Source organism: Lampetra planeri, chromosome 12, assembly GCF_965212315.1.
Source record: "Lampetra planeri chromosome 12, kcLamPlan1.2.h2, whole genome shotgun sequence".
NCBI classification, from domain to species: Eukaryota; Metazoa; Chordata; class Hyperoartia; order Petromyzontiformes; family Petromyzontidae; genus Lampetra; species Lampetra planeri.
The window spans coordinates 5668911-5740999 of NC_136118.1; the positions used below are offsets into that span (position 1 = coordinate 5668911).

Here is a 72089-nt window from a genome sequence, read left to right on the forward strand (position 1 = left end):
GATCACGAAATGGTAGGGGAGGGACGGGAAGGAATTGAGGGGCGAGCGGAGGGAAGAAGACGATAATGGGCAATGGAGAAGAGGTGAGGCTTAAAGAAAGGAACGGAAGGATGTGAAGGAAGGGGACTGCTTAATGAAGAGGGGGCATCTAGTCCAGTCTTCTTTCGTTTGGCTGATGCAGATGCAGAGCATCATCTACAATTTCACGTGGAGGTGGTCAAGCCAGATAACCGCGTCCAGTGGATGGGGTGCAAGGAGGGGGCAGCACCGCAAAGGGGATTGGGCACAGGGAGAAGGAGGGACTGAGAGAGGGAGACGTTTAGGAACGTGGAGGACGAGAGTCGAGGTGCGGCGGGGCAACGCCATGAAGGGATTTAAAGATGAGCATCAGATATTTGAAGAGACGGCGGAAGCGAAGTGGTAGAATTATTGGAGACATTTTGAATTAGTTTGGAGGGAGGTGAGAGCAGAGGCAAGGGGGGACAAGATAATTGCCTTGTAAACATCAAAGCATCAACCAGCAGTTTGGCAACATGCATTGACATAACAGGGCGGCACTTTCATGATGTTGAATAGATAAAAGCGGCAGATGCGAGCAGTAGCAGAGATGTGGGTGGAAGCAGTGAGGGGAAGAGTTAAAGGTGAGAACGGAGATGGCGGTGGGAAAAATTGTGGTGTGGGGGCTCAGGGGATCGTGGTGGGAAGCGAGGGTAAAGTGATGGTTACTTGTTCTTCTTCACAGTTTGCTGTCCATCCCCGCACCTCAGATTAACACGGCTGGTTACATACGGTGCGAAAGAAGTTCAACACACATAGGTACATGGTGAGGGTGAGGAGAAGGTGATAGAAAGGGGGACGGAGGTTTGTGTTGATGGAGGAAGCTATGCAATGAGGGAGGAACATGAAGTCCGGGGTGTCTCCGGATGTATAGGGTAGGGGGCGTGGAGATTAAATTATCTGCTTAGAGGGAGGAGAACTGCATAGATGGAGGGAAAATTGAGGTGGGGGTTGAAGTCACCCAGGAGAATGAGGGGACGGGGGAAGAGGTAAAATAGAGGGAAGACGGCAGTCAAGATGGTCAAAGAAGGGCTGAGCATTTAGTTTATTTAAATTGATCCATCGTTGGATGGCTGATTCCAAGAAAATATAGGGTGAAAGTATAAATCCCTAAAGGGAGTTAACTTTACTCGTATGGTTTCGTTAGTCAGTCCACAGTGACAATGTTATTAACTTATTCAGCAGCATGAATGATTTACGTCACAGACCGAAGGTGGGATTATTTTTGATCCCCCCCCCCCCCAAACAAACAAGTATTCAACTTTACAAGTTTGTACACATTTCTAAAAAAAAATCATGCAAAATTAAATTTTAAGCATAATTGCATACTTGCCATATCATCTCGTAAAGACATAAACAATGTATCCTAAATAATTTGGTCCACCCTGACAATACATGAAATGATCAATAAAAATTTGTATAGATTTTTTGTTTGTGTGCCATGGAAAATTATCAATGACTGTATTAGGTAATGCTTAAAAATATATATTTTGTCACGAAAAATAACAAAAACACATCAAACCGTTTTTTTTCCCCGCACGCCTTCAGAATATAAATTACACACGGCACAAGATCACGATTCTCATTTGTTACCGAGCCTTAAAAAACAATGTTTGGCTTCGGCTGCCCCACCTTGACTCGCATACATTTTACCAGCGACACGCTTCCGCAGATCACCAACAGTCAAACGCGTCTTTTAAAACATCTATTGACACGAAATGCCATTTTAAAGTGCATCTTTGCACCATATATAAAGCCCCACGCAGGTGCAGGGTACTAAAATATGATAGCACACACGCACACGTGCAATGTCCCCCAAACATGTTCATCACAAAGCACGGCAGATGAATAAGACTCGAGGTCAGTTTTATTTTACCCATTGTATAAAAAAAATGCTTTAAGAAGAGCCTTTCGGTTTCCTCAGCGCTACATTTAAACGCGTGAATTATCCATCCAAGATCGCTATGGAAAATGTTTCAGATTGTTAATATATAAAATCCACTTTCGTCATTAATGATGCACCTTGGAGAGAGAAAAAAATACACACCGACATAATTGATTCAGACGAGTTGTATGGGACGCCAGGCATATGTTAATAATTTGTGGAATGTTGCAATGGCTTTTTTTGGTGTTCTCTGCATTTGCAATACGTGTAACGTCACCATCTGAGCTTCAGACAATTGATGATTGGTGAATATGCTTCAAGAGGTTAAATCAATATTTGTCCACCATTGTGCAAGCACCACTGCAGTATGTTGTTACGTAAAAATATGGTTGCTTTGTGAAAGCGAATATCAAAGCATGCAAATGGTTACTGTGTTATACAAGCTGTACTTTTTATAATTCTGAAAAAGAAGGGTATTTTTGAAAGAAAGAAAAACACTTAACACAATTTGCTACGCGTGTTCTATGCATAAGGGCCATTATCCAAAACGTCGCCTATTATATTTTTTCCTTTTAAGCCAGTGATATCGACTAATGTGTTGAGTTGTTTTGTACTTGTATGCCACTAACAACGGAGTATCACCAAATAATTTGTACGTATTAAAAAGTATGCTTATTTATGTGTGACGATAAGTATACGTTGCATATAAGCAAGCGTGTGTAAAAAATTTTTTTACTTTACCAGGTAAGGCCAACTGAGCTATATAGTTCTTTTTTAGAAGCGACCTGGCCTGAAATAATAGCTCAACGAAGCGGCTTATCACGTGAAAATGTATAGCAGCCAAATACTCTAAACGCAGGTTTCTAAATGTGGAGGAAAAAACTGGAGGACCCGGAGAAAAATCAACGCGACCACGGGAAGAACACACACTTGTATATCAATTATTCAAAAAGATGATAGGTAACCAAATAATTGACAATTTAGTGGCTAGCCAACCATATGAACAAAATTACATTTAAAAAAATATAACAATACGTGTAATAGTAAGTCTGCCATAGATTAAATACACCAACTACTATGAAATTAATTTCAAATTGAATTGGTGTTGGGTTAGAGATCAGTATAAGATGAAGAATAACGCCAATTTAAACATAATCAGGTCATGTCGATGCTATTTTTCCTTTACAACTACATTTTTTATACATAGTGGCTCGCCTGAATGAAGAATGGAAGGGATAAACATAATACATTTCTATTCTTAGGTTTTTTCGGTAAAGTCACGTAGGTGACTTAAAGTCACGTAGGTGACTTTACCGAATATGAATCCTTGCAGTCACGAAAGCTTCAATTCTAGAAATAATACATTTCTGCCCAGCACAGGTCATACGGTAGGAACAATTGAAATTGAAATTTATTCCAGATATCCATTGAAAAAAAGCTGAGAAAATCTCTGTTATAAGACACCAATATTAGCTATATACAAAGTAACGTGTGCTTAATCTAGGAACGTGCTCCCCAGTTTTTCATATTCATCCAAGATAATCAGAAAACCAGGTCAAGGTATAAAATATTGGATGATCCGGAAGATTGACGTCTGGGCAAATAACGTGACATTAAATCACGCCCGTAATTTTTCTGCCAATAGTGGTGTCACATCGGATTTGGTGACGTCACTTTTGTTAGCACGAAGACACGTTGAATTACTACATAATGCAATTGATTAATTAATTAATCAATTTTTTTCATTAATTAATCTATCTGCGAAAAAAAGGATCTGATATTGTCCTTACAAAATCTAAACTCCAATTTCAGAATAGAAATTTGTATTTCTACTGGAGGAATCCGATGACCCATAAAGCTCTTTTTCACAGATGTCCAATTTTATTTGATTTGAAACTGATTCTAGAAAATGAAGTGTTTGAGCTGCTACAGCCTGCGTATCACAATCCTATTGCACACTCCAAAGCAAGTCTCTCATTTGCAAACCATCGGACAGTGGCCATAATAAATGGTTGCTAAGTAGAGGGTTGTACTTCTAGAAGACGAGTGCAGTTATTCCAACAGAAGTTGAGTTCCTTTTGGAGAGGTTGTTATGCTCGAACTCTTGACACCACTCATACATTAATTATAAACCCAAATAACACAAACGTTGCCATTTAAGTCGTTAGGTATATTATCCAGTCACGCCTGAACATGCAGCGGACAGAAGCCTCCTATTTCAGAACTCGTGCCTCGCCAATTATATATCACATATATAAGCAATTCACCAAAGTGCAACAACACCGTGCAGAACTCTTAATGTGTTTGTTACTGTCTGGCCTTCAATACGCAAATCAAGGGGATTAAAGCATGCACGGGCAGTGAGTAAACATGAATTACGTGGATTAGTTGGCCTAAGTTGTTCGCACAATGTCAGACACTGGCAAAACATGACAGCCATTGAAGACTCCTAATGTAGTGATTTGCGGCATCGTGCTTTAAATGTCCGAGATGACCCAGCGCCGCCAACTTCCGCGCGTCCATAGATATACGTCAATTTGCAGTACAAAGTAATGTGATTCGGTTAGTCTGTGCACAGCAGATAATGCATTGTACGTGCTCAGGGACACAGTCGGCGTCAAGGACTTGCGTGTCCAAAATGAGGGCTTTCATTTGTTGAAAGCGTTTTCAACATTTAGCGCGTGCATTTTATATGCGTATAATTCGTAAAAAAAAGTGTTGCTTGAACAGCGGGATAATGTGCGGGCCAAAATATTGTAGGCGAGAAAATTGATGGAGTGCCGCACTTTGATTCACGTTGAAAGCGGGAATAGAAATCTGTAAATGTCTCATTACTTAGTCATGTGACACACCTGTGTGTGTGTATGCGTTTGTTCGCGTGTACGATTATGGTCATGTTGGGGGGGAAGTTGGTGGTGGTGGGGGTCTCGTGGGGGTGGTATGTGCTAGCGATGAGGATCAGGAGCACTCTCATCGTATATAAGGCGACATCTTAATCATTGGATTGCATTAGGACACGAGCTGCCGTTATCGTTGTCGCATTTGCCTCAGACGAGTGTTGTTGTAACGACACCATGGCTCGCTGCGCACCTCTAACGCTGGCTGTCAGCGTGCTGTCCTTGGTGCTGATCTCGTCCGCGTGTTACATCCAGAATTGCCCGAGGGGAGGAAAGCGCGATCTCACCGACAGTGTCCGGCAGGTGTGCCCTCAACCGAGTGCGGACACGATTTTCGTCTCGGTTTGAGCGAACGCCGTTAAAGTGCATGCCGCTACGAGGGAGTTTGTGACGATGTCGTTGAATTAAATGTATTGCACTTTCCTTAGAAACACTTTAGAGTGATTCAACATGTGCGCGCTGAAAAGGATTAGAGTTGATCGCTTAAAATGTGTGTTTTCTCTCGCGTTCCAGCAGTGGTATCTTGTTTGCCAAGGGTCAGTTGCATAAAATCACTTACGTATAACATTTCCATTACCCACAGCTAATGTTCACTTTGGATTGTTTTATGCAACTGGCAAGAGACAGATATTTATAGCGTCTACATTTGGGAATAATGCATTGGTCTTCCGCTATTGACAATACATATGTTGCACTTCTTTCGCAGGGTACGTAGCCAAACGTCGTGTTATGCACCGTGACATGTCTGAACTAAGCAATGTCAATTTCTTTTAGATGTGACAGGAACCTCGAGTATATCAACGAAACCACACTTGTGGCTCACGAACCTCGCTATTCAAGTTCAGCGTTTTACACACAATCTAGAGCCATACGCGAGAAGTAGAATTTGCAGTCACCCACTCACTCTCTCTCTCTCTCTTGGCATGTGAGTACGCATACACAAGCGACATTCGGTGTCAAACGAAAAAACGCCACCCACACTGTTTATCGCATTTTCTCCTTTACAAAAATGTGACGCCTGGACAACGACCACGACGACGCCAGTGCCTGCCTTGTGGGCCAGGCGGCCAGGGCCGATGCTTAGGACCCAGGATCTGCTGCGGGGAGGCCATGGGCTGTCGCCTGGGTGGCCCGGACGTGGCCATCTGCCGCGCCGAGCGACTGATGCCGTCTCCGTGCGAGAGCCGAGGGGAGCCGTGCGGCCACGGGGGGAAGTGCGGAGCTCCCGGCCTGTGTTGCTCGTCAGGTGAGGTTCTGCAACGGCCCAGGGCTTCGTTTGTCACGGAGTTATTTTTTCCGTGTGTATGTATATCGAACTTCTTTCACACCGTACGTAGCCAACTGCGCTAATCGGAGGTGCGGGGGGAAGGACAACAAACTAAACAGATAAATCAGTTCTAAAAGAAATTAGTTTTCAATCTAGATTTAAAAGTGCATAGCTCCAGTGGATTCCTAATATCGGAAGGAAGAGCGTTTCAGAAGTAGGTTACAAGAGACTAGTAGCCATAGACATAGCAATACAAATTCGAAAATTACCCGCACATTACTTAAAATTGCTCAATTGAGATTATATACAGCAATGGTCGCCCCTACTGGCAGACTAATACCCGTTTTCAGGCCAGGTGTTGAGTCACCTTGTGCCTATAGGGGCAGCTGTCACTGGGGGTGCCTTTTTCTAGTGTTTTAGATGAGATGTGATGTAAAGCACTCTTAGTCTCACTGACTCAAAACAATTCGTTATTCTGCACGTGATGTGCTGGATGTGGAAACATGTTTCACCTGGATCACCGACCAGGTTGAAATGAAGCCATGTCTACATCTGTACCACGCTAGCGCCGTACTGAGATAATGAAATACATAAATAGTATCCGCTTATCTCTACACGTTAAAACAACATACGTTGCAGTGCATCAGCCTATTATGGGCTTCCAACCCAATATTATGAAGATAGCACTTGTTTAAACAAGTGCACTCTGGACTGGTTTCAACCTTAATGGTCTTATCAGTCGAGTCAGGATTGTTCAGCCAATAATGCTGGGTTGTTAGATGTTATTGGTCAAGAGCGCTCCGTCTACAACACAGATAATTTAATATTGCAGGTGCGCAGCAACAAGGGAAGCGGTAGGAGATGGCGGAGTTAGGCAAAGTTATTTCCCAAGGGAAAGTGGAAAGTAAATGAACCCCAGTTCACACCCCTTGTTGTCACATTAATTTCCATCCCTCGATCACAAGGCACGGTTACCAAGCTTGCTAAAAAAAACTCGTCACAGAACTTATTTATGTTTTATTTTCTTAAAACATAATAGTAGCTTTCAGCGGTTCATATTTATAAACAATGCATCTGTAAAACGTTATGAATTTCCCTTTGTCAAACCACTGCTGGATGATGAGGATTTCTTGGCCATACTCCACCACGCTGATTAGTGCGCATTGGTTAAGATTGAGCCCAGCACTGATTTAGCCGTAGCAGGGAATCGAACTCAAATAGCCGGGGTCACAGCGCAAAACCACTGATGTAAAATGTGAGCAACACATCATGAACGGGTCGATCCCAACCAATCTGTGTTGTATGGCCAAAGGTATTGTCACCGTGTACATTGCTACTTTTACCAAGTTAAGAGAGTCGAAGGCTTCCTGCAGTAACAACGTAGAAAAAGCCCCCATTTGAACATAATATGGGCGCCGCGGTGGCGAGATATAAACTCCCTTGCCTGATATGCAGGAGGTCGTGGGTTCAATCCCGACCCTGACGCCTGTATATTTGGAGTTTGTATGTTCTCCCCGTGGTCGTGTGGATTTTTCTCCGAGTCTTCCGGTTTTTCCCTTCACATTTATAATCAACATTACACGTTAAGAGTATTTGGCTGCTGTACATTTCCACATAATACGCCAATTCGTTGAGCTATCATTTGTGGCCAGGTTGCTTCTTAAAAAGACCTGTATAGCTCAGTGGGCCTTGCCTGGTCAAATAGAAATAGTAAATATAAAAATAGTATTTTCAACCAGGACCTCTGAAATGGTGTAGCTGTGACCACGTAGAGCCCTTCACTCAGAACGCATTGCGGGGACACATGGGATTCCAGCCATTCTTGATTCTGGTTGAAATCCCATCCTAATTGACACCCATCTGTCATCCCATCCATTCCAATGTGTTTTCCCCCATTCCAAAAATAAAGCAGCTGACCCCGTGCAGTTATGGATCTTTTGGCTCAAAAGAATATTCAATGCTTTCAAATGAATATATGCTACATATTCTTTTGTCTGTAACGTGTGGTCCTAGTAACGCCGACTCTACTTTTCTATGTCATCACTGGCACTCAAAACATGCAAAAACCACATATAGACACACATCATATCACAAAAATAAACCCACATTACTCGAATTTTTTCATTGATAGCAATTCGATTTTATACGCATTCCTCACCACACAATATCATATTCAGATCAATGCCGCAGAGAGTGGGTGGATACGCCACAGTCTGTGTCTCTGCACCTTCTTTACGTCGTAAACTTGGTTATTTTTTACACGTGTATGTATGTTCAACTTATTTCGCACCGTACGTAGCCAACATTGTTAATCGGAGGTGCGGGGAAAAGACAACAAACTCAACGCAAAAAGCAGTTCGAAACAAAATGAGTTTAAATTCAGATTTAAAGGTGCATAGCTCCAGTGGCTTTCTTGGGGCGGTTGGTTGGTTGTGAAGGTGTTTCTACAGGGGGTTTTGGGTTCATTGATGTTGAGATCCGTCTACGTGCAATGTCTAAAACACGCGCCCTTCACTCGGTACCCTAAACCCCTGATCCCCTGGTCCGTACTTATTGGACTTCAAGACGGTGACCTCTTGACCCCTGGAGCTTGTCAGTGTTCCTTTTGATGCCCGTCTTTTGATCAATGTCGGTGCGAGAGAGACACCAACATTTCAGGTCCGACGCTGTTTGTACGATTATCGTGTAGAATACCTCTCGAAACGTGCTTTTGGGAGGATGGGAGCCGCATTTGGAGCATTACCCAGAGCTAATTCATTAACGTAAAGTTTCGCTGCGTTTCAATGTCTCTGGCCCTGATCCGAGGTATCCACCTTGATAAAGACGACTGCAAGGCAATAATTCTAGATTTGAAGCTTTCGTGACTGCAAGGATTCATAGTCTTAGGTTTTGTCGTTAAAGTCACGTAGCTAAAAAATAATAAGGAAATAAAATAATTAGTTATAAAAATAACTAAAATAAATCACGACGTTTTGGGGCAACACAGACGGAGACTTGTGTTGCCTCCGAAACGTCGTGATTTAATTGAGTTATTTTCATTTATTATTTTATTTCATTATTATTTTTTATCTACGTGACTTTACCGAAAAAACCTAAGAGTATGCGAGGCAATACTTGGGCACGCTGGTGGGGGTGGGGGTGGCGGTGCCGGTTGTAGTGATCGTGATGGCGGTCAGGATAATGCTAACGATTGTGGTAATGGTTGATATGGTGGTACTGTACAATAATGGTAGCGATGATGATGACGATGATGGACATTATCATAGTGGCAGTTGTAGCGATGAATGATGATGTTAGCGATCATTGTGATTGCGACGATGATCACGATGATGGTGGTGGTAGCGATGATGATGATGATGGCGGTAGTTGCCTTGGTGTTGTTGCACGGTTGTGACGATGTCACCACGTGTGTGACGATGCCACCACGTGTGTGACGATGCCACGACGTGTGCCTTCGCAGAGAGCTGCGCGGAGGATGCGTCTTGTGGATGGGAAGGGGGAGACTCCCCCGGAGAGCGCCCATTCCCGCACTCCGCTCTCCGCCTGCAGTCCCCGGCTGCGGAAGCGATGCTGGAACTGATCAACTCCAACAGCCTGCGAGACTGACACGTGTCCACGCGCTGTACGGCATGGTTTTACTTGCAGCGTCTAAACGTGTTAAACAATACGGATAGGGTCGCATTGTCTTAATGTAATCACGAGCCCCCGTAATGCCTGTGCATACTGTTCTAGTCGGCGTCCCGTTGGTATAATGAGTTTTGTATGCTTTTGGTACGTGCGCTAATATTTCCAACCACTACACGTGTAGCCTCGCGACGCGCTGCTGTCATTATTAATCCATGGGCCAGAACAAAAACAAATTGGTACCACCTACAATAGCAACACTTTAAGTGGTATCGATTCATTTATACGGCGAATAAGAATGAAATTATTCGATAACCCACTTAATTCAAATGGTCAGCGCACAATTTCACTGTCGTTGGCCACATTAAGACATTGGAAGATCGCTAAAGTGACGCCACATCAGGTGGTACCTACAAAGTGAAAGTGTCCGGTCTGTGCTCATGGACCCACATCTCGTGTTGCGCGCTCGTACGTGCGCGCGTGTGTTCCATGCTTCTCTGTCTCTTACCCCCCTTCCCGCCCCCAGCATTTATTGACGATTTTACAGAAACCGAACCTATTTGTAAACACGTCCGTCAATGTGCTAAGAACCAGGTGCATGGTTGCGATTAAATAAATAATGTGTTTATTTCACGATCAAACCGCACACGTCTCTCTGTGCGTGCAAAGTTCAAGGACGGCTCCTTCAGCGCGACGCGACGATCGGAACGCATGTTTACTATCGGGACATCAAAGACGCGAGCCCGGAGAAAAAATCATAATAGATCAAACAAGACGGGGAAACAATTAATCTAGACACCACGACCGCACGTGCAAGGATATATACCGAGTAACCTTGTCCTCATTATGAATGTGCGGCAGCTGCAATGGCTTTGTCGAATACCGCAGTGTAAGACTAATAATGGGTATTAAAATACACAATGCAAGATTCTTACTTCTCTCTATTATGAGATCAAGGACACGTGGCAGTAATTACCGAATATGCTAATTGCGCCATTTTAAACGGTTACCCCGATGTATTCGCTTTGAAGCAGTTTGCGAACGCTGATGTAGCCGTGCTTTTGAAATCCCAGTGAGCACAATGTGTCGAAATATTTGATATACCGTTAAAAACACTGCTTCATGGAGGAAGAAACAAAATAGCCATTCGCAAACAGGACTCATCTATCGGGGTCGATGGTTGTGCTCAGCAGATGGGTTCGCCATTCCAAAACAGGGTTTCTCAAACTCCAGTCCTGTCACCCATCACCGCCACCACCACGGCTCCTTCTTTCCGCATTTACCAAATTGAATCCCCATTCAAATGAACTCTTTCTACGCCACACGCACCCGATTGTTAAACACGTCCCAAGTGGTGCTCTAAAGAACACGCGCACTCATACACACATGTAACACGAATAACACGTGTACAGACACGCACACTGAGCTCTTCATCTTAATTCGAAACAGCACTATTTAACTGTTCTTGGTTCTTTCGGTAAAGTCACGTAGAAGGGAAATAATAAAATAATAAAAAATAAAACATAATAAAATAATTATCACGACGTTTCGGCCACAACGCAAGCAAAGGCGCTCTTCCCCCTCCAACCCAGCTTAAATATACGCTGCCAAGCATGGTGGTGTTCATTCAGACGCTGTCTTTCCGACAGACCTGTTCTTCACCTGAGGACGGCTGCTTGCGTTGTGGCCGAAACGTCGTGAGAATTATTTTATTATGTTTTATTTTTATTATTTTATTATTTCCCTTCTACGTGACTTTACCGAAAGAACCAAGAAGATGAATCCCTGCAGTCATGAAAGCTTTAAATCGAAAGCACTATTTAAGTCAACAGCGTTAATTGCTTGGCGCGTTACGTGGGGCGTGTTTAATAATCATCGGGCGCGTGCAGAATAGAACGAGTTCGTTTGTAATTGAACGGGGAGTGAATTGGTAGACGCGGAAAGACGGAGCGTGGTGGTGGATTGCGAGGACTGGAGTTTTTGGAAACCCTATTATGCAACGTTCCAGGTCGGACCCCCCCCCCACCACCGTTTCGCCCATCCCTTAAGATAAACCAGTTCCACTCGCACATAACACCGCCGTCGAACAGAAACAAGAAACCAGAACAAAACAAGAAACCAGAAAAAAACAAGAAGCTCGCGATTTGGACAGCGTGCTCTCGGTGAAACACATTGGTTGCTGATTCTGCCGCGTTGGCAGTGGTGTACACAAGGACCATTACCAAAACAAACCTCAACACACTCGCCAGCAACACTGCCCTGAACAATAAAATACATATAATAGGTGAAGTTTCAGGCAATGGCCCTTTCTTCAGAGCACATTCAAGTTCGGAGTTCGAGTACATTTTTTATAGTGAAGAACTTCTAAATGAGTATCTCTACACAAATGCAGAAGTCAGCTTTTCGCTTCTGTTTTAACTCCTCATACACACAGGCATCGAGTTACAACTGCTATCATAGTCGCTCTATTATACTGGTAGGAACCTCCTGGTTACACCAGCCCACAGGGGATTATTGTGTCCGTCCGTCCGTCGTGCAGGGTTGGGCTGGGTGGGGAGGGAGGGGCTGGGTGGGGAGGGTGGGGAGGGGCTGGGTGGGGGTGGGGAGGGTGGGGAGGGGCTGGGTGGGGGTGGGAGGGGTGGGGCTGGGTGGGGAGGGGCTGGTCACCCCGTGGTGCCCTTATAAAACTCAACGTTTAACCTACTCACGCCGGCTTGTGCCCGCCCTCACAGTCGGGCATATTTGCGGAATACACCACGCCGCCGTTGACCCTGGCCATTGACCGAGCAACCAAACGTTCCTACCAGCTCCTTCCGCAAGAATGTGTTTCTAACATGATACATCTTTTTTCCATTGCGAATTTTCCCTAAAATCAAGGCTGTAAAATATGATAGACCGAATCATTCACATTGTGGATACTATAATTACTCATCTCCTTCTTACTAGTTACCCTTATTATGCTATTGGAAGCAATCCAGTGGTAGGAGAGAAGCTCTTAATGTCATTTTTACTCATCAGCTATGTCACGTATGTCTTGAGTGTCCAATATTCAGGGCCATGATGATCATTATCCCAGACTTGCATCTGAGCACCAAAGCTGGTAATGGGACGATAGTATTAGAAGTTTGAACGTCATGGCAATTGACCACAGTGAGCAATTGGCCTAATTAAAAACAAACACTGCAGAAAATAAAACTAATAAAGGATATTTCGATTTAAAGCTTTCGTGACTGCAGGGATTCATCTTCTTGGTTCTTTCGGTAAAGTCACGTAGACTTTATTACAATCTGCTATACAATACCATTGACCGTCGAGTGAAAGGTACTAAGAGGAAGCAACGAAATATACGCCCACCTCCTACACATTCCACAAGTAGTGACTAATCCCATATCTGCATTTCCCATAAATATGCTAAATTCCTCTTGATATGCAAATTCCTTTGTCAAGGCGCTCTTCCCCCTCCAACCCAGCTTAAATATATGCTGCCAAGCGTGGTGGTGTTCATTCAGACGCTGTCTTTCCGACAGACCTGTTCTTCCCCTGAGGACGGCTGCTTGCGGTGTGGCCGAAACGTCGTGAGAATAATTTTATTATGTTATATTTTTATTATTTTATTCTTTACCTTCTACGTGACTTTACCGAAAGAACCAAGAAGATAATAAAGGATGCATATAAATATACTCAATTGGAAGCTATAATGCAATGAATATGTCTTGTGAAAAATTAAATGTTTTGCTGAAAAGAGTATTTAACTGCGTACGCAGAATACTACAATATCCATATTGTACAATAAACATTCAATAAAATAATAAGCTTAGATAACAACTAACCTGATGACACAATTTTAGATTGATTATCATATTGTAATATATCAATAAATATTTAAAATAAGTTCCAACGGGAGTGACGGATCATGTTTAGTATACAACGTGGAATATGGCTTACACAGTTTAACTATACAGGTACAACGAAGTTTAATCAGGTATAATTTTACGTAGAATTATGCGTACGTTTGTGAGACGTTATATATTACAGCATATAAAGCTGTGAGAAATCAAATTAAGTAGCAACTATATGCACGAATACAAGCTCGCAATACGTCCTGGCCATGGATATCCGTTTCCTAACCAACATTTCTTCGCATTTCATTCCGATGATATATTCTCTTCTGTGAATTTCTTTCCATTAACTCCACCTGTGTGCATAACAAACATCACACACCGCCGTTGTTATTTGGCCATCATACTCATCACAGCATTTTGGGTGTTTGACTTTCAAGAAGTCTGGGATGTTGGTGCCGTTATAAGACGCTGCAATACGAACCTCCCCCCCCCCCCCAACTCAAAATATAAATACCATGTACAGTACTTATGTTAGGTTTACTGTTAATTGGATGCATTCATCCAACAGTGGATATATCATCACAAGTAATAACGATGCAGTTACTTAATTCGAGGATTAAAACGTGGCTCACGGGACTATGCTGCGGTACCGTAACTCCGGTTTTCATTCTGTCTTGTTTTATTACATTTTCCTTGTCTCTGTTAATAACCAAATCTTGCCCATTGAGCCCGATTCACTTGTTGGAGGCGAATGTCCAATGTTTTTATTCCGAAACGTGCCGATGTCTCTGTTATCAACAATGAAACAAATGGTCACAGCGACTGTGTATCGGCGGTTTCGCCAAGATGAAACCCAAATGCGTGTTTTCTTGGTATGGGGTATCGCCTGGTACGCAGGAGGTCGTGGGTTCCATCCCAACCCTGATGTCTGTCTATTTTGAGTTCGCGTGATTTTTCTCCCTGTAGTAGTGTAGATTTTTTTTACCAGGTCCTCCGGTTTGGCCCTGTACATTTAGAATCATGCATTTAGATTCTTTGGCTGCTACAATAAATTCCCACATATAACATAACCCACTTCGATGAGCTATCATGCGTTGCCAGGTCTCCTCTGAAAAAGGGCTAATAGCTCGATGAGCTTTTCCTGGCAAAATAAAATAGTTTCGTTAAAACTCACCAGCACGTCGCGCAAAAGGTGTATGCGTGGGTAGTCGGTGTCAGCGATGACAGGGCATTCGGCGCCTGCTCTGCTGAGCACCTGCGTGAAAGGCAAAGACATTTGATTTGGGCTGGAAGAACCAGAGGAGCTATGAAGCTCTTTTTACAACAGGTGCCCAGCGAGGCGTAAGTGGGGGGGGGGGGGGTGGAGGGGGTGGCGCCAATGGCGAGAAATGACAGGCGAAGTTACATAGGTAGACAAATTAAACAATCTTCATAAACTTGAACAAAAGAATATACCTATATATAGTGTATACAAGAAATTAAAAATAATATAAAAACATCAATAGTTACAAATTATACCACAAAGTTATTAAATCAGTTGCAAATGTGAATGGAGTTGGTCATATCCAACACAAAATTCACGCACACCTGTACGTGATACCATACGCTCAGATTTAACTACACATACAGGCAATCCGAATAACTTAACTTTTCATCCTGTGCTAGCTTGGTCTGGTGTGATGCCTTGGGTAGATAGGTTATGACGGTTACGTCCGTCGAGTACATAAACAGATTCGATCAAAATATATATAAGGTTATAATTTTACTGTTGAATTAGGGTAAACAAGTGTATAGTCATAATCGAATAATTAAATAATACATATTTAGCTATGTTAATTCACAGAGAAGCTACCAACACGTGGATGGACGGAATTCAGTTCCCAAAGAAGCTCCCAATACTTGGAGAGAAACGTCGGACATTCCCTGACGACCAACACATGGCACAACCCGAAAACCCATTTGGAGAGCGTGAACAAACAACATGCCAGACCGCTGCCTAAAGACCTGAGCTCACAGGAGTGAAGGGGGGAGCATCCGACGGACTGACGCTCTCGTAGGAGGGTCGGGGCGGCTCCTGAACGCTCCGTTTGCCCCCGGGGAACCAACCGTGCGACCAATGCTGCCCCAGCGAGGCCGGCGGGGCCATCAGCAGCCACAGGATCAGCACCAGGGACAGTGACACGCGTCCCATCCTCCACAGCGCGAGGGACAGACAGCAATCGATTCGTTCATTCATCTCCAATTGTCATTGCTTTATTATCTGGCATTGCCTCCCGGTACGACAATACACCAAAGCCAATATAGGTGGGGACTCAAGAGACAATGAGAGTTTAATGACCTGGGTCAACACGATTATAAAAGCAAAACAAATAAACATCAGAACGAAAGTAACTGTATCACATGAGGGATTTAAAGTACTCCAAACATAAGTGCCAGTACCACAAACCGACGAGGGAAGATTATCTACAGGTTGAACACAGCACAAAAGATAAAACTAACCTACATTAATATTAAACTTCGTACCCATGCTTATTATTAAATTCACGCAACGTCACAACATGTATGCGTTATTTAGGGTTAGTATGATTTAATACTGGGGTGTAACGATGGTGCAGTGGTTAGACGCACTGCGCTATGAACACAACGACCCCTGAGTTTGATTTCAGACAACGGTTAACATTCGTGCCGAATGATATTTGCCCGCGTCCTTCAAAATCCCACACTGACCGTCGCGATGAACATGAGGCAATTACTTGGCTCATTGGTAATGATAGTATATTTTGAATGTTCAACACGAGACTTTCAGAAATGTAGAACTTCATGCTGACCTTTGAAAGCAATCAAACACAGGGCTTACATTTCTGGGTGCCCGAATTTGACATGTTGGGTTTTATTTTAATTGTAACTTTTAAGCGTAGACTCGACTATATGTCAAATGTAATATTTATTCTAGAACATAATTATACTTTGTATCATTCGGTCACGATCGCATATACATGACTGGTCTAAAACGAAGTATACAGTCTTCGTCTAATGCCGTGTACGCTTTTGCTACTATCAACGTATGGGGTTTGATCGCCTCTCGTGTAGGTTGAGCACAATTGTGTACAAAATGTGTATTCTTGGATACGAGATTGATGAACCGAGTGTTATTCTGAAGATTGAATGTATAGTCCTAGTCAATGTAGCATGACTTCAAGTGTTTGGGGCACCCATGCTACCGACAGATGTACCAAGCGTGCCGTTCGTACAGAACACATTGTTTAACAGTAATTACACTTATACCCAGCGAACAGATGTTTAATGCAATTGGCTCTTTCGTGTAATTGGTCGATTAAACTTTTCAGGGTACTTCAGACGCAAATTAAGAACAGCAGCGATAAGTTAAATACAGTACTACCCACTTTTATCATGTATACATGGCACATTATTCTTGACTGAGTTCTGTCACTCACAAAACAAATCATAAGACACTTCTCTACACGAGCATAACACAATTTAAAGATATAAAACATATTTGTATGTTCTTAAATGTGTTAAATCGCGTGTAAAGTCGTGCGTCTGTTAGACGTTAAAATTCAAGTTCTAAGACGCCTTTGGTTTGATATCCGTAGGAATAAAATAATCCAAAGCCTTACCTTATCATCAAAAAAGAGTAATAATGTTGGCCGACTTGTTGTATACAGCTACAGGTGGTGTCTGAAGGTGGTGGTCGCCAGCAATGGAGCTTGCCCTGTGCATCACATTGCTGTATTTATAGCCACCGCCGCCGCCGCAGAGAGACATGGGCAGGGCACGGGTTGAAAGCAGAGGTGAGGAAGAGTTGTCGCGGGACAGAGAATTGCAAAACCAAAATCGATAGCGTCTTCGGATCGCCATCGACCAAAGACGGACGTGACGACGACAAAGTAGCGTGATGGTGACATTGTGAGCACATCTTACGTTATGCGTCACACCTGAACACCAAAGCAAAACTATTTGAAACGCATACACGCAAGGGTTTCATTGATCATACGATATTTTCCAGAACGCTGTTAAAGCTGGTGGAGAAGTAAGGATTGTCGGCGTAAGGCACTACCACGAGTTACAAGGTGCACATATCCATAATAATCCTGTATTATTGTGAGGTTTGCTTAACGCATTCTATGTCTTTGTTGTGATACCGTTCAAAACACCCAAACCAGCATCAGTGCTGGTACTGATACGGTTATGATTTAGAAATGTACACGTCATGTACACGATTATTAACGTATATATTATAACATAGCTGTACACGTATGCCCGTTGCATGATTGCATGGTTATACTAAACAAGGAGCAGACGTTTTAGCACAAAATTGAGTAGAGGCGGATTTAAATCAGATAACCCAATTTAAACTCGGTAAAGAATGCAGTGTGAGAACATGGAGACTGATCTGAATTTAAAGTGTGCCCTGCATACATCTCGAGGCATAAAGTTTTAAACGAATGATCGAATTTTCCATGCACTTCATAAGAAATCTATTGAAATCCAGTCTGCTACGGAGGAAAATGATGAAAAAATGATTACATTAAATTGCACATTGTACTACAATCGGGAAAAAAACTGCAAACGATAGATCTTAGGTTTGCTTTTGATCTGATGGTTATAACTTGTGGGTATAATTTTGACAAAATAACTGTGCTCAAACTATTACAATCGAATTAAGATTATAGAAGCTAATTGTGCGGACACAATGAGATTGTTCACTTTTAAGAGACGCCTTTGATCATTCCCAATATGAAGCAGTAGACTTATGATAATAATTCTTCAACACTGACCATAGTCCAGCTCTCAGTGTTATCTATCTTGGGACATACCACCCTGTATAGTCCTAAGCAATTCAATGCAATGGATCATTGTATTACACTTGCGATGCTATTGCTATGGTTACGGTTTCCATGAAATTATCCCTCTATCCAAGTTGAATGCTTGGGCAACTAGATTGACTTTCCTCTCTTCCATATAGTGTTCACTCACCCCACTGCAGGTCCCAACATTTGTATTTGTTCCTTTTCCCACACTGCACTTTAGAATGCCCTTCCATTGGCTATTTTCCAAAGTTACTGTAACCTTGCTCAATTAATGAAAACATTTACTTGTCTATTACACCTTCAATCGTGCTGTTTGTTGCCGGTTGCTTGGAGTTTTGGGCCTCTGGGCCTCCGCCTCAGCAATCGTGCAAAATTAAAACAACACAAGAGCTGCAATACCAAACGTGAATAAGGAATGCTCTTTACAGAATAACAAATAGTGGTCATAGAGATGGTTTAATCAGGTAAACGGCATGTCATTAGTAGGTTCACATTGATTAATACTTTATTTTAGGGGTCTGTGAAACATCCATTTAGAAATAACAAAAGGTATTAATATTAAAATCCTAAAAAAAGAAAATAAATACGTGAAAATATTAAAATTAACACTCTTGTAAGAAGAACACAATGCCATAGTACGCAACTTATGCATTTACTTACTATTACCTTCCAGATAGAAATACTATACCCAGAGGGTGCAATAGGGTCCTCTCTTTCCCAGTGCCCTGAATGGTAACCCGCTGGGTACAAATCTTTACCACGAGGGTAATATTGACCTGAATAACAAGGTAACGTATACAAAGCCATGTGTTAGCATACCGTTTGTACTTAGAAAAGCATAATTAGCATTTACCAATTATTCACATGGCCTCTATATTGTTTTAAAAATGTCCCACATACCCATGGAATGAAGCATAGCCCTGAATTGATTGTATTGATACACTTCGCTCATAGGCAACAATAGCTGACCATACAAGTGCATGCTGGCAAGAATCAAATGTTAACATTTACAAAACTACACAAGAATCAACATGTTACTTGCATGGTTTTAACAAGTTATTACGAACTGGGGTTTTTGGCTTCATGCACTAAAAAAAAATGTTCAAAAGTCACAAATAGAACCACTGTAGAGTTAGCGAGTGTCACATTCATTTTTATAAAATTCAAATCAACAGCTGTTTGGCAATAAAAAAAAAGCAACCAATGTTTAACAATTACAAATTTGTGCTCACGGTACCTCGTGGATTCTCAATGCCCAAAGAGCATCATCCCCACACTTCCTTTTGTACAATACTTGCTGTTAAAATCGGTCACGACTAAGACAAAAATATTAATTAAACCAATTAAAATTTTCATCATAAAGAAGCATTCAATTTGCTTAAAGTTTTACATGTCTCGCATAGGCATTTTCCAAAACACATGTACACGTAAAAATGAGATATCCAAGTGACGTTTGAAGCAAATCACAACAGCGCGTAGCAAAATATCCCACCGACATTGAGGAACCGCTTAAAATGGCAGCATAAACAGCAATTATTTACAAATAAATGTAACCAACGTGATTATAGCATACTATACAATTTCAATCTCTTTGACTAAAAAGTTGGGAAAAGGGGCAATGTTGTAAACGTTCATTTTTGACATTAATGTAACAAATTATAACATAGCTCTTATAACTGCACACGATCTCTAGACTCCAATTGTATTTGTGTTGAGCCATATCCAGTAACTATAAAGCATAATCAAAGAACATGCATTGACGGTAATGATACTGTTCAAAGTCAGTGCGCGAGAACATGGGTCATGCGTATAGCCTGCCACACAATGTGCCATTGGGAGTTATGGGGCAGATCTATTTTTATTTATTTCAAAAACTGTGGTTACCCCAATGAAAGAATTACAGCCCCTTTCTTAATCAACTGCGAGGAAAAGTCCTCACAACGCTACCGACATTGGTGATGGGGTTTTCGACAAAAGTGAGGAAGCCCAGGACCAGTTCAAACATCACTCTTAACTGGACATCAATCGAATACAGTTCATTGCAGTGCACAAAACATTACGTCACCACTTCACTGCTGTACTGAGTCCCATGTAAGTTAAAGGAAAGTTATTATCTGCATGTAGTATATTACTTCGGGGCATAGATGACATTTTTGTTCTGGAAAAAAAGATACACTTACCGTACAGAATTTGAAAGAAATGGTAAAGAACAGACGAATTCAAAGAGATAAATAAGGTCAGATTAATTGAATTTTTTTTGTTCCAATGCGTCACGTTATGTGACATGGGCAATTTTCTCAGCGACACGGTGTGGAGTGAAAGATCCAAGGGGTTCATTCCCTACAAAGGAGGGTGCATCCCCATTTCGTTCTAATAAATGTCTTCAGCTGTGCTGTAGGAAGCTTTTAAGGTGTGAAAGGGACTATTAGCCGTATGGTAAGTGTTGTGGTGCTGGAACCCTCAGACTACCGGAATCAACCACATTGCATTCCAATTATAACTGTTTTATAAAATTGGGAGAAAATGTAAGAATAATTTACAATCCTTCGAGCCACGTCGGTCTTGGGGGTTGTTTGATCATCGGTTAGTGATGGGGGGGGGGCAGGACTGGTTCTGATATAACTGGCCACAGATGTTTGCTGTGATCTGGAATTGAACTCAGGTCACCAGGTTCAGAGTGAAATGCATTAATCACTGCGCCACTACTCCCCCCATTCCAAATTTTCGATCTTTATTATATAAAAACAGTAAGTGAACAGAAATAATACATTTGTAATCGATGTTTAAATAATGGTAACTGAAAATGTCACATTACATGCTACATATTCTAGAGGCTGATTGAATATTTTTCAATTGAGTGCATTTATTAAGACAATGCACTTGCTTCATAACATTACATACGTGTTTCAGTTACGAAAGAGAACATATAAAAAGGCAATGTGATGTATGTACAACTCTCAATATGTCTCCAGAGAGGAAATTGAGAGATTGGAATATAGTTGAAGGCCTCTAAGGCATTGCTTCCATATGACTAAGTTTCAAAAGACCTTGTTTTCAAATATGAATGGTCGACCCTGTGCAATGCAAATTATTTTAATTTTGGTCACAAAAGATATGTCTGTAGCTTTGTTGAGCCTTCAACATGGTACGCTTTCAAACTTTCCATGCAATAAGGCTACTGGAATTGCGGCTAATTTACTGAAGCCTCAAACAATGACCATTGCCTTCTATTTGGAATGAATACATTTTATTGCAATTTCTTTACTGCATTTGCAAGCATACACTGTGGTTTGTAAAGCATTTTTATTAAGACCTGGAATGTAGGGAGGGGGGGGGAGGAATCAGTTTGTGGAGAATCGACTGCGGCTTTAATCTAAATCAATGAAATTTTATATCAAGCTACAGCCAAGCTCTCCCACTCTCGGAACGGGCTTTTTTATACACATTTTCCTTCACTTGAAGTTGGCGTAGTCAGAAAATGCTTCAATATATTCTTGTACAACCTTGTAGCAAAACTCGTACTGCTCCTGTAAATTGAAAGGGAAAAAAACACAATGACAAACAAGGATGACAAAAGCTGAAAAACTGTTCCTTGGGGACTGATATTCAACAGACACCAAGTATTTTCAAGTCAACCAACATGACATCTCAAAAGGTGGTTGCAACTAATCAATGACGGGGTTCAAACCCCCAATAAATACGCTGGAAGAATATATAAAAAATATAATGGAAAATATCTATTCGTTGAATGGTCCCACAACAAAAATAGAAGTAAAAAAAAGACTTATTGACATATTCCCTATCTTGAAAAACAGCATGATAGCTTTAAACTATATTGCAAATTTTCATAAAAACAAAAGTTATGCAACTGAACTTTGAAAAATATACGATAGTAGAAGTGACTGATAAAGTAACTATGTAGTGACCGAGTTGTTAATGTTTCAAAATGTAACAAACAAATAAAAACGGCCACTGAAAGGACAATATAATCTTCATGTTTTGGCCAACTGGTATTCGGGAATATTATTATTTACAACGAGCCTTTTCCCCATCTAAGGACGACGGGTGTATTTCAGTAAATCTGATACTTGCAAGCGAAAAGCAGACCACGACGTGATATTCATTGCATCAATTCGTGTGCAATTTGTATGGGCGCGGTGACACAGACCTATTTCATTTCAAGGTTATAATCCCTTGTTCATCATGACGCCCTTTTTACTTCTATGTCTCAATAACATTACGGAGATCGCGTGACGTGAGGGTTCTGCCTTTGTAGTGAGGGTTGTAAGTTGACGCTGAGGAGGGGGGAGGGGGTGCCTCGCCCCCCCCCCCCATGTGGAGTGACGTCACCCGCCCATGTGGAGTGACTTAAAGCTTTCGTGACTACAGGAATTCATATTCTTGGGTCTTTTGGTAAAGTCACATAGGTTCAAAGAAAATAACAAAAAATAACAAAAAACTACGACGTTTCGATTGCAACACAAGCGTTCGTCATCAGGAAAGAAAAAGAGGAGGACAGCTGCTGAGGCAGACTGTTTTAAAGGTGTAAAATGGGTGTAACCCAAGGGTCATAAACGAATTGGGTGGGGCTAGTGATGTTAATGTGAGAGATTAGCATGTTAATGTAAGATCAGAGAGTGGCCCCCACGTGTGCGTGGAGGTGGCTGTGTTAATGTGAGAGATTAGCATGTTAATGGTAGATCGCAGAGCAGCAACCTCGAGCTCGGCGCGCGAGGTGGCTGTGTTAGCGTGGGAAATGTAACCTGTTAATGTAAAATCGGAGAGCCGAAAATATCAACTTACATCGGAAAGTGGTAGGATGGGAACATCACAGCCAGTTATGACTTATACTGGTTGATAACGTCCTTCCAATGATTGCTCAGTTCGTACCCCTCTTAGCGATTGAAGTTGTGTCTGTATATGTGAATGGCTTCATGAACGAATCTTTGTTGATAGCCAGTGGGTTTGCAAAGTACCTTCGTCTTTAAAAAATCAATTTCGTGTGAGCCCACCGCATTAATACAATGGTCAGCCACGAACGAGGTATTGGTCCAGCCGTGTTTCAGATCTGCCTCATGTTCACAAACACGGCCCGAGACATTGATTTCTCAAAAACGAAGGTACTTTGCAAACCCACTGGCTATCAACAAAGATTAGTTCATGAAACCATCCACATACACAGACACAACTTCAATCGAGAAGATGGGTATAAACTGAGCAATCATTGGAAGGACGTTATCAGCCAGTTTAAGTCATAACTGGCTGTGATGTTCCCATCCTACCACTTTCCAATGTGAGTTGTTATTTTCGGGCTCTCCAATTTTACATTAACAGGTTACATTTCCCACACTAACACAGCCACATCGCTCGCCGAGCTCGACGTTGCTGCTCTGCGATTTTCCATGAACATGCTAATTTCTCACATTAACATCACTAGCCCCACCCACTTCGTTTATGACCCTTGGGCTACACCCATTTTAAACCTTTAAAACAGTCTGCCTCAGCAGCTGTCCCCCTCTTATTCCTTTCCTGATGACGAACGCTTGTGTTGCAATCGAAACGTCGTAGTTTTTTGTTATTTTTTGTTATTTTCTTTGAACCTATGTGACTTTACCGAAAGATCCAAGAATATACTGTTCATGATGATTAATGAGGGGGTCTGGTCGACTTGAAGTGACGTCACGCACGTGACACAGACATTCTTGGCTCATTAACACATTGCTTACAACCGGATTTGGCAATTGGGGTAGCATTAACCCTATAATGCATGAAGTATTAAATTAAAAATAATTTAAGGAATTAGACTAATTTGAATTATAGGAGTCAAAGGAACCACGTAAAATGTGATTTTATTAATATAATTTCAAAGTCATATAAATCACAGCAGTCCACCAGTGGGCATGATGCATGAAAGGATTAAATAACTGGAATTATATGCAAAAAGTAATTGCCATTTTTGATTGCAAATACTATCATTAAAATGTTCAGTTAGATTATAATGATGGGGAATGTGCAGTTTTAATTTACCCCTTCATGAAAGACAATGAATCTGAGGCGCAGGAAACCACAGAAAAGCGGGAAGGCAGCCAGAATGTCACGCGACTAATACCAAAGATATTAATTGTATTCTTGCGTGAGTTTGTAACAATCTTAAGCGAAACAAGCTAAATTATATTTATTTACATGAAAACAGTATTCTAGTGCCTTTGCATTTCATAAGATAAACCTTTACAGTAAATACATTTTCAACTTGTGAAATCTCAAATGAAGTTTTAAAGGTTGATTAGACTTGGGGAAATGCTATTTTAGCAACACCAACATTACAATGCATTTCCAAATTAAAGCAAGCGTTGCGATGAGTCCAGCCAAGGACCAATGGTACAAATGAAATCGCTCACCAAGGTCTGCACCATGTGGGGCCTCTGTGTTCGTAGACTCTTTACCGTCTGAAATACGTCAAGAATTCCTTCCGTCTTCACACGCTCCAGGATGGTGCACAGGGCACAGAATGTGCCAGTGCGACCAGCGCCCGCACTGCAAAGCAAGAAAAAAAGTTGCACCATCAGAAGCAGGGTGAAGAGCATCAACCAGGCTAAGACAACTTTAAGGAACTGCTTTGATGCCCCACAATGATTAAAATCTCGAACGGTAATGTGACACCCATTTATAAGAAAATTCCAAACTTTACTGTGACAGAAGCCCATGTCATCATCATAAAATACAAGTTTAAAATGACAATGACGCAGTCAAATTAAAAAGTAATTTTATTTCCGTTTCCTAAAGTGTGTATATAAAAAATGCAAGCAAATTTGATATGAGCATTAATCAGAATTCTGTGCACGTTTGAGTGAAAATCTAAATATCTGTTTGTTGTTTACATTTTTTCTACATTGTGTTAAAAGAGGTCACTATATTTGGGAGAATTACTTAAAATGTCAGTGACATGTAAATGACAGTTAATTCTGCAAATTCCAATTTACATTTGGGTGATTTATCACATTACGCTGACGCATATGGCTGTTTTCATGATAATAGTGAAATTGCTTCCGTCAATTTAGAAGAGAGCTAACGAGCCTTTACTGCTTTAATCTCACACAGAGAATAGGCATCTGTCACAACCCTCCCGAACCATAGCCACACAAAATGCCACACCTGCAGTGCACAGTGATGGGATGGTTGCCGGTATGCTGCTGTTGTTTCTGTACAGCAGCAATGAGGCTGATCATGCCCTTGCCATCTTCTGGAATGCCAATCTCCGGCCAGCCATGGAAATGGAACTGACGGATCTGTCGACTCTTGTTTTCCTGAAGGACAACATATGCAAAGTGTGAAAGGATTAAAATGAAAATAATTGTCCCCATGTAAAACATCACTTGTTGGCACCACTTCGTTTTCCAAGAAGTGTAATTTTTAACTTTTGCAATGCAACTCTTTATAAAAGTGCACACATTTTATTTTAGGTTTTCAATGCTGGAATCAGCATAATTTCATAAACCATCAATCTTGACACTATCCCTATTTTAAACCCTGAAAACCCCAGTTATTTTCTTGAAAACCTCAATTATATTATTTATCAACCTATTTACTCATTTTATATTTATTGTTGTTGGCTAATACTGTCAATTAAAGTTAATGAAAGCAAACGAATATTTTTTTCCTCACCTTACATTTTAAAATTGAAACATATACAGTTAATACATTGCTATTATCGTGTTCGCAAATTGCCACTGTATATACAGATATGAAATAATGCACAGAGATGCAAAGAGATACCGCATTGCTTCAAGTCCACAAAATCTGTCTGTACATGATATAAACAGGCCTCCATTATGTCTCCACATACAAATCATGTACTAAGCATTTGCATGCTTAAACAAATGCTGCTGGATAATATTTGCCTGGAAAACCAATGACTAAATATATATTTTTTTGTGCTGAGACAAAGAATGGAGGTTTGTTTATAGATAATGTTCTCTTTATAATGTCATAGGTGACTGCCATGCTGAGTTTCACAGCTCAGTAAGACAAAGATGCCCCATATAGCATTTAAGACTGTTGGGGAAAGTACTGTTTTTGAGCACATATTAAAGCCGCCACAGGGTCGGTAACCAGCACAATGCCCAGTTGCCTTTGTCTACCATGTGGCAATGTTAACACATCACACTAGGTGCACATTTAGCCGTGAGCAGAAATCGAACTCGGGCCGCCAGGTTCGTAGCGCAGTGTGTTGACCGCTACACTACCACTCTCTAAACGCGCGCAAAGTGTGGTTCAAATAAAAATAGCAGCAGCTCACCCGGGTGTTAGACACGCTGAAGTCACGCACGGTGTAGCTGTCGTGCGAATTCTCCTGCTTTAGCTCGATGATGATGTCGCCGTATGTGATCGTGCCTTCCGTGGGCCAGTACCGGGCACATTTCTCCTGAATTCACATGCACAAAAAATATCAACACGTTATTTTGTTCTAATACGTGCCCTGCGAATGTTTATGAATCGGTTGAGTTTTACACCAGTGCAGTATTACCTTGCTTGCAATAGTAAGCTTTGACAAAAAATATTACTTTACGATTGAATATACAAGTTGCTACTCTTTTTTTTACTTCGGTAGAAATTGCAAAATAATATTAAGTTTGCATACATTTGTATACAGATTCAAGTACAAACTAAACTAATGAGCACTATGAAAATTTTTTTTTAATGGTTCTATTACCAAGGTTGCGAGTTCAAATATATTGGAAACAAAACATTTGGCACAGTGTTTGTTTTCTTTTGTATAAGTTATAGTTGGTAAAACTAGAAACCCATAATAAATTTGTTCGCACAATTTTTTCTTCATATATCTCTATCTCTCTATATATAAGTCAAGGGGTAGAGCAGTGGAGCAGCAGTTATAGCGGACTAAACTACAAACGCGGTGAGTTGAATTCGATTCCTGGCCATGGCTATTATCATTGATGCATGTGATATCTGAACCAGTGCTGGGTTCCACCCCATCGCCATCCACAACAAGCACTGATCAGTGGTGAAGTATGGTTAAACAAGGAATGGAACACATTCAAGAGGACGTCTATAAAGAAGCTGGAGCAAGGAAATAAGCTCATGTGCAGGTGCCAGTTGGATTGTTACATTGGGAGAACCATGAGAGTTGGCGACGACTTTTGGAGGCTTTCATCCAGCAGTGGATTAATCAAGGCTGAAGATAAAGTTCTGCAATCAAGTGGGTTCCATAATACAAGCAAATGCACATCTTGAAAAGAATACCTGGCCCCTCTCCTCCAACTCGGTCAGCATGACGATGGAACAGGATCGCCACTCCCACACCATCCGCCAGAAATCCTCAACCGTTTGCTGCAAGGGACCTTGGCCAGCTAAAAATGCATCTTTTTGCCGATAGCCCTAAATACAACATGTTTCAAAATATAAAAGAAAACATACAAATTATATGCCTTCACACTAATATAGGATGTCATATATACATAAGTGATATGAAGAAGGGCCATTTCCTGAAACGTCACCTATTAAATATCATTTCAATGTTATTGATAAACGTGCTGAACAAATATATGGTTTAAAATTAAAAGCTTAATCATTTATCTTCTTGGTTCTTTCGGTAAAGTCACGTAGAAGGGAAAAAATAAAATAATAAAAATAAAACATAATAAAAGAATTCTCACGACGTTTCGGCCACAACGCAAGCAGCCGTCCTCAGGCGAAAAACAGGTCTGTCGGAAAGACAGCGTCTGAATGGGCACCACCAGGCTTGGCAGCGTATATTTAAGCTGTTCTTCACCTGAGGACGGCTGCTTGCGTTGTGGCCGAAACGTCGTGAGAATAATTTTATTATGTTTTATTTTTATTATTTCATTATTTCCCTTCTACGTGACTTACCGAAAGAACCAAGAAGATGAATCCCTGCAGTCACGAAAGCTTTAAATCGAAATTTAATCATTTATCTTAAAGATAAATATGAACTGGGCAAGACTGCCATGGTATTTTTAACCCCATTGATGCACAAACACACGAAGTGTATTCACATGAAGGTGACCTTTATTTCACACAGGTCACAGCCAGTTCCTGTGACTGTATGGCAGATGACTGCGCTCAATCAATTTCATGGCCACAGCAGAGCTGCAAGCAAATATCAGGCTATTTAACAGGTGCGAAGCCTCTCGCCATGGACCATGTGGGGATTGATTCCCAAACATAATTGTATTTGCTCAGCCGCATTGGCAAACACAATTAGGTGGCATGTGTATAGCTTGGCAATAATCAATTCAATTTGGCGGCACATATAGATGTTTGTAACAAAGTCCTATATATCTGTGCAGATGTTTTGCTTGTTTAAAGTGGCTGTATAAACCTCTGCTGTATTTTCATATCGGAAAGATCCTATTTATATAGCAAAAGCATTGAAAACGTTCTATTTGCTGTGCAAAACAAATGTCACATTTTTGTACATGTGAAACAGAGTTACGCTTTATTTCTCGTTCCTAGACCAATGTTTTTATTATTCTACACAAAACATATATATGTAAAAAAGCACTCACGTCAATAAAAGATCCGTTGATGTAATCGGTGAATTCCTCTCCTCGCTTCATAGGTATAATAACGCGATTAAAATCATCTGTAACACAACAATAAATTAAACACATCCCAAGAAAATGCACAAATCTACACGCATGCAATGTGAAGTCAGCACTGTAAACGTTTGAACTTGAGCCATGAAACAAACAACGGTTTCTCTTGCAGCATTGCTGCACAACTGTCATTTTCTAACAGTCAGCAGATGGCGATGTTACCTCAATAAATTATGAGCTTTACATATTTTCCTTATATGAAATTTAGAGGTAAGATTGTTCTGACATTTTGATCCAACAATTACTTATTCGCTGCGCATATTATTATCGGTAATTACCGATGTCAAAATATAGGAACGTTTGAGTAAAAAGGCTTCATGAAAATGTGTTTTAACATTGCAGACCTCATTAATTTCTTTACAAAAGCAGACCCAAGCAGATAATTAATGTGGCAACATAGCCAGCGAAAAAGTCTAGACGGCTCTTGGGTAATCAAATACTGCAGATCAATGCTAATGTGCGCCTGAACTCTGGGGAACGCTTTGTGTGTGGCATTAATGGCAAAAGGTAGATTGTCACTTTTTAAAGTGATAAAATAACCTTGATCATTAGCCAAGCACTTTTTATGAGTGCGCTGTACATTTTATAAATTGGCGAAGATTGCTATTCCCAAAGGCAAATCAAAAGTGCCCATCTATGGAATAAAATTGTTGTCATAAGGAGAAGAGAGCTCCAAAAATATATTGTGCCACTTACATGGAATGATTTGTAGCACCCTGTTTTTCTTCATGTTGGCTGGGAGATTGCCAGTGCGCATCTTTTCATTCTGAATCTTCACAGTCGTTAGTTTCTGAAAGAGATAACATGTTGTTTAATTGCACATTTTCAAATGAGTTGTAATTAGTACATTGGTTGGCACAATGTAATATGAACCTGGAGACTAAAGTTTGATTCCCAGCTAAAGCTAACATCGGTGGAAAACGTTCCGAGCTGGTTCTGTGCGCCCCTTCACCAACCCCACTGACCAGCGTGGTGAAGTATGGTCAAACAACCCTCATGACTGACGTGGCATGGGGGACCTTCATCCAGTTGTGGACTAACAAAGCACTGTAAATTCTGTTTGCCCAATTTGTATTTGCACAATTATTTTTGTAAACGAGGAGATTGACTTAATATTTCTCACATCTATAAGAACATGTATTTTGGTGTTAATTAGGCTCAATACATTTCCATATGTGAAAAAAGAAGTGTTACGCATTTTAGAAAAAAGGTACATAAAAGCCAGCTGCTATAGTCAGCCTAAAATCTGTTTTGACTGAAACAATCCACAGTAAATTAAACTTTTTGATGACAATAAAAATATAAGATAGTATTTATAATACTAATCATGTTTTTAAAATCAATACGTCATTGCTTTTGGGGTCAATCGAGCCCAGCTGACCTTAGTTCTAACCATGGTTAGCATCAGTAGTGAGTCATATCTGAATCGGTCCAGAGCAGCCCTGCCCCCCCATGCCCCCCCCTCCCCCAATTTAGGTTAAAACAAAACCCCATGAACAGCCATCCAGTCAATGCCACGCATGACTTTATGTAACACGAACCCCCCTCGTCACAAAGCTATGGCAGGAGCCGTTCATTAAAGAGCTCTATTGAGAGGCATGTTTGGCAAACACTGTCTTTGTGACTTGCTGCACCTTGAACTCATCCTCCAAGCCTGTGCAGCCAGAGGGAGTGTTCTTGTTGTAGAGCTTCTGCAGGTGGCTCTCGAGCGAGGTGACCTCGAGCTCCGTGTCTCCGTACAGCTGGAACTCCAGAAGGGCTTGGTAGATGAACACATACTGCATGTCCGTCTGCACCATCTGGCAGCGCTGGGCGCGGATGCGTGTCACGAAGCCGAACACATCCACCTTGCGCTCCGTCTGGATCATGTCCAGCATGGCGTCGATCACGATGAAGGTCCCCGTGCGGCCCACGCCCGCGCTGAGCAAGGGAACATGCAGCAACGGGCGAGCGGGCGCGTGCATGTGAGACCGCGAAACACATCTGGCTCGTGGAATGATTGTTGCTGTGGTAGACATTACGTGACATTCAGGCAATGCCGGTCGAAGAAAAAACTTATATTAAAAATAACGGTTCCCAAGTGCAGGAATGTGAATTCAGCATTGCATGTAAGTTTTGGTCATGCACACATGCAAATGTGCATAACTGTTTTTATTTGGATGGATAATGAGACATTTAGTGGTGTAGCTATGTGTGTTCCAAATTAAAATAACTATTTTAAAATAGATATTGCCAATGTACATATAAACAGCTTTGAGGTAGAACTGAATAACAGTAAATAAATGTGTCACAAGTACATACAGGTCATAGGTAAAGGAAGCTACATAGATATTCTAGAGTGCTATAAAATAGCAGTCTAATACTGGTAGGAACCTCCTGGTTACACCAGCCCACAGGGGATTATTGTGTCCGTCCGTCGTGCAGGGAGGGGCTGGGTGGGTGGGGAGGGGAGGGTGGGGCTGGGTGGGGAGGGGAGGGGAGGGTGGGGAAGGGCTGGGTGGGGAGGGTGGGGAGGAGCTGGGTGGGGAGGGTGGGGAGGGGCTGGGTGGGGTGGGTGATGCTGGGTGGGGGGTGGGAGGGGTGGGGCTGGGTGGGGAGGGGCTGGTCACTCCGTGGTGCCCTTATAAAATTCAACGTTTAACCTACTCACGCCGGCTTGTGCCCGCCCTCACTCGGCCATATTTGCTGAATACACCACGCCGCCGTTGACCCTGGCCATTGACCGAGCAACCCAACGTTCCTACCAGCTCCCTCCGCAGGAATGTGTTATTTATATGCAACAAAAGTGATCAAAAACAATCATACCTGCAGTGCACAACAATAGGCCCAGCATATGGTGGGTTGCAGGTTTTAACCTTCTTGAGGAACTTCAGCATGCCAATGGGGGCAAAGGGTACTCCAAAGTCTGGCCAGCTGGTGAAGTGGAACTGGGTGATCAGCCTGGGAGGCTTCTTGTTAGGAATGTCTCCCACCTGTGCCAAGAGCAAGCATTAAGTATTAATTTCTTCGAATGCCACTAATTGACAACAAATGAAAGTAAGACATTAAAAGGTGCATGTTACGATTTAATTTTAAACAACATTTCAAATGCACAAAAATTTGCAATGTTATTGCAAAAACAAAAATGGCCAAAGGAACAAAATTAAGTATAATTTTAAAGTCCGATTTTTAGCAATGGTTACACTACTGTTCTTGACACATTATGGGAGGCGAGGCTTAGAAGGTGTGGGCATGTGCTGAGAAGAGGCAAAGAAGATGCAATGATAAGAGCTATGGAGATGTCACCAGTGCAGGGCAGTACAGGGTGAGATTGAAGGATATGGTGGAACGAGATCTAAGAGTGGATGTGATTAGAGGAGCACGGAATAGGAGCACGTGGACAGATACAATTCCGAGCAGCCGACCCCTATGCAAAATTGGAACTTTTCTCTGATAAATAGCAGAGCCATATATAAAATTACATTGTCTATTTGTGTCCACAATTTATTTATCAAAGGGCTTAATGGACATAAATATGACTTGAAAATAACATGAACACACAGCTCCGTCATGATCAGTCATGGATCATGACAGGCTCTTGGCTCAAGTGTAACGTCGTGCAAATGATGCCAACAAACTTCTAGTGCCCATGAGTTTCAGCTGTCAGCACTGGGCAATTCAGATATGTTAGTGAATTTCAGCAACTGTGATCTATTCATCATCAACGTTTTTGATCTAGCCCACACTTTAAAAAACTGATTGGGTTTATGGAATAACCTGGACACCATTCCCAGTGTACAAAAGATTTCAGCCATGAAGATGTACGTGCAGATAACCTAACACTAACATTCGGCCTCCGTGGATATGAATGACATTTTTTTCATTACATTCATTATTTGTGAAAATAAACAAAAACAGTCGTTATGGTCAAGTAAAATAAACAGCATTAATCTTGCAATTTTTCGCTAATTACATTCAATCGCCTCTGTCCAACCCAGGAGCATGAACGGGTAACTCCACCGTTTGTTGAGTGGCAGGTCACGTGTGTGGGATATTATGTGGCTACTCAAATGTCTTCCAAGACGTCAGGCCAGGGTAGAAGAGTAGACTAAACACCCTTTACAGGAGCTCTCTCAAGCTTCCTCTTGAGGCCCTTCCGCTAGCGATGATGTAAGCAAGCAATTGCAAGGCTGCACCTTTACCTTCTACACTCGACCTCCAATATACCCCCGCAAGGCCCGTTCATGTCTGATTGAAAAAGCAACTTCAAGTCATCCACCACAAGGTGGCAATGCATTACTGGGACAGTGGAGGCAAAAAGGGGAATTGCACACTGCAGAAATCTCACCACTTGGATGAGAAACTTGCGGATGGTGTAATCGACCAGCACGGTAACATCCTCCACTGACACCCGTAAGTTGCCATATGTCCAACACCCTTGGTCAGGCCAGTACTGTGCACACTTGCACTACACACAGCGAGGAAGGGGAGAGTGAGGGTCAGACAACCACGTAAGCAATGTGTTATGGTTTAAACATAAGGCAGAACTGGCACGAAAGGACACAAGGTGAAATAAACTGGTTGAAACGTGCATTTGTTTAGTGTGGAGAAAAATATATGGTTTGTAGCTTATAAAGTTTCATTTGACCACTGCTCCTAATACTTCCTCTTGTGAGATCAACTTACAATAGCAAAGTTATACATATTGCAACACTTATGGAAACAGTGAAAAGAATAGTATAAATATAAAATAGGCCTTACAGCCAAACACATATTCTTAAATAGGCCTGACAATTACTCGTTAGAAATTTCACGCGAGTGATTATTAAAATACAATATTGCGACTTTACCAGTAATTGGTAAAAGGTTTGTAATATTTTTGTTATAATGAACAAAATTTAGTTCAGCCTAAATAAAACACATGTAATAACATTCTTAACTATTTTCACATTGAGTAACCTAAAATCACGCCAAAATATATATCATTGTGTAAGTGTAGAGCATGCATCACTGGATTGCTACAGATATCCACACCAAACCGTTTTGTTAATGGCCATTTGTTTTAGAGATAGGGTGGCATTGATGCATGACCTAAGTTTTAAACAAGAACTATCAGGCATATATTGAGCAGGACACGTCCCTAGAAAAAAATGACAGTCGGTGGTTGAAACTAACGATAGTGGCAGACAAGGAAGGGAACGTGCCCGTAAAGGATGTCCACAACGCAGAGATGGAGGGATAAAATCAGCTTTGGAGAAGGTATTAGATGGATTGTTACATCGTAGGATTGAGAGATGATGGCCTGGGGAGGCATTCATCCAGGAGATTGTTGATCATGGCTGATGATCGGAGGCTTGCAGCCAATCACTATTAAGCTTTTTTTTCACGAGTTGGATTGTTGTAAACGGGCAGGTTCTGGTTCAAAACCATGTCTATCTTTCTGTCACGGCAAACATGAACATCTAAGTCCTATTTTGGTCCAGAAAACGTGCATGTGAATCATCACTTGGGTTCCCAATACAATCTCTCAATGGATATTCTTTCTTTACACCCTGCCTGGTAGTAGACTGTGTACTGCTTTTGGGAGTCAAAAATAGGCTGCCGATGGATAACAGTTGATAAATTTGAAGACACCGTGCTTTGTATACAAGCCAGAATCGTATATATTAAAAATAATACAGAAGGAAGAATAAGTGACGTAAAAAAACACTTCCAAATTCATGTTTTACGTATATTCATTTTAACAGTCTTCGTAAAAAGGACATGAACATTTCCTTTTTGACCAAGACAATTAAGTTATAAACAGGAAGCACTTTGCTCCATATTGTTGGTCATTAGAGATCTCCCTGGGGCAGAGCTGCAATGGCGTGGGTAAACAGCCCTGCAAGCTTTAAGCACTTTAACGACCTGCACCAATTAAGCCATGGAAGCAGACACTCAAACAAAATGCAATGTCTGCCCAACTTCACTTTATCTGAAAAAGAACATCAGGCTCTTTTTTTGCTTAAACACGAATCAGCTGATCATTGATATGTCAATAAATGCAAATATATGTTCTTAGCATGAGCAGTGAGCCAATTGGAACATGAGAATAATGTTCAAACGCTTTTGAAATGATCTTAAATGTACTTAAGCTCCATCACCTGCATGATAATATATTGAAATGTAGGTTATTTTAAAATAAGCCATGTAATTGTTTACTTGCAATAAAAAGGCACATACCAGAACATTATTTTGCAAGGACAAAAGTTTGCACCATTTAGCGAAACTATCACATATAGCCAGTTCAGTTCACAGATACTTAACAAATTAAAGTGGTAGTGATGGTACATGCAATACATGTATTTTTTAATTGCCTAGATTATTGTTCATTTTCCTGTGACCGAATTAGCTGGAAAGCACGCAATCTTGTCAGATGTTGGAATCCAAGCAGGCTTGATCCTGGATAGTGCTTAAATGGGTGAACACCATGCAGACTGCTGTTGGGCTACATTGTTAGCAGCATGCAGTGCCAACTGGCATTGATCAGGGTGGTGAAATCTGGTAATATAACCTCCACGATCCACGTGGCATGGGGAGGATGTCATCCAGCAGTGGATTGACACAAGAGCTGTACATGTACCTTAATATTAATTTAATTAAGGCACTAAAGTAGATATTGTAAGTACTGTGATTCAAGTAATCACTTTTAGTTATTCAGGGGAAGTGACTTCTGATATGTCCTTAAAGGTCATTCATCCTATCCCTTAGCATTGTACTGACAAGCAATACAATGCATGACTGCCTAAAGCTCAACTTACATGTATGTGAAGAGTTCAGATTGAGATTTATCATTTTTAAAGACAGCTAGTTTTTTTCGTAGGTGCTAGGTGGATCTTTAAACCACAGAGTTTGAGGTTTGGGTATCCTTCATCCAGCAGTGGATTGATTATGGCTGATAATTAATACATTCACTCACATTAATAGTACAAAAAAACTAATCTTCTGCAGTAATAACTACAGCAGGCAAACTTCAGTTAAGTTAAAACTGCAAGTCATCTCATCAACAGGCACCAATGAATATACCATGGTATGAAAATAACCACTATTGTATTTAGATTAACGATGGAGTTCCAGCCAAGGAATGAGACACACCAGAGAAGACATCCACCCAAGAGACGGTGCAATTAAATCAGTCCGTGTGCAAATGCCAGCCAAATTATGACATCGCAGCATTGTGAGAGGTGGTTGCAGCTTGAGAAAGGACACTCATCCAGCAGTGGATTGATCATGGCTGATGATTTAAATTCGTGCAATAAATATTCTGCTTCATGCTTAACGGTGTATATAAATCCTGCTCGAAAAAATACTGTCCCTGTCTGGCCCAGTCCTGCTGCAAACAACCTGTTTCTCTTGTGACACAGGAACCCAAAAGACCTCACAATTACACCCCACCCAAGTTGCCTTCCTACATTCCTAGATACAGGGGCTTTTGGTACGTGTGATAAGCAGCAACCAACTGTAAATCGGCGTTTTCTTTCTGGCGCAGCCCAAACCGACAACCACAAAATGTGATAATGCCTGTTTCATTATTCCTTTATCATTGCTAAACACACAATGCAAACCTCAAAAATAATTCTCCAGAGCACACCAGATTAGAAGATATGTGTTCTACCCTGCATGATGCAGCATACAAAAAAAATGTACACTGTACTTAGGCCGCACTTACTATTTTGTGAAGGATATAATGCACCTTCTTAAAACAATCAGTTATTCTAATAACATCTTTGAACCTTCTAGATCTGCTGAAATGAACATCGCTGTCGTGGTCATTTAGTTCGGAGCCAGTAATGGAAATCCCCGATTCCTATGGCAGGTTAAACTCTAACCGTAATAAAACCACTGTTGACATCCCGAAAAGATTACTCATTTTATCGAACCCTGCCAGATTATGGGCTAAGTCAACCCCCCAAACCAGGATTTAAACATGCAACCTTCAGATTGCAAGTCGTACACTATCAGAGCCACCTGCAAGCAACTTGAATGACATTCTTTTGCCTATTTGGTGAGAATTCTTACTTGAACTGGATAAACCGGTAGAGTTATGCAAAGGTCCTAGAAGTCTGGCAGATGTGTTGGATTACAGTTAACACAAGCAAAAGCCACCTAGAACGTTTTACTTTTACACTAGAGCCAAACAGTCACCATCTCAAAAAGTGTTTTCATAAGCATAGCCTTGACAATGACCATTAATAAAGAGCATTAATCTCACATGGTCACTCATTATGAAACCCTCATATTGTATTATGCTTACCAAAGGGTTCAAATGTCCTATATGAAGGATATGAATGAATCCAAGCATTAACGTGAGTTTAGCATGCCATGGAAATACGCGGCAGTCATGATTGATTGCCCATACACACTGTTCCAAAATACCCTATGCCATTTAGTTTTCCACTTATATGTTCAATTGGGTTTCTTTTAAATGTTTCATTGTTTGCGAAAGTAATATCATTTTTAAAAGTTGAGTTTAAAGATATGAGATTATGTGGAAGTTTCAACCAATTATCGAGTATCTTTGTTGTTTTCCTTATATATGTAACGCTGGGAAAAAAAAACATGAACCAGCCTATTAGTCACTGATATTTCATCATCATCTCATCATCAACAGCCATGACCTATCCACTGCTAGATGAAGCCCTCTCCGCACGTTGTCACAATCTGTTATAGTCTCGTGATGTCGTAATCCATCTCACTCTTGCACGTGCCAAAATCTCATTGCTCAATCTCCGCAGTGGTCGCCCCCTCGGGGGCATTCATTCCTTTGACCGCCTCTCCATCACCAGTTTCGTCCCTCAACTATTGTTCCATTTGTCAGTGACGATGTTTATGATCCACAACATTGTCGGCCGATTGAAAATAAATATTTACTCACATCGATGTTGCTTTTCTTTAACAAAATCAGTTTAATAAAAAGCATTCCAAACTTGCTGTGTGTAATAGTTTTTTTTATCTCGGTTCAACTTCGATATTTTTCAAATATATAAATACTCTAATTATGTTATCCAGTTGTTTCCCTCTGACAATGATGTTTTTTTCAGCGAATTTGTATGTGATTTTTGTTTTGCTCCTATTTATGAGCAAACAAAATCATCAAAATTACAGCCTTCTTTGTTATGTATTTTCATCATTTTGTGTAATTATTTTTCATTGCTTGTTACAATGATTATGTCACCAATAAATCAAATATGGTTAATGCTCTCTCCATTCATGTGTATGCCTATATTTCTCCAATACCATTTTCAGAATATATCTTATGTCATTGTGAATAGCCATGGTGGGAGTTCATGTCCTTGCATGGCTTCTCTTCTGATTTGAATTTTATTACATTCTTTATTCAACATCAATGCAGCTGTTCTATCTTTATAAATGGATTTGATGATTTCTATATATTTTCATTATGGTCTCCATGTGGGAGCCTGTAGGACTGCATCCGTTTACATTGAAAAAGAAATGCCCTTTCTTAGTCTTCAAAAGCCAGGTAGAATGGAATTTGATTACACTTGCCTTTATTTATTTGATTGATAGAATGTACGTGGTGAATGGTAAACAAAAACCTTTTCTCAATCCAACTTGCTCAAATGGTTGGTAGGCCTCTAAATTACCCATTGATCAGTTAAATAATGAATTAACTAGCGCTAATGTGTGTTGGACTGAAATTGGGGGGGGGGGACAAAGTAAAAAAAGAAAGAAACCCAGTCATGTGAAACAACAAATGTACATTGAATAAAATGAGAAATATTATAAATGGATGAAAATGCCAAATAAGGGACAGTACAAAAACGCTGGAAACCCAAGAAAAATAAAATAGGATGATAAAATTAAGAGAAGACTACGCAAAGGTGATTGAAGATTTCATGACAAGCTATGGGAGCATGGTAGTACAGTCATATAGAATGTACCACATGCGGTTGGTTAATTGTTGGTACAACGCAAATAGTAGCCATGAGAGCATGATGGAACCAAAATGCGTCATAGAGATAGAGACATCAAACTAGAGGACGAATTCTGTTCAAATCATAAGAGTAATAAAAGCACATATCGCAGGCTGACTTTAATATGTGAACAAAACACTCTCCGGCACATTTCATAATCATGAATTCATTAATATAATGCGTCTTATGTGGTACATTCTATCAAGTCTAATTTAAACCACGATCTGTCATTATTCCTAATTATCTCTCTGGAGATTTCAAGTAAATAAGGCGCAATTTCAACATCCACTGTGAATGTTCATTTTTATTTCTAGTATAGCCTTATTTTACGTGAGGCTATTGCCGACAATGGCAGGATGTGCCACCTATCAAAGTTTTCAAAATTAAAAATAGTCATATTGCACCCCACCTTCCAAAAGGCTTAGACTTCCTGAATGTGTTTTTGTTGGGGTGGTGAAGGGGTGGGGGGGGGCAAAAGAATGATGGGTGTTAACAAACTTTGAATCTGATGGAAATTCTCTCTGAGGAGCAATGCAGACTCTGCAGGGACTTGTGTTCGTAAATACAAATACATTAACCTTTGAACTATACACCGAGTTCTACGAGGATAAAGACAGTCAATGATGCAAGGACAACCTGCCACTCCTGCTGGCAATGGGCAAATCTAATCTGCCAAGTGTGGCCTTGTCAGGTGGCCCCCAACAATTCAAGGAAAGGTAGGTCTTGCAGAGGGCAACATGCTTGGGGGGTAAGGATGCTGAGGTTACGGACACTCTGCATTGTCTTGTCCAACAACTATATTCACTTTCCATACAGTAAGCAGAATTCCAAGGCAGCTGACATGGACAGTGTGTAAAAAAAAGTGTTGTATTCACATGAATATTAATAATGTATTGTCTTGCACGGTATTAAAACGCTGACATTAAAGCTCTCTTTTGTAACCATCACTGGTGGTCCTTAGCAGAATAAACTCTTCTTTGCCGTTTGATGAATCAGTCACAACAATCATGTATTTCCATGGCACGGTAAGGCAAATGATCCTGCTTAAAATACATGCCCTTCACTGTGAAACTCCGAGAGGTGTTTCAAACATCATAATTAACTGAAACACTGAGCAATACGCCAAAGCAGCACATAGTCGTAAGTTGTAGTAAACGTTGATATGAAAAAGTCACATTTTCTGGTCAGTATTCACAAACGTGTCTATAACGAACTTACCCAGAATTTACCCGATCTCATAAAACATCAGAAGCGAAGTGGAGTTAAGCCTGGAGAGTGATTGGATGATGTTATAGGCTGTGTGGTTATGGGCAGTGGAGCGAAGTGCTGCCAAGTCAATTGTTGTATGATACTTCTAGGCTCAAAGAGCTATGCTCCTCACCTTCACCAACTCTCACTGACAGGTGTGGTTAAGTATCGGCAAATAACACTCATGATCTATGCGGCATGGGAAGATTCATCATCCAGCAATTAATTTACGCAAGAGGGTTGTACATAGACATGTGCACATTCACAAACGTATGCAGGTATGAAGCAGATTGGGAAAATAAGCAAGATGACAACTTTTCAGTTGCCAAGTGGACAAACCTCAAAATTAAAAGCTATGGGTGTGTGGCTTTCATTCGAGTTCAACAGCTGCACATTCAATTAAATGCACTGTGAAGCATGACTGGGTGAACTTGCCGGTCAACAGGCTATTCAGCCCCAGACCTCGCTTGGGGAGCTGCTTTTGAACTATTAAAATAATTTAGTCGTGCTGCTCTTTTAGTTATTTTCAGCCAAGCATCTTAGCCATGCTTGACTACTTTGCAATAAATAATAAAATCACACTGAAAAAATAAACATGTGAAAATTACTCAGCTGTGTCAAACACTTTGCAGTTGCTTGAAACTTTTATTCAGCGGTGAAGATCATGTGTACACTAATTAAATCACAAATTGGCCTCAAAGTGAGTCACGCTTTAAAAAAAAAAAGTAGGGAGGAAATGGCATTTGATTTTCCTCCCTGTAAGATGGCGAGTGAATTTCCTTGCAAATTACCTCCTTCCTTTCCTTCAGGTTGGTCACCATGACGATAGTGGCAGTGTTCAGTTCCCAGATCATCCGCCAGTAGTCAGTTAGGGTCTCCTCTTTTGGGCCTTTAACGATGAGCACAGAGGTCAAGGGTCAATAAGCAGAGTGACATATATAGATTATATTACCAAGGATAATGCAAAGGATTTAAAGATATATATATTTCTACTAACAGATTACCATTATCAATGAATGATGATTACAACACTATTGTAAAGCAATGAAAATAGAATTTTAACGGTTATTAATATGTATGCTTTCTCAAGAAAAGTATATTGTAGTTAGCCTTTAACAGTATTTGTGAACGATTTGCAGGGGTTTAATTATTCACCCCCTTGCAATGTAATAAATTATTGTGATTCAGGGTCGTGATTCACCTTGAGGATAGATACATTTCGATTTAAAGCTTTCGTGACTGCAGGGATTCATCTTCTTGGTTCTTTCGGTAAAGTCACGTAGAAGGGAAATAATAAAATAATAGTATGTTTTATTTTTATTATTTTATTATTTCCCTTCTACGTGACTTTACCGAAAGAACCAAGAAGATAGATACATTTAACATTTAATGAATGAGATGGTCTCAAGTGACTACAGAAGTCATGGGGAAGCTAGTGCACATAAAAATAGAAAACCAAAAAGAGACTTATTCTAACACACACGAGTCAACACATTAATAAATATATCTTTGCATCGTTACACCCCTAATTGGTTATTATCCCGACTCACAGATGCAATATCCATTATCTTTAAACAACCAAGCATACAAAAGTGTGAGCCAAAGTTTGTTTTTATTATACCAAAATATTCAGTGTCAAATTAAACAGGTATTCTCATGATATCGATATATAAATATAACCAGCAACAAATAAACAGGAAAATTATTCAAGACTGCACACATTAAGAACATAACTTATATATTAGCAAACAGTAATTAGGATTATTACTGATATGTTAGTTTCACTTACCCTGAGCTGCAATAAATTTGTTCTTGTCTTGATATCCCTATAATTGAATAAATGAAAGATATCCATAAAAAATAAAACCAACAACCATGTCTGATTTTTTAGTTAACTTTTGGTTCATTTGTGTTTTGATTAGTTTTTTTATATGAAGTATGAATCATAATGTGGGCAACCAGCCTTAGCTCAGGAAACAGCTATAAAAGGCAGGAAAGCTTACTTAAGTAAATTGTATTGTCAGCATTTCTCAAAATGTAACAATTATGTTCGGCACAGTAAATGTAAGAGAATAAAACAAAAGTAAGTTTCGTACGTGAAAACTAAAGTACATACACTCGAAATGCATTATTAAACCGATGTTTTAAATGACTGTTATATTCCCCAAGACGTAGCATGATCAGCTTGGCAGTGCCAACTTATTATCCCATAAACACAATTACCTACTCATGCTATGGGAACAGCCACGTGTACAAAATGTGTACACATACAGCATTCGTAAGTTCTTGCCATACCCAAAGTAACAGTGCAGACTTTTTCGCATGATGCAGAAATAGATTAATCTCATATGCCATAATTCATACACCATCGAATGCTCCTGGCCGAGATGAGAAAATATGACATGGGCATGTTTGGACGATAGGCCAGTGCCTTCCCGCTGGCATGCATCTGTTGTATATGAGATTAGGGTAGGCGTTTTGCATGTGTGCGTTGCACCAACACGTCAGTAAAAGTGTTTAACCAGAGAGCTGATAAGGGAAATAGGACCCAAATGTGGTTAGCTTAGCACTTGAGACTAAAATCTATGTATTATCACATTTATAGTTACTAGGCTTCCAACTTGTTAGAAAATAAAGTGTAGATAGTTGTCTGTATTTAGTGTAAAACGTAATTCATCCTTGCATAATTGTAAAATATTTGATGGAAAAGCCAATGACTAAAACTACCCAGAATGCACCTGATCTCATCAGATCATGGAAGTTAAGCTGGATTGTGCCAGGATAGTGGTTGGATAGGCATCCACCATGCATAAAACAGGTACTGATTCTACATTTTCAGCAGAGGGCAGTTAAAAAATCTAATTTTGTATCTATCGTGCTATACTCAAATGTCTATACTCCCACCTTCACCACCTTGCACAAACCCGTGTGAAGTATAGTCAAAAAACCCACCCACGACCTGCTCGGCATGGGAAGGCAATCATACAGCAACAGAAAGAGCTATAGATGTACGCATTATGACAAAAATAAAAGCAACTCTAATCATTAAATGTGAGCAATTACTTTACATTTGGTAGTAAGGTCACATGTATAACATTTTACAAATCTACAGTACATAGTAATATTTGCTCAACTTATTTTTAGTATTTAACTACAAAGCCTTTTTTAGCATTTTATGTAAAAAGTGCACGTTAAAAAGTTAATATTACTCTTACATTAACATATGAAGCATTGATGTAATCAGAGTCTGGAACACCCTCCAATGATGTCAGGTGGACTCTGAAGTTATCATCTGGAAAAATTAAACAAGTTGTTAAAACAATAAAAAGTGGAACAAGCTGGAATAACAGAGTTTTGGCATATGCAGAATGCCTGCAAAGACAAGCCACCTCCTATTGGCTGTGGTATCTAACGTTGTCATGGTGCCTGATAGGAGTGAATTTCCTTACAGAAAAAAATACCTGGGAATTTGAATGAGATAACATAAATACAACATGGGAATCTCATTTTAATGGAATTACTAATGGTTGAATTATACAGTGCCCACAGACAGGTATAGTGGCCAATGCATTTCAGGCATAAAATCAACATGTTTGCACTTATAACGTCTTGGGAAAACCTATAAGAGCATGGATATGAGCACAGCATTTTACATTCAAATATTATCTGAATTGTGTGGTATATTTTACATTCAAACACTATATGAATTGTGGAATACATTTGTATCATTAACCACAATGGAAGAATGTACATAGGATCACAACCAGATATAAGAGCATGATCATGTGTCTGTATTTTAAAAAAATAGCCACCGGACCATTGAACAATTTGTTGTTGTTGTTGTTGTTGTAAATAAACGAAATTATCCAAGCAGTATAGATTACCACTGGTGGAGCAATATACAATGCACCCAGTCCCCTGAATTTGATTACGGGCCATGGCGAACATCACTGACAATTGATGTAAAAAATAGAAAGTCCCTGTTTATAGTAACATCCACGAAATGTGTGTATATTTGGTACACAAAAATTATCGTAGTATTACAAAAATTAATTTTTGTAAAATAATATTTTGTACTTACATGGCAGGATATTTACATATCGATTCTTTTCTTTGTTCTCTTCTTTTGAGGCAGCTTCACAGGTTGCCTGAATTGGACAGCTTGGGAGAGACTGGATGGAAAAAACATAGCACAGATGATATTAAAAAACATTGTAAATTAAGTACTTGTGTGCATGCAAAGGTAAATGTGGAACTCTACAAATAGTTGCTCATGTCACTGCTGGTGGTGGAAGGGCTTGAACTAGAGTGTATTTTGGCCTACTCTTCCACACTACATGCTCATGTACTTGTACAATATATCTGTGTGATGTGCAATGTATACATCCATTTTATTGAATAAAAGTGAGCCTCAACATGCTTGCAAACCTCTCAGGGTGCTGATCAATTCCATCCCACTAACCCATCTTGGTGTCAGTGATTTGCGACAGGTGGTGGCCTGATCGATCAACGATTATTATAGTTATTGTTGCCATCACCATTATTATCCATCATCGGCCGTGACGGCACTGATTTATGATGCAGGCAGGGACTACGATTGTTGTTGTCATCATCATTCATCATCACTGTTGTCATCATCATGTCTAGTATTTCTAAATAATCACAGAAAACAGGATGAATTTTGCACCTAAATGTCCAAAACATTACTATTATCCACAGGCTCTACAACTAAAAGGACGAATGTATCATTCAAATCTCCTTTCACATTTTTATCTTATTATCTATAACTTTGAAGGTGATATAAAAGTTGACTGGCTGAAAATGGGTTGAATCACAGACCAACTAACAAAGTAGATATGACCAGTCACAATTAAGATGAGTTTCACTTTGTACACTTCTTCCAAACCTGTGCTAATTTATGCCTTCACTTTTGTCAATAACACTAATATTTCTTTGCAAAAATATAAAGTATGTTAACTACCAATAATACTTATGTAATACCGTTGAGGACTCTTGGACGCCGGGGTTGAGGCACACGTATTTATTCCGCAACAGTTGTCACAACCGCGGACATACAACACTGGAGGGGGTATCGGCCCCCTCACCCGGCTAGCTGGGAATACACTGCTAGCTATCTCTGACCTACCTCCTAGTCCTCCACTAACGGGCTAGGGGAGGCTGTCTGGCCCGACACTGGTAAGTCGGGCTACGGTACCCGGAGTCCCAGAGCACTAGCTCTGGTTCTCGGGACCACGCCGCTGGCTCAGTCCTGCGCGGCCCTGACAAGGGCGGCGTCCCAGGGGAGTCCAGGGCTCTAGCTAGACGATCTTCGGTCTTCACTGGTTTAGCTTTAACATTCTGCCCCGAGCCCTCTGACACATCCCCCTTTATACTCAACCCCCGCTGAGGGGTGGGGCCCCGGGCTGCCTGGTGCGGACGTTGTTGAGAGCACCCCCCCCGTGCACTCACGTAGCCCCGCCCACTGTGTTTGTTTCCCATAAGCTGCCATGCATAACGGCTCTCTCTCTAACACCCCTACACTTACATAGATTTTGTTTCACCAAAAAAATCGAACATTCCAACAAAAGGACTTGGGACAATGTTTTTTTTTCTCCAACTATACAAAAAGTCTTCAAAAAAGTCGGCTACACTACGAACTTGTTTTTTTTATTTACAAATCTGGACACGTGTATTTGTGTTCTCTATTTCACAAAAATCACATATTCTTAAACAAATGAAATACACACCCTGTGTGTCAGCAGCTTAATTTCTCAATGCATATTTTCGGGGTCGCTCGTAGACTGGAATAGGCATGCGACTAGTATCCTTGATACTTCTCGCTATGACTGTTGTTGTGCTGTACAGGGTGCAAAATTTTTTTCTGAGTATAGTCCCAGCTGTAATTAATCCCTGCCATGTATCAGTTATTCTACACAAGAGTGCCTTGGAGTGAACAGCACCATCCATTACTGATGACGACCGCTTGTGTTGCGATCGAAACGTCGTGATATTTTTATGATTTTCCTATTTACTTTATTTTCATTTTTATATTATTTTATTGTTATTTTTTCTATCTACGTGACTTTACCGAAAGACCATAGAATATGCCTTGGAGTTGTTCTAATTGCCCAGTTGCCATTTGTTGCACAGCCTCCTCCATCGAAATTTACCACGATAAGATACAGTTACCATACACTTACATTGAACTCTTCTCTGAAGAGTTTATTGTCATCTGCGCTTCGGCGATTAAATTCTTCTTCCAAACGATCCACTGCAAGCGGTGGATACTTGCGGTTGGTGCTTGGGCTACGCGCCAGCAATGGCATACTTTGCATCTCTGAAAACAGGCACATGCACAGCAGTAGTGAACAGCACCATCCATTACACTTCAAATGAGAGCCCAGCACATACGACCTAGGCCGAAACAATATAGGGAAGTCAGCCACAAGATTCCCAAAGATACCAACGCGAAAAGGATAAAACTCAATACAACAAACGGGCACACGCAGTCTTAATACGGTGCAAAGTTAATATCATACTTTATATTCTAAAAAACGATTAAATCCAGCAGCCGAGCTTCACAATGACTTAATATGTAAAATATCAGATTTTCATTATTCAGTATCTGAAATGTATGTCATTTTTTTACTTTCCACAGCATTGAGTCATCAGTAACACCAACATGAAAATAAATCTTCCAAAAAGCAAACAAGAGTAAAACTGGCTACATATACAAAGTATCATACACATGTGCAGCCATTCAGTCTATCCACTGCTGGATGAGGGCCTCAAGTTGTGGAGGTTATTTGCCAATACTTCACAATGGTCAATGTCGGCCAATGAAGGTGGAAAGCATATGTGGCAGCATACAAGTACAGTACAACAATGGATTGTACTGCAGAGCCCTCCGCAGCACACAATGCAGCATCTGACGAAATCACCCGGAATGCGCGAAACTGTCAAATCTTAAGCTAAGCAGGTTTTGAGCCTGGATTGTCCTTAGATGAACGCCCACAATGGATTAAACAGGTGTTGTAGGCTGTTGTGAGACTATATTGTATTCAAAGTAACATCACACAATATAAAATATGCTAAAATTCAGACCTGCATCCTCTCCTCTGCCATTGGCCAGCCGAAGTGAGTTGGTTCCATTGTGTTTGTACTTACGAAATCTTCAGAGGAAATACAAGGAGAACGGTATAAGAATGTAAAAATACAGCATGAAACAGAACAGTTTTCATTGCTAAACATTAAATATAGATTAGTTAGTTCATGTATTACTTTTGTTTATCTTTGTTACAGAAAAGCTCTCTTTAAGTATGTTCTGTATATATTAACGGCTCAGCATGATAGTAAAATGGTCTCCTTGCCTCAACATGTAGAGGACAATGATGAATACTCCAATTACCAGAATGCAGGCCAGAGCTACACAGGCTGCCATGATGATTGAATCTTTGTGGAAAAGACAGACAACAAACACAAGACATAATCAGTACAATTAAATAACCAGCACTTGCAACAGGCTATGTTATAATAACAGCCGCTTCAAGTATGCTTTACCTCTACTATCAGAAGATGGTGATATTGGTGTTGACGTTGTAGTCGTATCTGTTGAACAAGAAAAAACATTTTAGTAACAAATTACACGCTGGTACCAAAAACTAAAGATGTGCTCTCACTAAAAAATAAATCACTGAAAGGTCTGAAAAAACAATGGAAATGCCACGCACCTGCAGGTGTTGTTTGTGACAGGTAGTCTTTCTTCGTGACTATATTAAAGTAGTGCCGAGGCGAAGAGGTTGTTACATTGATTGCATCTGTCCTGTTGTCTGTTGCTGTCCTTGTTGTGTGTACCTTGGAAGTCACTACAGGTGTGGTTGGGTTTGTCGCACCAGGTGTCTTGCTTGGCACAGCAGTGGTCATGCCACTTGCTGCTGTCGGCACTGATGAGTTATCTACTGACGACCCATTGGTTGGTATTAGCGTAGATGCCTTTGCTCCTGTTGTGGTTAATTGTGTCGCCCCACCAGTCAAATGTGCTCCAGGTGCCAAGGATGTCAAGGGAGACCGTGTAGTTGAAATATGTGCCGCTGTTATTGCTGACAAATAAAATACAAATACTGAAATGAGAACATGAGTAATATTTATATTCATCAATAAAATGTGATCGTTAAAGCTGTGAAGGTAATTAATACTACCCGCTGTTTAAGGCTGGTCAACCAGGGATGCAAAAAAAACAATCGTTACTTTTCACAATATCATTGACTAGGACCTTGAGTATTGTATTGCGTCAATATTAATGTTAGTCAATGGAAAAATACCAAATCACTGAAAATCAAGCCCTTATTATGAATACCATCATATGAAGAAAACCTTCAGAGACTTAAATTTAGAATTTAAAAAACAATAATTTAAATAAACTCCTATACTAAACATCAAACAATGCATATTAATCCATTTTCAGTGTACTCTTTTTTGAAAGGTAGGGTTTGTAAGGAATACTGAACAAAACGGTCATTCTTCAAATGAAATACAACTTATCTAAAAGTTTCAATTAACCCTCTTGGCTCAGTCATTGCATTACAAATTAACTGATTGCTTACAGTTACTGTCGGGACCAGGAGCAGTGGTGAGAGGCTGCGTGGCCGACGTGCTGTCGGAGATAACGTTGTGGCGAGTTGTGTGTGTTTCGACCACACTCGCAGTAGAGGTCAGTCGAGATATTTGGGTGGCAACGGAATGGACCATTACCGCTGTGAGAGTGAAATATTGGTGGGTGGATGGATTGGTGGGTGGATGGATTGGTGGGTGGATGGATTGGTGGGTGGGATGGTTTTTGGGAAAGGGGATATATGTCAGTAGTAATTTGAGCAACATGATGTTATTCATGAAATGAAGGTAAATGGATGGTTAGGGCACATACGACATTGGCTTCTCATTATCAAAAACATAATAAAGGCAGACTTCATTGCAATTTCACATTTTGCATTGCAACTATAGCAAGTCTGACATGCATGCAACATAAAATATACAGCTGAAAAACATGGCTTTAATGAGAACATAAAAAATGCATTTACACTTCATGTCAGGCGGTGGCCAACTGGCATCTCCCGAGCCACATGCGGCGACTTTTTAATCCACCACATGCGGCTCTATCGAAGAGGCATAACGTAGAACATATTATCACAGTAGCAAAGAATAAGCAATTAAAGTTGTATAAGTTGTACGATATAATATTACATATACACTTGGCTCTTTGCAGAAGTCATGGGTACTCTGCAGCACTTGGTCTCTTATAGGTTGGCCATCCCTGTTTTCAATACATATCTGGACAAAACTATTTTTACATTTTTAGTTTTGCCACTTATTTGAGCGGGTGTTACTCACTATCGGTTGTGTTGGGCTCAGCCTGAACGTGTAACCTTGAGATGACTATGTATCCCAGCATCGTCATGAACAAAAAATGCTCCATGATAAACCTGTAAAACACAATAAGGGTAAAAGTATTGCAGAGTCCAGTTATCTTAGCAACTCGTAGTCTTTTAACACACATGATCATTTACTGTAATTTACATTATCTATACAGGGTGTCCATAAAGGTATAATCCCTTATTAAATAATTATAGGCAGCAGTTAGAGCTAGGTTAATGAAAAATATAAACATAGACTTGTCAGCATAAACATTTTAATCGCATGAGTGTCGTCCCTCGAAAGATTCACGTGTCTGCCACGAAATGAGATATCAGTGAGTTCCAGGTATTTTCCAACATCTTGGGTGTGACCGTTTCAAATGCTTCTCTTGTGTGCTTATGAAGATCACTCAGGATTTTCAGGTTTTTCTGGCATACACCTTATCTTTCAGTAACCTCAACAATCAACCACGCAGATCCAAGCGCTAAGTATAATTATCGAATAATAGATGAAGACTGGGTGGACACACGACATTAATCTGCACATAAGAGGACAAAATAAAGTACATACAAGTCATTTTGACATATTCCTCGCTGAGGCCACTTAACATTCACTGTATCATGATACCTTTGCTGCAAAGGTCAAACTTGTGGAGCGCAGCAAGTGAAACTTTTCAGGCCGTATCTTCTTGTGAGGTCAGGGGGCCTAACCGCATCCTGCCCCAAGGTTGCAGGTCATGCTCTATTTCCCGTCAGAGGGCCGGCCATCCGGGCGTGGGCCCAGCGGGAAGGCAGCCAGAAGCCAAGACAGACACAATGGATCACTGTGGAGCCAGCAGCCTAACAACTAACACATGAGCAGCGTACTGCGTTGAAAAACACTGCTCCAGATCATTTATATCCCGCACAGCCTTCCTCATTAGCTCAGTTTAATTAATGGCAGAGAGTACTTATCACTCCAGAGTACACGTCTTCATTCAAAGGTTGTATTTGTGACTAATTACCAAGAGCACATCCGATCAGTTGTTAGATTTAAACACATTTTTTAAGTGGGAACTTAAAATATATTGAATTTTGTAAAAAAAAAAAATGCATTTCACTCTTCGTCCTCGTTACGTGTAGTATGCAATAATTTTTGTTTAAACTTCACTGTTATTTTTTCTACATACTATGGCACTGTGTGCATCCACCTTACATGCAGAAAACACAGAACTGTAACTGTGGATGAAGCACCTTTTACAGTCGAGTACTTTGACGCTTCACACACTTTCAGGACTGTAGTTAACAATATGCTAAACTGATCAACTTAATCTCACTTTCACGCGATTACAAGATACTCAAGAGCAAGAGCAGATAGCACAAGACCCTTTTTCAAGGGCTTATCTATTTTCTGCAACTGGTGGCGTAAAGGGCATACTCTTCCTCTTATCAAGGCTGCAGGCTTAAAATGGTACTATATCTATTTACAGTACACTACTTAATCTAAATAGCATTTACATTAATTAAGGCATTAAAAACAGCTGCCACTGTTTCCTTTCTGATAACTGATTGTGAAAAACTATTCACCTTAGATAAGTTTAAATACTGCAATGTGTAAGACAAAAAATAATGTATAATATAATTACTACAAATCCATAAATGAACAATTTTGGTAACAATATGTAAAATACAAAGTTACATTATTTAAAATGCAAGTGTGCAATACACACTTGTGATAGCTAAATATGCAGTAATATACTGTATTTTGGTTGTTTAAGCAAATAAAACATAGGATGGCCAACTTTCACGTGCCTCTAACAATAACCTCACGTAGTCGCACAAATTGCTATGCAAATAACTTGGAGCTCTTGTTAATCATAGCGAATAGGTCAGAAGGGACAGAGTTGTGTAATGTATGTTATACGGAGGTCCCAACAAATGCCTGTCGCCTATATGAACTATGCCTTCAAGTAGATTTTGCAAATAAAAACAATTAGAGCATTGTCAGTTTCTATAAAGATAACGAATGTATGTAATCCATATACCCATTACTGTAGGAGTGTTGCGTGCAAGGAACATCCTGTTCTATAACAAGACACCCACAATACTTTGTCATTACTACTAATGGCATACCACTGTTGTTATACAGGGGCGGCTGTGGTTAAAGCAGACCAAAAGCCTAGATTATTTGCCCTCAACATGCAAGCCAATTGCCAAGGCCTTTAACAACAGTGTTGCCATATCAACATTTCAACTTCAGGTTTAGATCCAGATATTTATATAGCCTTTGCAAGTTTATGTTAGTAAAAGTGCTGGGTGCAATGACCAAACATGTCTCTCTAAACTCCCTTAAGGAACAAACATAGCTGACTTCGCAAAGGTTTCATGTATCATGCCAAGTTAAAGTTAAGTTCAAGTGCAGCACTGTATAATGGTTCCACTCCATTTTACAATGCACAACCAACTCACCCTGAATGCACCAAATCTCGTAAGATCTTGCGATGCTTTGCAGGCTTGTCTGGCTAATACAGTACTTGGATGGGAGAGTGTCTAAGAATGCCATGTGCTGTAGGCTTCTGCTGGAAGGTGACCAGAAGATGGTAGTAGAACAATGCAATCTGTTAATCTATCTGTGTAATGCTTTTGATTGCAATCCCCTTGCATGGCTTTGGGTTTATTCAGAGCACTCTAGTTTCCTCTTCACATTCCCAACGCGTATTTATGCAATTGACCAAACTTTCCACTGCATGGCTCTCCTAAAAAAATTGTCATAAACCTTCGTGAGCTTTTACAGATAAAAATGCATTGTTATAAAATAGAGTATTTCATAAGAATATCCTTAAATAAAGTGGGTTATGTCAAGTTGCTTAAAACACTTTTATTAATTTACAATTAGGATTGATGGCATCTAAGTGCAAATTTTATTCTGCTAAAAGGGAGGTCCTTTTATTTCGACAATCTATGCCATTGGAAAGTACTGTATTGGTATACTGGAATATTATGTAAGGCTATTACTTTTTATTTTAATTGTAAAGTATTATACGTAAAATACATTGGTAGTTTGCTTGGAGGAAGTTTGTAAAAATGCTGTTGGTATTTTGGTCATTACTGATGTGCTGACTACAGTAGGCAGAATTAAGAAAAGCACTGATCCTCATTTTACTTCCAGAGCTCCCCAAGGCAGCACTAAGCCAGGTAAAGCTCAGATAAACGTATTACAAAACGTCTACTACTGAATCAATGCACTCTTTATTTAACCCATTTTTTTCTAACTGTGATCAACACTGTGCCAACTACTCATGCCTTCTCTTTACTGTATTGTATTTGATTATAGTCCAGTCCAAATGTTTAATTAGGAAATTGTTCCTTGCTCAATTAAGTGAAGACAAATTGTGTAACTCCACAAAATCATTTATAATTGAGCCATCACCACTGAGCTATAGCATTTAAAGTGATTGAACTTCATGGAAACTACTTTTATTTATTCTCATTCTCCCAGGAGCTTAAACACAGTATAATAGAGGGGCTTGAACAGTGCCCTGAAGTATAAAACTTACACGTGTGTTGCCCTATAAGCAACCTGTCAATAAACGCGTTTAACCACATTCAGTGACGACGTGAAAATATGTGGCGATGCTTTAAAAGAACAGCATACAACATTACAACTATTTTACATACGTATGCGATGTGATAAGTACAGTCGTGCACATTATGCAATGGATGGAAATAGCCAAACCAATGCATGTACTACAGATGGAAAAAATCTCAACCTATCTAAGGTACAAAAACTCTATTTTTTTACAAATATGCCAAGTGATGCCCACAACCACAATTTCAACTTTCAAACTTTGACTTATTCAGGTGTAACTACTAGAAAATTATTACATTCCAAGCAATGATATTTCACAAATTAAGTTTTTGGTAATGAATGAATGTATGTTGAATTTATTTCGCACAATACATAACCAACCGTGCTAATCGAAGTTATAGGGGAAGGACGTTTAATGAAAGTGTTTAACATGATACATTTTCATCCATGTGCACACAAATAAATCTACCATGCTAACTTATATGTGATATAGGGGTAAATGCGAAACACAATCAATGTTCCTTAAAATGTCCACATGAAATACCGTACAGATTGATACAAATTGTCTTCAACAATGTGAATGTCGAGGCAACACGGTAAACATTTCATCTGCCTCTTCATGGCATGTCTTTCAGTGAACTTAACATCTTAACATCCCTTATGATGAAGGACATTGAGCTTTCATTGTGCTGCCAGTCAAGCTTAAATGTGTGCCAAGGGCCAACCAACCCTTGTACCCATAGCCAGCACCTCGGCTCTTTCCTTGAACACAGCCTCAGCATCTAATGCGTTACTTCGGACATAAATAATAAATGACTGCACCCATAATGCCAAATAGTCAAAGATGTGCCATATGGCTTCCTCTATTGATCTTAATAACAATTCTATCACCTCTGTGGAGGAGAATGCATTACAGTATTTACTGTAACTATGATTATATTTCAGTTACACATTCATATCTTGACAAATTGAAATATCACAAGATCTGATATTATAGACATTACAATAATAACATTTTACAACCCTCTGTCAATCCGCTGATGGATGAAGTCCCATGCCATATAATTCAAGGGGGCTGTTTGATAATATTGTACAGGACTTAACAGTGTTCAGTGTGCATTGGTGAAGAATGGGGGGGGGGGGGCTCGGACCGGTTTGGGTTGATCGGGAATCAAACTGATGTTGCCGGGTCCAGAGCAGTGTGCTAACCAATGTGCCATCACTCCACATTTACTTCCATCTACATTACTGTAAAACAAAGAAAATTTGAATTGTATGCGTAAACAGAAAAAATTCAATTTGAAAAATCTGATTATAATTTATTGTAACTTGGCATAACATAATGCGGTAATAATAATACATTTGTCTGTGTTTTTAAAAGTTAATGACAATTAAGGCTAATTATGCATCGTTACATGATTTGTGTGTGCTGAACTTCAAAACTGTGCCATAGTTTCACAGCTGCAACATTCTCCCTTCTATTGTCGCCACACAACTGCACCACAATATTTAATGACAATCAACTCAAAAATGTTGACAATCAGTGTACAACCAGTGCGTGTTCTAACTTTCGCTACGCTACAACTCTTACGCTGGGCCAAATAAAGTTAAATGATTGAACACGCATCACCATGCACAAATCCTTGACACTGGCATCAGTGTTTGTGGTGACCACATTGGCCTTTAAATGTTTTTCTGCAGCTATTTACAGTAAAGATCAAATAATGTCCCCTGTGTCTGTCTGCACATCCAGAAAATAGGCGCTGGTTGTCAGTGGCCACATTTTACGGCAACTTAGCTCATGGCATGACTGCACGGAAATGTTTCAAGCAGCGTAATTGAACATAATGGCATTGTTAATATTTAAAACGAGAACTGCATTCCTCTCCATTGAAATACTTCTCATCTGACCGCATATGCATTTCGAGAAGAAAAAAAATATATCGATGCTTCTCATAAACCTCAAACTACAACCGCAATGATACAATTGCTGGTGTTTATGTGTATACTGTATAGTAATCCGATCAAATAAAGGCACTAAACACGTGTAAACAACCAGATTGCCCTTGGCAAACTACTCCATAACTTCCAAGCAGTTTGTTTGTGAAAGCACCAACATCAAATTTGCGCACTTCAAGAACTGCCATCACATAACAATTGCGCATTTGGCACGCATGGTGTATACAGTACTTTACTTTAACACGTTCCACCTTGAATTACGCTTGAGCAAGCTCCTGATAAATTGCAGCACAGTGTGAATTACACAGCCGGCAATCGAACGTCCTCCAAAAACGAAATGACATCCCAACGAATATGAAGCACAATGCCTGCTTGGCTTCATTACTTTTCATACATTGACGTCGTCGTTCTCTTCTCTCTCACAAGGTAAACACCATTATCGTTGTTTGTAAACTACAGTACCAATACTATACCAAACCTGGAAGTTACTTCAACTGAAATATTGCATGCCCCCCAGTTCTGTGTGCAGCGTTACTATTTAACCAAAAATACTGGAACTAATCTCTTTGGAACTCAAAAATGCATGCAATTACGCAACGCTGCGAATTCTAAAGTTCTATCTAAAGTACAACCATCGTCAGCTTGCGTTGCAAGACATTACGTGCCAAAGTTATGTGGCTGTTATTGCCATTGATGCGGAGCGGTGGCGGAGTTGGTCGGTGCCCGCTCGACCATGAACCCAATGAACAGAGTTCGACTCCGGGCAACGGCGACCATTCGTGGCGAGTGACACCTGAACCCAGCGTTTCAGGGGTCACTAAAGCCGCACTTGAGCAGCATGGCGAAGCAGAGGAGTCTAACTATAAAACCAACCCCCACGAGACTTGACACTGCTACAGAGAGAGAGAGGGGCGTTTATCGAGCAGTGGATTGGTGGTGGTGGAGCTTACCGTGTGTTTTTTGTTGCACTGCACTGCTCCCAATTTGCCACTGGATCATAACAAGTCACGAAAAACTCCAACGCGACCCGAGTAATCGCCGTGCAATATTTGTGGATCGTTCACAGACGCGGGCAGAACACAGCGGGCGATTGAGGGATGTTATATACAGAACCGTACTAATTTTTTTGCACAAATGGCCACTGTACATTGACTATGGAGGTTTTGATTGTTCACACGACCACAGCATATTTGCTCGAGGGCATGCACAAAACTCACGTGTCTTCTACTGCAAACGCTGTGTTTATTTAAGATGATGTGCAAACATGCAATCTTTGTAGCTGTAGGTTTCATCGTATGGAGGTTTCGTGATATGGGTTGTCATTTTTTGATGATCATTCGAAGTTGCGCATTGGGTAATTATTTGATTCTGCGCATTATAGAACTGTATTCGTAATTTATCTCCACCTTGCGTCAACTCCAAATCCCAAGATCAAAGGTGACTAAAGACAAATCCAGGCAAAGCTGTTAGTCATGAAAATCTGACGGCAACATCAATGACTTGACATGCCTCTAATATGGCCTTGTAACATTTTGCTATCCTACCTCATTAATTTTACAGCACTGTACAAAAAAAGGATTAATTCGGAATCCTGAAATGTACAGAGATTGAATGTTCACATTCAAATGTATGTACTGTATGCTGTACTTCTTTCGCACCGTACGTAAACACAAAAATCTGTTCTACATAAATGCGCTTTCAATCTCGATCATTTTAAAGTGCATACATAGCTCCAGTGGCATCCTAATATCGGAAGGAAGAGCGTTCCAGACGGCCGCAGTAGCAGCGAATCTGCAAATGTCCACATTAGCAGCGAGATGCTTGACCCCTCTCTTTAACTGTTACCGTATTAGTCATTAGGGGAGTGTTGTCGGCTTTTATTGGTAGAAGTCAGCAGTGGTCTTGGTTCGGAAAGTTTAAAATGTGAATCAACAATATGGAATTGATCACCAGACCAGCTTCCCCACTCATTGGGGAAAAAAAAACTTTTTTTGTTCCCATCGGCACTTACGGTTTTGCACGTGTTTCTTTTTCTGTGTAAACAATTTGATTATTTTAGTTGTGATAATCCAATACCTGCAGTGCCAACTAAAGTCCATGTAGCAGAGGGTTCTGACTATTGTACACCTGCCATTACTGTACATCTCAAATATTTGTCAAGTAATATCAGGTCGAGAGAAAGCAACTACTGTCCACAAACTAAAGACGCATGTACAAACAAGCACGTGTAGCAAGTACAATACTGCAATGGCATGCGCAGAATAATATACCCTACCTTCAACATAACCACGCAATGAAAAAGCTAAATAACATTCCACGTGGTGTGGTAAGGTGAACTGATATAGAACATAACCCCAAGCAAAAAAAAGAAGTGCTTCATGACATTTAATAACGGAAAGTAACCAGATCGGATCACTAAAGTGTTGTTCCAAAGCACGGTTCACGACTTTATAAGCCGCTTGTGTTTACTTTCATTCTTATTCACACACCCCTGTACAGTACTTGGTGTATTCATTCTTATAAGGGGAGGGAAATGGTGATACTGCAATGACAGCAGCACAAGTGCAGACATGAAAAAAGCAAGATCAAATCACATCTTCGCTATGTGGGACCATTGCCCGAAACATCGCTTAGATATATTTTTCCCCTCTTTAAGACAGTGGTGATTGACAAAAGTGTTTAGTTTGTTACGAATGATTTAAAGACAACTGCTGTAACTTCGCACGTTCAATGTGGGCAGTGTAATCGCGTTGTGGTCGAAGTTGTAATTGCATTACAGTTCCAGCATCATTCCATCATCATCGTCGTCTTCATCACTGCCTTCCACAACACTTTCACAGAACCCAATGTAGTAGAGCGTGAAAATAGTCTCGCAACACACAGGCATTACATTACAATGCAGCCATTTCGGGGGAAATAATAAACGCTTGTACAGGACTGTATAATTACCATCATCAAACCATTATCATATTGCTCACCACCTTCCAAAACATTCACTGGAGCACAGTACCTTACTGTGAAAATGTTTCATAACACACACACACACACTCATACAAAACAGACGCAAAAATGACAACGTAACGGAGATGGCCAAAACAATACAAAACAACATTTCCCCCCAGCACTTCCGCACATGACGAGATGGGCAAAGCTTTAGGCCGGTTGCAAGCGGCTCCCGAAGCACGACATTGATACGATACCAAAACAAATAGACTACAGATCTCCAAGGAGAATTACAATAAAAACACACCGCTCAAAAACGCATGCGTCGCCACGCAGGAAGAAGAAGCAGATAAGACGAATTGGGACGGGCACCCACACACAAGCACGCACCTCGGCAGGAATCCTCCTGCACCGCTCCACTTCCACCTCCTTCCAGCCCGAGTAGGGGCCGGCTGTGAGGATTCTTCTACTCCACCACCTCTTCCTCTTCTTCTTGCTGTTCCTCCGCCTTGACCACCAATCACCTCCACCAGGAGCACCACCACCACCAGCACCACCACCCACCCACCTACCCCACACCGTTTCTCGGCGGCCCGAGCTCGACTGATGGAGGTGGGGAGGGGAGATGGTGGGAAGCTGCTGCTGCTGTTGTGTGTTGTGTTGTGTGTTGAGGATAGTTCAGAGGGGCCCGGCAGACGGCAGAGGGAGCCGAGCCGCCATGGGAGGGGAGGGACGGGAGAAGAGGAGGAGGAGGGAAGAGGAGGAGGAGGGGTCCCGGGTGCCTCCTCCCTCGTCGCCCTCTCACTGAGGCGGGGTCACTGGGCGGCTCCCGGACCTACGTCACTTCACGCAGCTTTGGAAAGGCAGTCCCCGGGTTACGGAAGGGTTCGATTATTATGTTTTTAACCGAGAACGATCCGTTACCCGAATTTCCGTATGTCGGAAACTGACCAAATTTCCAACCAAAAAAATCAAGATTAATTATATTTCAATCCGCAACCTCACCGCGCTTACGTAACTAACGCGAATATTTCCGCTTATTGATTTGTTTACGTGATTTTTGGAGCATTTCCGTAAGTCCGTAATTCCGTAAGTCTGGGTTTCCGCAACCCGGGGAGTGTGTGTGTGCATATATACAAACACAACCAGACAGACTGCTGGGGCAAGTGCTATTAGTGAGTAGCACCTATGAAGGCCGACACGGCGCACGAGGGGTGAGTGGCAAGCACCACGCCCGGCCGTCTTTGTATCCCCCCAGTGGCGGTGTTTACACACCGCACCAGGCACTCATTTGAGGCTGAGTCGACCCAGGACTGGTTCAGATAACCGTAAATGGTTTTGGCCGTAAGCGGGAATCGAACTCGGGTGGCCAGGTTCGAAGCGCAGCGCGCTAACCGCTACACCACCCCTTCTGTATACAATATATACATTGTACACACATTCTACATAAAGGACAATTCCATTCAGAGCCCACCACTGTTGACGTATTGAATGTTTTTGTGTCGCGTATTTACACTCTTGCATGGACAGATGCGCGGGGGGGGGGGGTGTGAACCTGACCGTAAGTTTCAACAATCCAAAAATGGGAGGGGTGGGGCTGGGTGGAAAGGGGAGGGTGGGGAGGGAGGGGCTGGGTGGGGAGGGGAGAGTGGGGCTGGGAGGGGAGGGTGGGAGGGTGGGGAGGGACTGGGTGGGGAGGGGCTGGGTGGGGTGGGGAGGGGAGGGTGGGGAGGGGCTGGGTGGGGAGGGTGGGGCTGGGTGGGGAGGGGCTGGTCACCCCGTGGTGCCCTTATAAAACTCAACGTTTAACCTACTCACGCCGGCTTGTGCCCGCCCTCACAGTCGGGCATATTTGCGGAATACACCACGCCGCCGTTGACCCTGGCCATTGACCAAGCAACCCAACGTTACTACCAGCTCCCTCCACAGGAATGTGTTTTTTTGCCTTTGTTATGATGTTGCTGCTGTGCACACGCACCACGGATCTCCCTTTGTAAAAAAATAGCTGGCAATTGGCTCAAGGGGATCATCCGTTTGACACATATAATAAACTTAAAACTGACATTTTCCAGAAGACATCTGGCAGTTCGGAATCAGCATATTTTTTTATACTGGAGGAATCCAATGAGCTATGAAGCTCTTTTTCACAGATGTCAAATTCACCAGCAGTGGTGCAAGCAAGACTGACGAATGAGAGACGGGAAACCAGTCCAGAGTTGTGTGTAAATTCAACGCTGCCAGAAAGCCATATGGCTGATGGGATGTGTACATTTATATATTTTTGTTAATGTGGAGGAACATATATATGAATCAATCATATTTTCTGCTTATGTATTTTGTAACTTATTCAGTATTATCCACAATGTCGTTATTTATCCATCACATTCAAATATTTTAAGCGCATCAGCCTTAATTACTTTCTCGACCATCATCACAAAATATTCGTCAATAACACTTCTCAAAGGAAACAATACAAAATAGATAAAAGTCTCCATATTCTGTATCTATCCGAGTAAAAATACAAATATTTATTTCACAATCCAGGGAATCCATGATTTCAGCAGCACTGATTAAATACAAGAAACTCTGAACCGGTTTCATATATAACTAACATTTGGGGCAAACCCCTTGATATTTGTGGAATGTTGTGCTTATGCACCACTGCTAATGCAGTACCACAAAACAATATCAAGCAGCATTTGTTCAATGTAAGCAAACTCAGAAACATGCTCAGCTTTCTGGATCTTATTAGCGGCCAGGCTTGCTTAATACATACTGCTGAATTTCCAAGGCATTATTTGCAGGAGCACTCCATATAAACTATGGAGTCCCCGTTTAACGCAAAAAGCAACTGTACAAAAACACTGAGGTCGATGTAAAGTTTGAAGCGTAAAGGCGTAGCCCTGCAAATGCTCATGCCACTGCTGGCAAACTCTTTCTAGAGACGTTCTCGAGAGCGTAATTTGGCCAACTCTTCAACGCTGACCAGACATCTTGGTGGAAGTTCCCACACTTTAGACCACGACACGCGACCTTGGCGATCGACTTAACTGATTGTAGTTTACACTGCTGGGTGGACAGAGGCGGGGGAATTTAGAGAATTTGCCCATTGTTTCGACGGGAGATCGAACGGGCGATTTCCTGGAATTTAAATTGTCAAGCGGCATATTTTAATGACCTCATGGAGTACAGTATATCTAGCGACATCTAGCGACGTATTCTTTGGGTCTTTCGGTAAAGTCACGTAGATAGGTTCAAAGAAAATAAAAATAAACTACGACGTTTCGATCACAACACAAGCGATCGTCATCTGTTTTCCTCCTGATGGCGATCGCTTGTGTTGTGATCGAAACGTCGTAATTTTTTGTAAACATTTTTTTTTATTTTCTTCGAACCTATCTACGTGACTTTACCGAAAAACCCAAAGAATATGAATTTCTGCAGTCACGAAAGCTTTAAGTCAAGATCCAGCGACGTGTTGGGGTTCGTTTGGCGATTTTACATTTGTAGGGGTGTTAGAGAGAGAGCCCGTTATGCATGGCAGCTTATGGCAAACAAACACAGTGGGCGGGGCTACGTGAGTGCACGGGGAGGTGCTCTCTACGACGTCCGCGCCAGGCACCCCGGGGGGGCCCCACCCCTCAGCGGGGGGGTTGGGTATAAAAGGGGATATATCGGAGGGCTCGGGGTTCTTGTTAAGCTAACCAGTGAAGACTGAAGACGTCTTAGCTAGAGCCCTGGACTCCCCTGGTTCGCCGTCCTTATCAGGGCCGAACAGGACCGAGCCAGCGGCGTGGTCCCGAGATCCAGAGCCGGTGCTCTTGTCAGCGCTGGTCTGGGACTCAGGGTACCGGGCCCGACTTACCAGTGTCGGGCCAGATAGCCTCCCCTAGCCCGTTAGAGGAGGACTAGGAGGCAGGCTAGGAAGTAGCTAGCGCGTGTATCCCCAGCTAGCCGGGTGAGGGGGCCGACACCCCCTCTAGTGTTGTATGCCAGAACCGTGCTGTGTGAATAAAACCCGTGTGCCTCCAACTCCGGCGTCCAAGAGTCGTGAACTCTATTACATCTGGTGTCAGAAGTAAAGATCTACGAACATGGACACGCGCCGGACAGCTCGAGTCAGGGTACCGGAGGGGAAGGACACCGTTGCAGTCGGGGAGCCCGGGACGGCTGAAGAAAACACGGAGCAGTCGGGGTCGGATGCGTCCACACCGCAGCAACAGGAGAATGGAGAGCCGTCAACAGAGGGGCTGAGGCAGGCGCACGCTAAGCTGGCGGAGCTGCTGTACGCCGCTGCCGCCATGCTGGACCAGATCACACAGCTGGGGGCTGCTGGACCGCCACGGGGCGACGGCAGCCGGCGACCACAGCGCCTTCCCGCCATTTCGACGGAACACCACTTTAAAAATCCCGCCAACGCCGCAGCTGCTGTTGAGGGCGTGGCCGGGTTGAGCATCGAGTCCAACGGCGGGCATACAGTACCTGCCGCGTCATCACCAACGGACGGCACGTCACCACGGGTGCGACCGGCGATGCCATCGGTTGTTCGAGCCGCGGCACAGCCGGGTGGGGGAGACGGAGTCGCGGCACAGCCGGGTGGGGGAGACGGAATCGCGGCACAGCCGGGTGGGGGAGACGGGGGAGTGCGACCTTCCTCGGCAGCCGCTGCGTTACATCAGCGGCTACCTCCACTCAAAGAATTTGTGGGCGAGGAAGGCGACTGGGGCGGCTTCCAGCGGCGCTTCCTCGCTCACCAGGAAATGGTGCAGTGGACGGACGCCGAGGCTCTCCGCGCACTGCCGGCACTCCTCGACAGCGACGCCCTTGCCACTCTAACATCGGCACTGAAGGAGAGGCGCTCCACGCTGCAGACGGCGATGCAGCTGCTGGCTGCGGTCTACGGTCCGCCGTCGGACTGTCGCCAACTCTTTTACGATCGCCAGCGGGGGGCAAAGGAGTCGCCCCTGGCGTACCGCACAAGCCTCCTGGCACTGGCGAAGGCGGCCTTTCCACGGATGGACATCGAAGGTGTCGACGCCATGGTCACGGAAAAGATACTCCTGCTGGCGGACGACTTGGATATCGTCATCGTCGCACAAGACGACGCGGAGATGTGCTCCCTCCAAGTGGCACGACTCCTCCACGCAAACCTGCTCGCGCAACGACGGAAGGCCAGCAAGGCGGCGAGCGGGCGTGCCGTGGCTGCAGCCACCCTCCCGGCGGAAGAGATTTGCGCCATCGACCATCAACGGCAGCAGGGAGCGGGAGTACGGGCGGACCGGGGCGGTTCGGGCCATCTCGACCATCCATCGTCTTCGCCAGCGCTCCCGCGCTGTTACAACTGCGGCATCCAGGGCCATGTCGCCTCGGGGTGCCGCTCTCCTCGGCAGCGGGGGACGACACCTCGACGGGACGCCGGCCCTCTTCCCAAGCTCCGTCATCATAACCCGGCGAGTCGCGGCACCCCTCATGTTTGGCCCACACACACGCCCGTCACACACTCAAACACCGCAGCGAATGGGGGGTCGATATCGCGCACCATCGCACCAACACGCACCACTCTGGGTACTCATATCGAACCCAGCCAGTGGTCCGTGTTGGCCCATCGTGTTGTAGCCGCATCATCGGGGTCGTCTGCCATTGTGGGGCACATCGACGGGGTTGAGGTGCGCATCCTGGTCGATACAGGAGCATCAGCGACCATTATTTCGGAATTGATTTACAATATTCTCCCTGTCCAGAGCCGTCCTTTGATGCCCGTTAACGTGCCATTCTATGCTGCTAATGGGGGCTCACTTGGCATCATTGGACAAATTCGAGCCAAAATTTGTATCGGGGATATTAAATTGTCTGGGCCGATTTTTGTTTCCTCCTCGCTGGCGGTTCCGTGCCTGCTGGGGACGGACTTCCTGGCCAAAATGCCGATTAGGATATGAATCGACCAGGGATGCATTGAGCTCCCATCGGGCCGACGCATGGCGTTTCTGCCATCCCCCGTTATGAGTCGGACGGCGTTCGCGACGGTGCCGGCGTTCGTAGATAGAACGGTGCGCGTTCCTCCGGGAGCACAAATGTTGATTCCTTTGAAACTTCGGCGGCCCTTCGCTAAGGGCATTGGGGCCCAGGGGGTTCTGCTGGGGCCGTCTAGGGCCGGGGTTAGTGGACCTCATTTACTCCCGGCCCAGACCATAGTAAGAGGGGACGGAGACCCCTTCATCGCGGTCCTCAATGTGGGCTCGCAGACGGTGGTGGTCCCACAGGGGACCGTGCTTGCTCACGCAACGCCGGTGCCCTGTGAGGAACCCATCGCGAATCACGTGAGCGCTGTCCCTGCGCCGCGACCACATTCGGACAGCGATGAAGGGTGGCTCGAGGCGCTTTGTGCGGGATCGACGGACCTGTCAAATTCAGAGCGTCAACAGCTTAAAACACTACTGCGGGAATTTTCCGACGTTTTCAGTCGGGATAAATACGATTTGGGCTGCACTCATCTGCTGCGTCACCATATTGATACGGGTGACAGCGCGCCAATACGCCAGAATCCTTTTCGGTTAAGTCCCGCCGAAAAGGACCATGTCAAATCGGCTGTTGATGACATGTTAGCCGCCGACATAATTTCTCCTTCCACCAGCCCTTGGGGAGCGCCGATCGTCCTAGTTAAGAAACAGGACGGCTCGTTGCGGTTTTGCGTTGATTTTCGGCGCCTTAACAAAATTTCGGTGGCCGACGCATACCCGCTCCCACGGATGGACGAATCGCTTGACGCCTTGGCGGGAGTGCGATTCTTCTCCACATTGGATTTACTTTCGGGATTCTGGCAGCTTCCTCTGGACGATGATTCAAAGCCTAAAACTGCTTTCCGTACACCGCACGGCCTGTTCCAATTCAACCGGTTGCCGATGGGACTCCACTCAGCACCGGCAACTTTCCAGCGTTTGATGGAATTAGTTTTGGCTGGATTGCAATGGGACTCGTGCTTGATTTATTTGGATGACGTTATCGTCTTTAGTAAAACATTTGACGAACATCTCCAGAGGTTGCTGGCGGTTTTCCAAAAGATGCGGGCTGCTAATTTGAAATTCAAACCCCAAAAATGTCATCTGTTACGCGAATCGGTGCGTTATTTGGGACACATCGTGGGACGCTCAGGTATTGCTACCGATCCCGCCAAAACGCAGTGCGTCAGCTCCTGGCCGACTCCCACCTCGGTGGGAGAGGTCAGGAGTTTCATTGGCTTCGCGTCCTATTACCGACGGTTTGTCGCGGATTTTGCGACGATTGCGAAACCCCTACACGCTTTAACGTCAAAAGGGGTTCGGTTCCACTGGGGACAGGAGGAGGAGGCTGCTTTCCGCTCCCTTCGGGATGCTCTGGTGAAAGCTCCTCCCTTGGTTTACCCCGATTTTTCTAAGCCCTTTTTGCTTGACACCGATGCGAGCAACACGGGTATTGGGGGCGTGCTTTCCCAGGTGGTTGACGGCGTGGAACGGGTGGTCGCGTACGGTAGTCGGGTGTTGTCTCCTGCGGAGCAAAGATATTGTGTCACCCGTCGGGAACTGTTGGCAATTGTCTATTTCATCCAACAGTATCGCCCATATCTGTACGGTCGGCATTTCACCGTCCGCACAGATCATGCGGCACTACAGTACGCCCTGCGAGTTCAACAACCATCGGGACAATTGTCTCGATGGTTGGAGATTCTCCAGGACTTTGATTTTGAAACCACCTACCGTAAGGGCGTTCGCCACACCAATGCGGACGCTCTGTCGCGCATGCCAACCACCTCCGAATGTGCATGCCTCCTGGGGTCTGGACGTTGCAGGCCTCCGGGGGACATATCGGTTCCGGTCTTGGCGGCCGCCGACGACGACGAAACATTGATTACTAATTCGATCGCACAACAGGGAAAAGATTCCCTGTTGGGGTTGCCCGTCACTGAATGGGGGCGCCTCCAGATTGAGGATACCTCCCTCCTCGGGTGGCGTCGTCGCGTCGGGGGTGCTGCGCGGGGGAGGGGTGATGCCGACGCATGGGAGATGGTGCAAGGTCTGCTGATGCATTGGGACGGGAAATCCCATCGACACCGGCTGGTGGTCCCTTCTGGGTTGCGGGGCAAGGTGGTGTGGGCCGCTCACGAGCGCCTCCTACACCTGGGGACCCAAAAGACCCTCGCCTTGCTCCAACTTGATTTTTTTTGGCCAGGCATGACGAGGGATGTCGGGGATTTATTGGGGTCATGCCCTCGGTGCGCGCAACGAAAACCGCCGGCACGGGAGTCTAACCCACCCTTGCAATCAATCAAAGTGTCCAGAATAAATGAGCTTGTCGCGCTGGATATTTTGGGCCCATTCCCCGCCACCCCCAGGGGCAATAGATATTTGTTGACTGGTGTGGAGTATTTTACGCGCTGGCCCATGGCCTGGCCCCTTGCCGATCAGTCAGCAGCAGCCATCGTGGAGGCCTTTGTTCAGGGATATGTCCTGGACAAAGGTGCTCCGGAGCGGCTGCTGACCGACCAGGGCAGAAATTTTTCCGGCAAACTACTCCAACAAGTCTGTGAGCTCCTGGGCACGAAGAAAATTCGTACCTCCCCGTATCACCTGCAAACTGACGGGATGGTCGAGCGTCTGCATCGCACCATCACGTCAATGTTGTCACAGCAGGTTTCGGACTCACAGACCGATTGGGACCTGCAAATTCAAGGGGTCTTGGCGGCATACCGAATGGCCCCCCATGCAGCTACGGGATTTTCCCCCTTCTACCTCATGTACGGCCGCGAACCTGACCCGCCTGTTCGTGCCCAGCTGCAGATCCCCGCGCCGCAGAGTAAAACTAAATTGGCTGACCATGTAAAATTTAATCTGGCCAAATTAACTGAGGCACGGGATGCTGCCATGAAAAACTCTGACCGCCGTCAGAAAGCGAATGAGCGGCTCAGACTGGGTCGGGCGCACATGCTGCAGTGGAAGCCGGGGGACAAGGCATGGCTGCACTGTCCCCAGGTGTCACTTGCTACCTCCTCTAAGCTGGTGCGGCCGTGGCGGGGCCCTGTGGAGGTGGTCGAGGTTTTGCGACCCCAGTGCGTGCGCATCAAATGGGGGAAGCGGCGGTGGTTCGTGCACCCCTCTAGATTAAAACCCTTCGTTGCGGTACACATCCCCACTTCACACACGCGTGGCCAAACATGTGGGGGGTCGACCGACTCACTGGGTCCGTCTCCGTCGCTCTCACCTAACGCCTTGCCGGCTGTGCCACCTCCAGGTGCATCAGGAGTGACGGGCTCACGCCCGATCACCCCTCCTGGGGATGCCAAGGGTCACGCGGCGTCGGATGAGGACTCACTCCGAGACAGACAGTTGCCACCTGACGGTCCGCCACCCGGGGTTACCCCGTGTGAGGGGCCCGCTGCAAGGACGTGCGCTAAAATGCGCAGACTGTTGTGAGGCCGGAAGATGTGTACATAGGTTGTGTTCATTGTGTGTTGTGTGGGTGGTGTGTTCCCGGCTCATTGGATGTACATATGTTGGGTTCGCCATGTGTTGTGTGTGTGGTGGGTTTCCTGCAAATTGTATATAGGCTGTTTTTCCGGAATTCGTATTTATTCGGGGGGGGGTGCGTCGGGTTGTTTTCTCTTCTCGCTGTTGCGTTCTTGTTGTGTTCTTGTTGTTGTTCTTGTTATTGTTGAAAAATAGTGAGGCACACGCGCGGTCAGGGGGTAAATGCGCTTTTATTGTCATTTTTTTTGTATGTTGGCAGCCGGGACGGCTGCAAGCTATGCGGGGGGGGGGGGGTGATGTAGGGGTGTTAGAGAGAGAGCCCGTTATGCATGGCAGCTTATGGCAAACAAACACAGTGGGCGGGGCTACATGAGTGCACGGGGAGGTGCTCTCTACGACGTCCGCGCCAGGCACCCGGGGGGGGCCCCACCCCTCAGCGGGGGGTTGGGTATAAAAGGGGATGTATCGGAGGGCTCGGGGTTCTTGTTAAGCTAACCAGTGAAGACTGAAGACGTCTTAGCTAGAGCCCTGGACTCCCCTGGTTCGCCGTCCTTATCAGGGCCGAACAGGACCGAGCCAGCGGCGTGGTCCCGAGATCCAGAGCCGGTGCTCTTGTCAGCGCTGGTCTGGGACTCAGGGTACCGGGCCCGACTTACCAGTGTCGGGCCAGATAGCCTCCCCTAGCCCGTTAGAGGAGGACTAGGAGGTAGGCTAGGAAGTAGCTAGCGCGTGTATCCCCAGCTAGCCGGGTGAGGGGGCCGACACCCCCTCTAGTGTTGTATGCCAGAACCGTGCTGTGTGAATAAAACCCGTGTGCCTCCAACTCTGGCGTCCAAGAGTCGTGAACTCTATTACACATTTAAAGAAGTTGATTACACTGCGTCGGTTGGTGGCGGGTTTAACGACACATTTATATTTACGCGATCTAACCCAAAAAACTATCTTATGGATAATATTGTTTGCGAAAGCCTACGGGTTAAACTGATTGCACTGACTTTACAAGCTGTGTTTCTTGAATTATCGTTGCTGCTTGAATAAAAAGCGGAGGAAAGAGATTCAGAAAGAACTGGTGGTGGTCTTGAACAAAGAGAATCCGTCACTCATGTGCATGGGTACACGTACGCATACATCTGGCATCCAATCACTTGGTTGCCTCAAAATTCCTTAAGACAGTATTAGTGCCCTAAGAAGACCGTAGATATAGGAAATGATTTACTGCCAAATATTTGCAGTATTAAAGGCTTAGCACATGCAGATCTTCCACATGGCTCTCGTATGCTATTTACTGTATCCTCACTGACTTTTGCCCACGATTTTCCAACAAGGGACATCGTAAATCTCTGCAAATCTACAGATGTTGTGCCTGTGATGAGAGGAAGGCAACATTCTTACAGGATCACATTTGCAAGAACCTTTGCAGCAATGTTTAAATGCAGATAACGATATGTTGAGTTGTTTGCTTTTATGATCATGGCCATTTTTTTTGTAAATAATACACTGATATGCACTATGTTGAACTTCTTTCGCACCGTACGTAGCCAACCTTGCTAATCAGAGGTGCGGTGGAAGGACAACAAACTAAACACGAAAGGCAGTTCTAAAGAAATGGGTTTTCAATTTAGATTTCAAAGTGCATAACTCCAGTGGCTTCTTAATGTCGGAAGGAAGAGCATTCCAGACAGCTGCAGAAGTGCATCTAAAAGTGCGCGTTGTCAATTCGTCGTGTTTATGGTCTGCAATATATGAAAAGCTGTATGTAAACTTGTTGCGGACCCACCTATTAGAGAAGCCACATGTTTGGAGAAATTAAGTTTTACTGCAGTAATGCTGAAACAAATTAGAGGCCATGGTGTGAGTCATGCCAGCTTTAACCACTGCCCGGATGGGTGGTGATCACAAGCCTCATCCACACAGCTGTCTCACATCCTCTGAGGCTTTAGAGACACTGGAACGCCACCCATAGCACAATGGGTTATTATAGAGGCATCTATTCAATTTTTTAAAAATCTATATTAGTAAAAATACAAACTCGTGAATGTAAGTCGAATATTATTGCAGTGGTTTTCAACCTTTTGGGATTGCGACCCACAATAAATAAAACTACTGTAGTCCTTATACCCCCCCTAGCCACACTCATGGCACTTAAACATTTCAACAGTATTGGCGTGCACGAATTACTTGCACTGACAGCTGCTGTCTTTGCGTCTATTCAACGCGGTATTAGGAATTTGTTTCAAATTGTGTATGAATGTGTTGTCATCGTAACGTGGCACTGACGATCCCGCTTACGTTTAAAATGTCTCCTGCACGGTATCCATACTGCAGCCTGCGCCCCCCTGCAAGGCTGGAAGGATGCGGCAGTCGAGAACTGCAAATATTTTACTTTAGTAGTAACTACAGCACACTATTTCCAATCTGTATGCCATAGCAGGTAATCTTCAGATTTAAAACATTCTTGAAGCGCATTGACATGTTGCTTTTCTTTATCAAATTCAAAAGCACTCCATCCTGCTCTCGCCTCATTATTTTATCACTTTCATCCCAGTCCACCCTAAAAAAAATGCTTTCCAGTGGTGTCTCTCCAAAGAGGCATGGAGATATACATTGCTTGGAATTACACTGAGGATCAGAGAAACACACGGATCGGAGAACAAATACAAATCAGAAAAATAAGTAGGCTTGAACACGATACATCGCGAGAAGGGATTATGGTCAATGGACTGGTGATGGAAATGCAGCCAAAGGAGATAATTCGCCCGAGAGTACAACTACCATGGAGATGGAGTAATGACATCGGCTCATTTGCAGGAGTGAGATGGACTGTGGTATCAAAGGGCCATAAGGGGTAGTATAGAAGTGGGGGGGCCTTCAATCAGTAATGGATAAATCATGGCTCAGCAGTGGATAGATCATGGCTGATTATACTGATAACTATAGTACAAGCCTTTAAAATGAATTCATTTTAACAGCGCATAGGGCCTTTTGCAGCTGTTTTATGAACCGCTCAGCATATTTTGTGAGGGACAGAGCACACAGCTTTGCATTGTGAAGCAATTCAACGCAGGCGCAAACGGTTCGTTGGGTCAAGCCTCAGTGTTGTTCACACCACCCCCTTCTTGCATAGACGTCAACGTATGCAGTCCCTTTGGAAACTAGTCTTTAAGATCCATTATCATTATATTTGAATTAACCTTATATCCAGTGTTCTTCCTGGAATTATTTTGGAATGCCACATCCATCTCACCTTATTTTGTCATCATGATACTTAGTTGGTGATCATAGAGATATATAATAAATTAGAATATGATTACTTGCATTATGAATACACGAACCTTGTACTCTAGTGCTAGTGCATTGTGCCAATAATCTTAATTCCAAGCCAGCCTAACCGCGTTCTGAAACAAATATTAAGGGCTTAGACCACTTTCCAAATCTTATATTCATTCAAGCGATGGACACCACAGCCTTTCATATAGGGGGTGACAGCTAGAGCAGAACGTGCACAATAACAAAAGTGGACCATCTAGTCGCAGTATACTCCTGTTCAATGGATAACATTTGAACCCTATGGCGGGACCCTGGGGTCCCATAAGCCCCCGGCTCTCGCATAAACTGCGTTGCGACGTCATTTTATGTCTGTTGAAGGCGAACGACACGGCAATCTATTCCTCTCGAGGAGCTCTACACGATGCGCTAATCAAAGTTTAAACGTTTTGTTTCTTCTGCGCATTCGTCCTCGCTGCTGCGCTTGGACATGACATAACAGAATGATCCGCGCCATGTGGGTCGCGGCGTTGATGTGCGCGGTGGAACGGAGTCAACCAAATTTTATGTATTAATTACGATTTTGACTTCCGTTTATTCGGGACCCCGGGGTCCCGCCATAAGATTCATTTGTTGAAAGTTTATTTAACTATCGACTCTGTTGTGTCCCCCACCCCATCCGAGGCCGGATTAAGGCACGGGGGCTTTCGGGGCTGCAGCCCAGGGGCCTCTGCGAGCTGGAGGGCCTCCAGAGATTAAGTGAAAGGTTATTTCATTTGTCAATGCTGAATTTTATTTGTTGTTAGCCTTGTAAAAATACGTTTTATTTTTCTTTTTGTAAAATATTACTGGGGGCCTCACAGTACCTGTAGCCCAGGGGCCTACAAAATCTGAATCCGGTCCTGACCCCGTCTCCCCACATGAATTTCTTTTATGACCGCCCCTACTCTTTCCCCACCTCATTTAAACAAAGTCCCGTAATAGGGTTTGGATAGGGGCGGCCCTTCGATATAGGCAAACTCGGCCCAATTGGAGGGGGAAAATACTCATAAGAAATACAAATAACATAACGAAGATGTAATTATTTCGACTCCCGTGCGCGTACAGAGGGAATATGAATTATACTTAACTTCTTAACATCTCTGAGAATTTGTTGGTTGGGGGGCCGTCCATAAATGACGTCACGCACCTAAGGGGGGGGGGGTC

The 72089-nt window shown here is 42.7% G+C and overlaps 3 protein-coding genes across 5 annotated transcripts; 1 reads left to right on the top strand and 2 right to left on the bottom strand.

Moving 5' to 3' along the window:
• Positions 1 to 5016: 5016 nt before the first annotated feature.
• Positions 5017 to 9712, top strand: OXT (oxytocin/neurophysin I prepropeptide). Its single transcript, XM_078599718.1, has 3 exons — positions 5017 to 5142; positions 5884 to 6085; positions 9567 to 9712. Exons 1-3 carry the CDS (start codon positions 5017 to 5019, stop codon positions 9710 to 9712), a joined length of 474 nt encoding a protein of 157 aa, XP_078455844.1.
• Positions 9713 to 12419: 2707 nt separating this feature from the next.
• Positions 12420 to 18745, bottom strand: LOC144721566 (progonadoliberin-2-like). Of its 2 annotated transcripts, XM_078599284.1 has the most exons (4): positions 17211 to 18745; positions 15587 to 15764; positions 14747 to 14827; positions 12420 to 13925 (listed from the first exon to the last, which is right to left on the bottom strand). In XM_078599284.1, exons 1-4 carry the CDS (start codon positions 17216 to 17218, stop codon positions 13854 to 13856), a joined length of 339 nt encoding a protein of 112 aa, XP_078455410.1. In that variant the 5' UTR covers positions 17219 to 18745; the 3' UTR covers positions 12420 to 13853. The 2 variants fall into 2 exon arrangements, with proteins under 2 accessions (XP_078455410.1, XP_078455409.1); XM_078599283.1 differs by having other exon boundaries at positions 15587 to 18745.
• Positions 18746 to 18841: 96 nt separating this feature from the next.
• LOC144721565 (receptor-type tyrosine-protein phosphatase alpha-like) lies at positions 18842 to 58928 on the bottom strand. 2 transcript variants are annotated; one of them, XM_078599281.1, is made up of 22 exons: positions 58513 to 58928; positions 49630 to 49721; positions 48846 to 48995; positions 47973 to 48341; positions 47803 to 47850; positions 47613 to 47694; positions 47347 to 47414; positions 46443 to 46579; positions 44324 to 44414; positions 43458 to 43534; positions 42032 to 42068; positions 41034 to 41131; positions 33369 to 33488; positions 31847 to 32013; positions 30676 to 30961; positions 29738 to 29831; positions 28952 to 29028; positions 27666 to 27800; positions 26701 to 26826; positions 25557 to 25708; positions 24803 to 24938; positions 18842 to 21931 (listed from the first exon to the last, which is right to left on the bottom strand). In XM_078599281.1, exons 2-22 carry the CDS (start codon positions 49712 to 49714, stop codon positions 21857 to 21859), a joined length of 2610 nt encoding a protein of 869 aa, XP_078455407.1. In that variant the 5' UTR covers positions 49715 to 49721; positions 58513 to 58928; the 3' UTR covers positions 18842 to 21856. The 2 variants fall into 2 exon arrangements, with proteins under 2 accessions (XP_078455407.1, XP_078455406.1); XM_078599280.1 differs by lacking the exon at positions 48846 to 48995.
• Positions 58929 to 72089: the final 13161 nt, after the last annotated feature.

Bases quoted from the DNA above. Each gene is read 5' to 3' on its own strand.
- LOC144721565 (XM_078599281.1), bottom strand. From the start codon at position 49,714: ATGGAGCATTTTTTGTTCATGACGATGCTGGGATACATAGTCATCTCA. The intron at 47,415-47,612 runs GCAAGGAGACCA...TTTCCTCTGAAG, and splicing joins ATTGTCCTCTACATGTTGAG to ATTTCGTAAGTACAAACACA. The intron at 42,069-43,457 runs GTAAGAGTAATA...ATTCAATTATAG, and splicing joins TCAATGCTTCATATGTTAAT to GGATATCAAGACAAGAACAA.
- OXT (XM_078599718.1), top strand. From the start codon at position 5,017: ATGGCTCGCTGCGCACCTCTAACGCTGGCTGTCAGCGTGCTGTCCTTG. The intron at 5,143-5,883 runs GTGTGCCCTCAA...CGACGACGCCAG, and splicing joins TCACCGACAGTGTCCGGCAG to TGCCTGCCTTGTGGGCCAGG. The intron at 6,086-9,566 runs GTGAGGTTCTGC...GTGCCTTCGCAG, and splicing joins CGGCCTGTGTTGCTCGTCAG to AGAGCTGCGCGGAGGATGCG.
- LOC144721566 (XM_078599283.1), bottom strand. From the start codon at position 15,808: ATGAATGAACGAATCGATTGCTGTCTGTCCCTCGCGCTGTGGAGGATG. The intron at 14,828-15,586 runs GTGAGCTCAGGT...CCTTTCACGCAG, and splicing joins ATGCTCCCCCCTTCACTCCT to GTGCTCAGCAGAGCAGGCGC. The intron at 13,926-14,746 runs GTGAGTTTTAAC...TTATGCACACAG, and splicing joins ACCTTTTGCGCGACGTGCTG to GTGGAGTTAATGGAAAGAAA.